The sequence below is a fragment of the Patella vulgata genome, chromosome 4 (assembly GCF_932274485.2).
Source record: "Patella vulgata chromosome 4, xgPatVulg1.2, whole genome shotgun sequence".
Lineage (NCBI taxonomy): Eukaryota > Metazoa > Mollusca > Gastropoda > Patellidae > Patella > Patella vulgata.
The window spans coordinates 27,323,345-27,395,433 of NC_065882.2; the positions used below are offsets into that span (position 1 = coordinate 27,323,345).

The 72,089-nt window shown below is 35.7% G+C and overlaps 1 protein-coding gene across 1 annotated transcript; it reads right to left on the minus strand.

The window, feature by feature from the left end:
• Nucleotides 1-5,235: 5,235 nt before the first annotated feature.
• LOC126819650 (membrane progestin receptor beta) lies at nucleotides 5,236-26,003 on the minus strand. The gene is made up of 3 exons (XM_050547808.1): nucleotides 25,925-26,003; nucleotides 19,116-19,215; nucleotides 5,236-15,015 (listed from the first exon to the last, which is right to left on the minus strand). The coding sequence occupies exon 3, from the start codon at nucleotides 14,992-14,994 to the stop codon at nucleotides 13,984-13,986; it is 1,011 nt and encodes a 336-aa protein (XP_050403765.1). The 5' UTR covers nucleotides 14,995-15,015; nucleotides 19,116-19,215; nucleotides 25,925-26,003; the 3' UTR covers nucleotides 5,236-13,983.
• Nucleotides 26,004-72,089: the final 46,086 nt, after the last annotated feature.

The window sequence follows — 72,089 nt, forward strand, 5'->3', positions numbered from 1 at the left end:
GGCCAAGAACAATAGACCCAAGCTAAAGGATAAACCTTATTAAGCAGATAATTTTGGGAGCATTTATTTTTTTTTTAAATTAATACTACATAACATAACACAATTTTAAATTTTTGCATGCAGTCCAACATAGTACAAAAATTCTAATAAATTCAGTCTTCCTTGTTCATATCTATAACATGTTTATGCACTCTAAGGAGTGCGGTTTCAGTGCTATGCCCCTCTCGATAAGCAGACTGGAATTTACCGAGCAGTGAGTTTCGAGTGAGATAATCTATTATTTGAGATAAAATGATCTTTTTAAGCAATTTTGCTAAAAATGAAATATTTGACACTCGTCTATAAATTTTGAGTGCATTATGGTCAAGACTTGTTTTTTTAATCAGAGGTCTTACAATGGCCTCCTTACAATCATCCGGAAAAATACCAGAGGAGAGCACATCATTTATAATAATCGTCAAAGCTGGTGCTATTTCATCCAGACACTCTTTTAGTAGTTTTGAAGGAATTGGGTCCAGAGCACATGACTTACACTTCATTCGACACACCACTGATATTACATCATCAACATTCAATGGCTCAAAAGCAGAGAAATTACACTGGGGTGGGACATTAATGTCAGTGTAAGGGGGGGGGGGAGTCAACAAACTTTTCACGAATTTTAATAATTGTTTCGGCAAAAAAGTCAATAAAAGTCTGTGGTAAAAATCAATTTCAGTGAACTATATTAATAAAGACTGGTCCCTGCCTCATTAACGCTTTTAATCCGTTTTAATCCAATCAAAGGGTGCCGCGGTCGACTTTCCAAAACTCGGTGAGTCGGCGATATGGGAAGACCCCGGTTCATGAGAGGACAGACCCTGTCGATATTCAGCACCCCTACCCCACGCCTAAAAGCTTGTAACTGCGATAGATGCTTCCGATTTTAGAGGATTTCTTTTTTAAAAAATAAGCATTGGGGTCACGAGAGCGAGAGCCTTATCAATATTCAGCGTTCCGCAACGTTCCGCAACGTTCCGTCCAAAATTTTCCGAAATCCTTCCTAACACGATAGAGACTACAGTTTTAACGGATTTGTTTCAAATTTAGTTTGAATCATTTGGGTTGTGAGGGGACAAACCCGATCGATATTCAGAGTTCTGCAATCCTCCCTTGCATTCTCAGGCTATACCCTGTCTGTAAGCTACAGTTTATACCTGATATTTTTCAAATTTTGTGTGAAGCATTGATGGAAGGACCTTCTATTCCGTTCCGGAGCTATCCGCCTTTTCCGAAAACCTTGTGAACGCTAAAGCCTAATTAGGAGTTTCTACCCCCTAATTAGGACACGGGAGTTATTATCTCCTAATTAGGACGTTAAATCCCATTTCATTTCATTTATCACGCCCCATCACCAATTTACATGAAGGTAATGCCACGCCAAACCACGCCCCACCTCAACCCCCAATTAGAAACATGACTTGCAACAACATTCCAATTTATATTATGTGAGATAGCACATTTTAATAAACCCAGAAATTTTTAAAAAAGAATAAAACCAGCGGTTGCCAGGCAAGATACGCCCACATTTTGCAAGAGATGGATAGAGAACAAGCTAAAAACAAAAGCGATTTTTCGTACAATCAGGGGCCATAACCCAGAAAGTTATGGTCTGAAGTGCGCAAATATGGAAAGGAACTGAGATCTTTGAATTATAACATACATTTCAAGTTTCAGCAAAATCGGATGGAAATTATGACTTCTAGAGTGTCCACAACCTTTATATTACATACTTTTACACTATTTGCGTACAAGGAAAGCCATTTTGTCTGACCGTTTCGGTCAGATTTTTAAAATTGAATACAAATACAGCGCAAGATAAGTTGCCAGGCAACGAAACATACGCCCATGGCAGCTAAATCGTTCGGGCAGTCAACAAGAGTTGTCGCATATTTTTACTTTTGTTAGTAATGAAACATTTATAATACACTTATAAGTAATTAAGTAATTATCAGAAAAACATTAGAATTTATTTGGCCCAGACTAACGTTTAGTATACAAAACATTTAATATCATGGATTCAGCTGTTCAAGTTACCAAAAATCATTGAAAATCAATGTACTTGTTCGTCTCAAGACCTTAAACTCTGTGTGTCAGTCGAAACGATTATATCTATGCATAAACACGGTGTATAAATATAAAATCAAACAGATGATAACTATGGTCTCTAAAACATCCACAAGATTTTTCAAAGTGATCAAGGGCCATAACTCTGGCAGTAATTATCGGAAACCAGTGAAAATCAATAAGCTTCTTTGTCTGATGACCTTAAACACTGTGTATCGGATGTTAACTTTAGTCTCTAGAGCGTCCACAAAAAATGGTGGACGCCGAACCGACGGGGGCGACGACAATATACTACCACATTTCAGTGTGGGCGTATAAAAAGCATATTTCATAATACATCAAGTTTCAAAGAGCTTCAGTGAATTTGTTTGGCTTGAAACGCTCGATAGCAGAGTTTCGTTTGATTAGACCTAATCCCACTCAACAACAGTGTTTCGTTTGATTAGAGCTCAACCCGCTTAACACTGGTGTAATGAAAGCAAATTTCTGTTCCAAATTATGACTGGATTAAAATTGTGACCTCTAGAAAGTCCATAACCTTTGAATTGCACACTTATATACAATTTGCATACAAAGAGCGGCCATTTTGTCGGACAGTTTCATTTCAATTTATCGAAATTCCAATCCAACCTTCATTATGGTGGAATGGTGATCTAAACGGTTTTTAAAATCGAAAAAAAAATGTGACCTTTAAAGAATCCACAAGCTAAAAATGCGATTTTTCGACCAACCAGGGGACATAATCCAGGAAGTTACGACCCGATATGCGCGAATATCGAAAGGAACCAAGATCATTGGGTTATAAACATGCATTTCAAGTTTCATCAAAATCGGATCAAAGTTGTGACCTCTAGAGTGTCCACAAGCTAAAAACGCGATTTTTCGTACAATCAGGGACCATAACCCATGAAGTTACGGTCCGATACATGCAAACATCGAAAGGAACTGAGATCGTAGGGAGTTAAACCTATATTTCAAGTTTCGTTGAAATCGGATAAAAATTGTGACCTGTAGAGTGTCCACAAACAAATTGTGGACGGGCGTCCGGAAGGACGGACAAACATGGGCCACGGCATAATACGTTCACATGAAAATGTGGGCGTATAAAAAATTACTTTGATCCATTTAGTAAGTCGTTTTCTAGAATGATTCGATTAAAGTGCCTCTCTGATTTTGAAATCGTACTGACGGTTTTTTTGCTGTTTAGTATATACGTGAGCAGCTTGATTGTAGAAGGGAAAAGATGTAGCAATTTCTATCAGCAGACTCACCCCGGATGGGGTTTGAGAGAATGACTTTACTGTAATTTACTACGCTTGTATCTACGTATCCAGCTATGATATATAAAATGTAAAAACGAACTGTTGCATTGTTATTCCTGGTAAGACAAACGTCTGAACTACTGAGATAGACAAGAAGAATAGAATACACAACGTAAAGTGGAAGCAAAGACGACAGGTGAAAATACTAGACGATCTCAAGATATGTAGTAAGAAAAGATGCATGGGTCATACGTAGGATGTGGCGACCGCTTTTGAACGATGGCCGCTCTCCACGTCTGACAGACGACCCATGGTGCTACGTACACTTGTTCCTTGTTTTACATTAATCAGTCGGAGCAGAACAGTATAGGACGTTAAACCCCATTTCATTTCATCTCTTGTTTGGACTAAGACTAATAATTATTTCCCCTTATTTCATGATGGACGAATGTAGTGCGAGTTATAAATAGACGAATGTAGTGCGAGTTATTAATAGACGAATGTAGTGCGAGTTATAAATAGACAATTTTCCCCATAATTTTTTTCTCCCCTCTTCCTGCATTTTTGGGTTGACTTTTTGGTCTAGAATTGGAGAAAAGGGATCAAATTTGCAATTTCATAGCAGTTTTGGGTAATACTGATGATATTACAGCGAAGGGATAGGGGTAGCGACTAGAACGTAACTAAAAACGCTGAGATATACTGATGTGCTTGTTTTTAGCTATGATTGGATGCCTTTAGTTCCAAGTGGCAAACTCAATTTCTTTATTAATGTATGTACCATCTTAAAAATAAGTGAATTTTATACTATTAGTACTTATTACACATACGCAGTCCAATCTACTGAAACAACATTCGTTTATCAGCAAATATTGACTTGTAAATCAAGCGTTGTTTTTATCACAATTGATTCGGACGTTCATAATTACGCCGTATTACTTCTACGCAACTCTGATCAGATGGGAACTTTGACTGGCTATTGCACACGAGGCCCCGCCTTTATGTGTTACAGAAGTAAATTTAAAATGTCGGAAAAAACAATCTACTGTCGCTTTGATTTAAAAATAGGGGATTTGTACCCGTTTCAGGTAGGATTATATGCTTAATTGTAGTTGGGTGTGGCAGGAATATTATAAATAACAATAACCAATCGTTGTTTTGATTAAAAATATTGTCAATTTTCTTTACAAATCCGGGTGCGAATCGCTCCCACATGTGTTACATTGAAGGCAATGGCATCATCTCTTATCTCGAAACACGGAGGGTTGAGAGATTAAGGTTTGTTATCTAGGATAGGGGGTGTAAAGTGTCTTTCTGCAGAGCAATCGTTGTGTCGGAAGTGCGATTTTCACCCCAGTCAACTTCAAATCCCCGTAGCAAAAAATCTAAATGGTCAACCCCCTACAAATTTATGATGAGGATATTGCCAAATGTGGTCCCCATTGTGCCTATAAAGATTGGAACCAACGGAATGTTGAGCAAAAAGCTACAGCCTGTGATGTTACAGCCATTTAACATTGAAGTCAATGGGCAAATAAGTGCTAGTCTGAGACCGTTTGATATTAAAATTAAATAGGGTTACCTCCCTTAGGCTAATGATAATCAAAATTTCGAAAAAAATTAAGAATGGAGAGAGGGGTTTAACGTCCATTCGACACAAATTAGGTCATTTCGGGGCTAACACATGGTTCAAATTCATTTCAATAAATCGCTTGCGCCTAGGGATCTTTAGCTGTGGGAGGAAACCGGAGGACCCGGAGAAAACCATGAGGTTGGACAGGCGAACCTAATTGTCACCTTAAGAATGAAAAGAGTGGGAGAATAAAGTTTTTTTTTTAATCTTTCGATATAAACAAAATCATTAATGCACATTTTTATTCATACGTTACAAATACAGATTAAACCAAATAATAATTTTCAAGATCTTAAAAAACATTTCAAGCAGGTATAAACAAAGACTAGGCCTAGTGACAATCCTAAAAAATAGACATTGAACACGAATAGAATTCATATAAAAATGATTATTTATTAACATCAATTTTGCTTGTTGTCTTTCTGTATTGGGAATAGGACAAAATAATTATTAATACAATAATTTTAGAAAATGGCTAATAAATTTTTGATTAAGAAAGTAGTCTTAAATTTGTACAGCTTGTAGCTTTATGTAAGTATAATTCTATATAAATAGTAAGTGCTGGAGGACCGCACCGCACACAAACAGAACCCACAATAGTACACACTTTTTAGAATAGTGCTGGATATTATTAATATTATAGTGATGTTTATTTATTGTAACTATAAATAAATTTAAAATATTTTCTGCATGGACTGTGCATTTAAACTGGTGTTTATTTTTAGGACTATATTTTGTGCTGAAATTATATTACTATGTAATATTATGCCAGTGCTTGAATTTTGGGTAATCAATTAAATTTTTGTTGAATATGATACTATTCAAAATTAATTACCCTCTCAAATGACTTAAATGTCAAAAAGAAAAATGTTTAAAAAATTGAATATTTAGGAACCATCCTTTAAAAATGACAATGGCAAAAATAAGTGTTGTACATTTGTAAAATCTACATTTTTCTATTGCCCTGAAATAAATTACAAAAATTAAGAAAACTAATAGGCTGTATCTAACCTGTTCTAAAGGCTATTTAGTATTTTTGTAAATTATTTTGTAGATGTCACCTCATAATAACATTGATTATTGTGATCTCTTTAAACTTCAACTAAGCATAAAGACTACATATATAAATAGAGTTATGAATATAACAATTTACCCCCCTATATGTTTCTATTAATAGTTGTTCTTTTCTATTTCTTACATAATTGCAGCACTGTAAGTTGATTAATCTCTGTATTAACTGAAGATCAACCTGTGTTTATGGAATGTTAACAATATATTAAAGCCTATTTATTTCTTTTGTTTTATGTTCAGATCTTTGTAAATAATACAAACTTTTATCTTTTCATAATAAACATATAATAACAACATTCAATAACATTAAACAAAACTTAACTAAATTATCTAAAATGTCACCACCTCACCCAATACATGTAATTACAGGGTTCAGTTTGAAATGTATGCAGTTATCAGGTTTACTTTAATAATACAAATTAGCATTGAGCAAAAATGTAAAATACTTAAAATGTTAAAGGAGTAATCCCAGATATATTTTAGTGAATAAAACTGGTTAATTCTGTGTTAAAGATTCAAGTGTTTATTCGGAATATTTGTCAGTTTTACTTCAATTGGCAACAAGTTTCCCAACTAACAATGGCAGTAGTGTCTAGATAATCGAATCTATAAACTTGTCATGTTTTGTGGGCTTCATTACAACAGCCATTACTTGTAAACAACTGACCAAAATTAATCATTTTAGCAATCACACTTCCAAATGGCTCAATATTTTGAGATGAAATTTTCAGACAAGGTCAATAAGCTATGATTTATTTACATTCTGGTGGGTGATGTGCATACATATAGACCTAGTGATATAGAAATAAATAATTTAACAAAATGACTAGTAGTGCTAGTGACTATTACTTTTATAATTATTATTGCCACCAATTCTTATTCAGTATTCTTTTACCGGAATCATGTTTTTGTGTGCACAAATACCAAGACCTGTAAATATATGCATTCTTGTCAGCAATAGACATGACTGCCACAAGCTGCAGTTACAGAGAGTAGTCCTACAACAAAAATAGCAACATATCATATTTACCCTACTCTTACACACTCAGACATTATTTATAATATTATAACACTGATATTGACTATAATAAAGTCCTTTACTCATTCACTCAAGACTCGAGAGTCAAGATATCATTATTTATATTATAACACTGATATTGGTTATATAGTAAGGTCCTTTACTCATCCACTCAGACATCATAATTCATAACACTGATAAAGTCCTTTACTCATACACAGAGACACTATTTAAAACATTATAACACTGATATTGGCTATTGTAAGGTCCTTTCATATTGAGACATCATTATTTATAATGTTATAACACTAATATAGACTATAGTAAGTACCTAGTTTTGTATATTTGGTGCTTTAAAATGTATATATTTCCCTGATATAACCTCATAACATAAATAAATCTCATTGTTAAAGGTAAAAATATTCTAATGTATGAAGAATGATGTTGTTATGTAATTAAGAACATCCAAGTATTAAAAAAACTTATAGAAAAAAAAGTTGGTTTCCACAAAAAAGATAGTCAAATTTTGTCAATTTTGATTATCTTTGTTTGCTTAATACAAAAACCAATGTAAACTTTAAGTAGCCATAATTTATGTTAAAAGTGTTTGATTTGAATAATGTTGATTATGTATGGTCTTAATTTAACCTTATTCTAGCATGTTATGGCTTATAATTTAATAAGATGTTTAAAAAAAAAATTATACAAGTATAATATTATGACTATTCAAAAGACCAAAATAAGAAAATTGACTCCATATTACAACCAGAGGTTGCGAGACAAGATACGCCCACATTTTGCAAGAGATGGTTACTGAACAAGCCAAAAGGTCCACAACCTTTGTATTACATACTTTTACACAAGGAGTGGCAATTTTGTTGGGCAGTTTCATTTCGATATCTAACTCAACATTCATTATGTTGGAACAGTTTTTAAAATGGGATTAATATTGTAACCTCTAGAGGATCCACAAGCTAAAAACTTTATTTTTCGTACAATCAGGAGTCATAATCCAGGAAGTTACAATCCGATATGCACGATTATCGAAAGGAACCAAGATCTTTGGGTTATAAACATGCATTTCAAGTTTCATCAAAATCGGATGAATATTGTGACCTCTAGATTCCAAATGCTTTTTAAAATTGGAGAACAATTGTGACCTCTAGAGTGTCAACAAAAAAAAAAAAAAATTGTGGATGGATGGATGGATAGGTGGATGTCTGGACGGACAGGGGCAAAGAAAATGTGGGCGTATAAAAATTACAAAGAATTTACCAGTATATGAAATTATATAAATCAGTATCTCTGAAGAAAATGGACAGCTAAATAACATAACAATGTATGTACATCAGCACATATACGTAACTTAACATTTAGACAATTTATTCAATACAAAAGGCACAAAGTAATACAGCATGGAAGATATTTTGGTTATTTGCAGAAGATGAATGGGAAATTTCTCTTTCATTGTGGGTATATATATAAGTAACAGTATGGCAACATTCTGAAACATGTACTTAAACATACATTATGCAAGAGCTAAATCTGCCAATTGCAGGTCTTTCTTTAGGCCCGAAATGTTATCTAAATTATTAATTAGACATTAACTTATCCAGACCATAACCAACGCTCGATGGCATTGCTAGCCTGCGATATATAAGCTGGATTAGAACACGGACTGCTGCTTCCGATTAAATCAAAAGATAGGTTGCCAGGCAACGAAACATACGCCCACAGCAACTAAATCGTCCGGGCAGTCAACAAGGGTTGCCGCATATTTTTACTTTTTTCGGTAATGAAACATTTATAATACACTAAAATCTGATTAAGAGCAACAACTCATGAAGTAATTATCAGAAAACTATTAGAATTTGTTTGGTTTTTATAAAGTTCTGCCCCATGCTAACGTTTTGTATGCAAAGCTTTTAATATCATGGATTTAACTGTTTAAGTCATAAAAATTCATTGAAAATCAATATACTTGTTCTTCTCAAGATCTTAAACTCTGTGTATCAATCTGAAGTCAATCGAATTATAACTTTAGCCTTTAGAGCATCACAAGATTTTGCAAAGTGATCAAGGGCCATAACTTTGGCAGTAATTATCGGAAATCGTTGAAAATCAATAGGAATCTTCGTCTCATGACCTCAAACACTGTGTATAAATTTAAACTCAATCGGATATTAACTTTAGCCTCTAGAGCATCCACAAGATTCTTTGAAGTGATTAAGGGCCATAACTCTGGCAGTAATTATCGGAAATCGCTGAAAATCAATAGGCTTCTTCGTCTCATGACCTTAAACACTGTGTATAAATTGAAAGTCAATCGGATATTAACTTTGGCCTCTAGAGCAACCACAAGATTTTTCAAAGTGATCAAGATCAAGGGCCATAACTCTGGCAGCAAATATTGGAAATCGCTGACAATCAACAGGCTTCTTCGTCTCATGACCTTAAACACTGTGTATAAATTTAAAGTCAATCGAATATTAACTTTCGCTTCTAGAGCATCCACAAGATTTTTTGAAGTGAGCAAGGGCCATAACTCTGGCAGTAATTATCAGAAATCTCTGAAACCCAATAGGCTTCATCATCTTATGACCTTAAACACTGTGTATAAATTTAATGTCAATCGGATGTTAACTTTAGCCTCTAGAGCATCCACAAGATTTTTTGAAGTGATCAAGGGCCATAACTCTGGCAGTAATTATCGGAAATCGTTGAAAATCAATAGGTTTCTTCGTCTCATGACCTTAAACATTGTGTATAAATTTAAAGTCAATCGGATATTAACTTTGGCCTTTAGAGCATCCACAAGATTTTTTGAAGTGATCAAGGGCCATAACTCTGGCAGTAATTATCGGAAATCGCTGAAAATCAATAGGCTTCTTCGTCTCATGACCTCAAACACTGTGTATAAATTTAAAGTCAATCGGATATTAACTTTGGCCTCTAGAGCGTCCACAAGATTTTTCAAAGTGATCAAGAGCCATAACTCTGGCAGTAATTATCGCAAATCGCTGAAAACTCTGGCAGTAATTATCGCAAATCGCTGAAAATCAATAGGCTTCTTCGTCTCAAGACCTTAAACACTGTGTATAAATTTAAAGTCAATTAGATATTAACTTTAGCCTCTAGAGTGTCCACGACAATATACGACCACATTTCAATGTGGGCGTATAAAAATGGATAATCGAGACTATATTTTTTTAAGGTATTTTTATCGTAATGATGATCGAGGCTAGGCCCAAAATTCAATCGGTTCAGGGTGGATCAATTTGACTAAAATTTTCAGCAAATTTCCATTACATTATCTAGTTTTTAACTATTATAGTGAGAAGTGAACTACCAGCTATTTATCTAATCTCCCGTAATGTATCTTTAATTATTTGTTAAGCACTTTCGAGATCTTCAGCTCTTGGTAAAAATACATTTACATTTTGAATATTCCAATCAGGTTTATTTAAAATTTGACTCAAATCTGGTGAGTCATTACGGTTGTATGAAGATGTTAACTGTTAATTTACCAGAGCTAAATTTTATTACTGGTTTTTGAGGCATTGAAAGATCAATGGTGCAAAAAAACGCCTTACACAAAGTAGGTCAGTGCTTGGAATTCTGATAATTAGGATAGTCTAAGGTTATGACATTTATTAATGTATAATGTATATTTTTATGGTAAAATTCAAAGATAAAACTGCCCTAAAATCTAATGTAATATGGAAACAAAAAATATTTTTAAAAAATGAGATTTTGTAATTAGAAAACTGTGTTAAATTGATAATAAGTGATTATGGAAGAAAGCTTAAACATGTGACACACTGAGATTCTTATAATAGAAATATTCAATCCTCACAAAGTTGAAATATAAATATATCTTTACAACATTTATAAATAATTAAATAAGATAATTATATAATATATGCAACTTATTTAATAGAATAAGTGGCATGGTTTGCCTGTACAGGAAAATCATTTAAAGCACATAGTTTCTTACAAAATGGAGCCATGATAAACTAGTTTACAACTGATAGTGTTGAGTAAAATGGACAAATAAGGTGAGTTAACAGTTAAATGTTTTAAATGGTGATTTTTAAAGTGATAAAACAATGGCATGTGTCCTCTTTCGAGTCTGTATTAATTCTGTCAAATACAGTAAACACGGTTCATATAGTTATAACATCAAGTACAATAAAATTGGAAATAGTAAATAATACAAAGCCCGGATTCCCACTGGCATCAATTGAATGAAAATATCAGCAGAGTAAGTAAACAAAATTTTGATATCGCAAAATTGAGGATTATTATATCAAACGAAATTTTCTTTCAATCCAGTGATATAATTCACGTTGGTATAATATACGGTGACGCAATGGAAAAGCATCACTGATCTGACTGGAATTACTGGTGAGATGTAATGCAGCCAAAATGCCCCCATCACTACTTATTTGCCCCCTTCTGGAACCAAAAGGTGGCTTTACTACTGGTTTGATTGAAACAGAATACCAAGCAACTGATGCCAGTGGCAATATAGTGTCTTAAATATAATTAATACAGCGAATTAAGAAAGTTACTGAATATACTATATACTACAGTATAGCAATGATATTTTCTATAAAACTAAAGTTGATATGATCATTAAAGCAATGAAAAAATTGTGCCCCATTGCTTAGAAAAAATTTCACTGCAAAACTGACATCTTATTGATGACTACACTGAATGTTTTTTCTCAGTTTTTACATGCAATATGAATATATAGTCTTGTAGTTTCATCGTGTATTATAACTACCTTTATACCAAGACATATCCAGAATAAAACTAATAATAGTGAATTCTTTCATGCATATTCATATTGACATACTGGAAAATACTTAGTTTCGTCTTCTGTAAAATGTCTTAAATTTACACCAACTTAATATTTACAATGATATTATTATAATTATACATCTACTTTATACAATTATCTTAAGTGATGGTCCGATAATCGGTTCCAACATCGGTAATTGGCCGATAAGTGGCCTATCGGAAGAAATCGGTATCGGACGATACTCAGCCATTTTGCAAATACTGGAGTTGCCGATATCTGTTTAAAAGGACTCGGTAAATAACTCTAAAATATCATTCGAGTTGTGAACAATTAAAGCATTAATTTGCTTGACATTCAGTATGATTATTTTAGTTGCTGTGCACGTGGCTAATTAGACACAATACAAGACTCTCATAGAGGCCGTAAAAGGAAATAATAAACAGTGCAAATCCTTACCAGTCTAGGTTATTTTTTTAATCCTTATTCACACATTGTTTGAGAGTTCGGATCTCTCAAAGCGTCTTTTTTTTTTTTTTTTTTTTTTTTATAAATACCATTTCTGCGCAAGTGCAAACAAACATAAACGTACAACAGTCCACCTGATAAAACATGTGACTGGAATATGGAATAAACCCATTACATGATTATCAAAAAGATAGAATTACAGAACGTAGGCCTCTCTTCGATACCATTTCAATGCGTGCCGATATTGTACGTCATCATGCAGTGGGCTTATATACCAGAAATAAGAGATCACAAACTCAAACAATAATACCTATTTAGGCTTTTGAATAAAATTTATAAACTATGAAATAAACAATGGACCTCCTTTGATCACTGTTGCTGATGTCAAATAGTTTCAAATCTTACTACTTCGCTGCATTTTCTTCCTTCGTTTTATCAAACTCACCATGGTACTGGTATACGCGTGATTAGAATAGCGGGAGAATATTGCGCGATTGCCACTGTTGACAAATGGGAAGCTATCGCTTTGACGTCATATCATTACTGCATGAACCATTCTGACATAGATATAATACAGGTGCTGAACAAGTTTGGGAATTATAGTCAATATTTAATAAATGATAATCTCGACTAAATATAAATGATTTTAATTCACAATAGATGGAGTGTATTTTTGTCTACGGAGGAATTGTGAACCAATTATTTTTTCCTTAAAATAACAGTGTGTTCCCGTTTGATTCCTGAGGTAAAATAGTACCAGCTGTTTCCTGACTAACAATGACATGTAACTACATCGATTATGATGACATTCGAGACATTTCAATGTGTAATAGTTTTATATCCACTATTATTGGTAATTGTACCTGTATCGGCCAATATATTTCGCTGTCAATATCTGATATCGGTAAAACCGACAGTAGCTATATCGGACCATCACTAATTATCCCTAATGAATATCCAGTAAAATATAGCAGCAGGACTCTCAGTCAACAGGTTTCAATGTTTTACACAGGATATTTATTTTGTGCACTAACAATTTGATTTTATTATTTAATGTCTAACCTTCATCTAGTGATATATTATAAAATATCCTGACATACAAACTGACTGTCAGATTTTTCAGTTACATGAAATTTCATCTGATCAGCCAGAATGTCAGTTGGTCATTGACTAGCAAATATGGACGAAATGAGAGCCCTGCCTGACCCATACAAATATATATATAAATAACACATACCGCCATATATAATACACATAACTTAAACATACATTACTCAATACCAAGCTGGGGTATGAGAAGGAAATCAATAAATATAGTGCATACTTTGAATTGTCTTTTCGGAAATTATTAAAACGGGGAACTGTTGAATAAATTCCAAAGTTTTTTTCTGTTAAATATCACGGACAGGAAATGTGTATGTTGTACATGGGTTTTTAAGACATCAGATACTACATATGGATGTAAAAATTATACATAGTACTATACATTCAAATAAATATTTCAATACTGCTAATTACTTTTTTTCCCCAATTTTAAATATTTGTTGATAGGAATCAAATTTGCCAAAACAGACCAAGTAATTGTATAAGAAAAGTGGGATTAACCTAGAAAATATAAAGATTAGTGTTTCTTGGCAATTTCTTTGACTTTCTTATCAACAAGACCAAGTATACTGAAAGTGGTTATGATTTGTGAGAGAATTAAAACACTAAATCCTATAAGTACATCATTGATATTCATACGAGTATGATTGGCCAGACCTCGCTTAATATTCAGATCAACACTTCTCATCTGATAAATTATAGAATAAATACACAACAAATGAAATATCTGATGACCATGGCCAACATAATCAAACATTTTCGGCCTATACCTCTCTGGAATATGGGCAGCGAAGGCCACAGCCTCCACAAGACAGAGAAAGAAGGACATTGTCATATGGTTGAGATCCATAAAGCTACATTTCTCATCCATAAAACAATGAAAATAATTTGATAGTATAGGTATAAGAATCCACGCACCCTGAATAGTGAATGAAAATATCTGTAGTAGTTTTCTTTCCAACTGATGAGGACCAACAAATTTGAGTTTGGCAATGACGCAAGTGGCATAAACAAGCCAACCAACAAAAACATTGCCAATTATGTAATAAGGTGCCATGATTTGGTAAACTTCAGGTCGGGCGCTAGAATAAAATGTAGCTATACCCGCTCCAGATCCGTACAGACTTATCCCAGCATAATCAGCTAAACTTAAAATATAATGAACTTTAATAGATTTTAAATGTAGCAAATGCGACATGGAACTTATCAAAAACATGACAATGGAACTTAGACCAAATGCTAATAAGGCTCCACCATCTTTGTTACCAAACAGGTCATATTGAAGACCAAACATGGCTAACTCTGCTAAGACAAAGATACATGCTATAAGATGTGTCCACACGTTGATGGTTTCATTATGCCATTGAAATAAACTGATGATATAATATGACCAGGTTTTATTAGGTAAACGGTAACCAGTGAGTATGTATGGTTCACGGAATTGTACTGGTAAAGACTTTGCTGAAACTGTCTTCTGAATACACAGATAATGTCTGATTAGACCAATAGTGGAACCAATAAAAGACATTCTGATGCTTTAATTAACAATCTGAAAAAAAAAAGAAAAAAGAATGAAATTGAGTAATGTAATTGAGTTGGTACTTTTTAACCTGAAGCATTCTCTAAATCAACATGATTACCGGAATATAAAGGCAACGAAACATATGCCCGCAGCAGCTAAGTCGTCTGAGCAGTCCACAAAGGCTGTTAGATATTTATACTTTTGTAGGTAATGGGAGCACTTACAAGACACTAAGTAATTGTCAGAAATAATTAACATTTAACTGGTCTCTAGTTCTTACTAGTCTAACATCAGTAATACAAGACAAATATGGTACCGGTAATCAGATGATCTTTAGCTATTTGACTTATCAAAAGTTGTAATCAGGCTTCTTCATCTCTTAAAGGAGAGGGGGGTGGGGTGGGATGTGTGAAAATATTAGAGTCCATTTCATTCGGCATCAAACAAGCTAATGAAGACCGGTACACGACATTCAATGAGGTACATGTAGGAGGGAAATTTTGCCACAACAGATGATGCTATGACCTACACTTATTTCTATTTCCGACTGTTGGGGTAGCTTGTGTCCAGAAAAATACAAAAGCAGTTGCCATGCAAGATACGCCCATGATTTGCAAGAGATGCACAGAGAACAAGTTAAAAACAAAATGATTTTTCGTACATTCAGGGGCCATAATCCAGGAAGTTACTGTTCGATACACACAAGTATTGAAAGGAACCCAGAAATTTGGGATATAAAAATATATTTTTTGTACAATCGAATCGGGGGCATAACCCAGGAAGTTACGGCCCGATATGCATGAATTCGACAGGAACAGTTCTTTGGGATATAAACATATATTTTAAGTTTCATCAAATATTCCAAATCAGTTAAAAATTGTGACCTCTAATAGGGTCCACAACCTTGGTATTACTTACTTTTACACTATTTGCGTACGTGGAGTGACCATTATGTCAGGCAGTTTCGGTCTGATTTTCAAGAAATTCAACCTCTACCATCATTATGGTGTAATGGTTATATATTTAAACATTCTTTTTTAAATCTGATTAAAATTGTGACCTGTAAAACAGGGTCCACAAAATTAAAATGCGATTTTTCATATGATCAGGGATCATAATTACTAAGTTGCTCATTACAAATAGTAAGATAACAACACCAATGTTGATTTAAATTGACCAATAAGTCGTGTTTACAATGTCGAAGACTGGATGATACTGAGTTTAAGACTTGGCTACTTTAATTTAAGTTTCGTCAAAATCAGATAAAAATTGTGAACTCTAAGAGTGTCTACAACCTTGGTATTACATACTTTCACACTATTTTTGAATTGTTAGATACCCTCTCACCGTCCCATATAATAACTTTTCAAATTCAACGGAATTATCAGTGAAATGAAATTCGATCGTTTGTCTCTTACCGCTCGTTACTTCAGTCTGTTATATAGAAGGACAACTCGTGGTTGTCATGTTTGGCGTCACTTTCCGTTTCTTCACGTACTTGTAACATGTCTCCCGTTTCAATGATCTCTGTGTTAAAATTATATTTGGAATGTATTTAACCAGTTCTATCACATATGTAATATTGACTGACACCAATATTGTCCTTTAAGTGGGATTAGCTCTAATCAAACGAAACACTGCAAGGAGTATGTGGTATAACATACTTTTACAATATTTGCGTACCGGGAACGGCCATTTTGTCAGCCAGTTTCAGTCCGATTTTCACGAAATTCGAACTTGATCATCATTTTGGTGCAACAGTGATATAGTTGGACAGTTTTTAAAAGTTGGAAAAAAATTGTGACCTCTAGCACAAGCTAAAAATGCGTTTTTGCATACAATCAGGGGCCATAATCCCGGAATTTAAAGTCTGATACATGCAAATATCGAAAGGAACCAAAATCTTTGGGATATAACCCTATCTTTCAAGTTTCCTCAAAATCGGATAAAAAATGTGACCTGTAGAGTATCCACAAACAGATTGTCGACGGACTGACAGGGGCGACGGCAATATACGTCCACATGAAAATCCCAAAAATAAATATATGATATGACACATATTAATTAATCACACATTTATTTTTTTTGCAAAAGTATCAAGCTGATTATCAACTATACACTAAGTTTCATCAATCTCTATCAGATAGATCAGATAGAATCAAAGTTATCTTGTCCCAAAGCATCGACCAATGAAATTGCTTAGCTCTGCTTAGCTTTAGCTTGAAATGTTAATCATTAACTCAGTCAAGACATTCACTTAAAATACAGATATGACGTCATCCTTTGATGTTGGAGTACCATTATTTCAGATAATCGTACGGGCAATGTGCCAAGTGTAACTTGGTAAAATATTGAACTCGAGTGATGTATTTCATTGCAAAGCACGTGCAAGTGTCTGTATTTTAAGTTGTTTAATGTTCTCGAGCTTAAGACATTGCGTAATATATTGTAAAAACATTAATGTCTTGCTCTCGACCATTAAACAATACCTAATGAACATCTATATCAAGTTTAAACATTCTACCTCAATTAAAAGAGAGAGAGAGAAATGGGGTTTAACGTCCACTCGACACAAACTAGGTCATTTCGGGACTAACATATGGTTTAATTTTATTTCAATAATTCGCTTGCGCGTAGGGGTCTTTAGCAGTGGGAGGAAACCGGAGGACCCGGAGAAAACCCACGAGGTTGGACAGGCGACCCTACTCCTTGTCACGTACAACCGGGACCTCAATTAAAAGCAGAGTTGTTATGTTCCAAAGTCTTGACCAATCAAATTGCTTATCGCTCTGCTTACCCTGAGCAGAAAATGCTCATTATTGAACTCAGTCAAGGTATTGATGTAATGAAACTATGCACTAAGTTTCATCACTCTCACTAATAGAGGGGGGTTGGATGGCTGAATGGTTAGCGTGCGCGCTCTGTATCATACAGTATGTCATTGAGTCGACTGGCGTGGTTTCGAATCCCCTATTGTACGTGGCAAGGAGTAGGGTCGCCTGTTCAACCTCGTGGGTTTTCTCCAAGTCCTCCGGTTTCCTCCCACTGCTAAAGACCCCTACGCGCAAGCGAATCATGTAAATAAAATTAAACCATATGTTAGTCCCGAAATGACCTAGTTTGTGTCGAGTGGATGTTAAACTACATTTCTCTCTCTCTCTCATTTCATCTTAATCTGATTTGTTGAACTGATTGTCTTTTTGTCTGTATGCAAATTAGTTTGTTTAAAAGACCCCTTCACAGGCAGAAGACAATGAAAAATATACAGGGACATCAGATGAGATAGGCTTAAGACATTTAGTAACCCTTTGATATGATCTTGTAAATAATGTATTTTTAAACTGTATATAAAGTAATATTGAAATGGATTTGGAATTGGACTTAAAATGCAGTGACCACTTTCACTATTTATACTTCTCCACAAATGAGCTATACACCCCAAAACCTAGCTCATCTACAAATATTCCATATGTATGAAATATTACATTATCACCAGGGTGTATATTCCAACGCAGAATAGTCCCGAAACTGGCCGAAACTGTTGGTGATATAATACTGTATTACCCTGTGGCTAGGGTAAACTTAATGGAATTTAAAGTTTTTCTATGATGTATTTTCGCAGAGGAAGCTTGAACATCAATAAATGAAGCGAAGAAAAGTTATCGAGAATCGAAGGGCTGTGGTGATAAGACAGGGTAGGCCTATGCTGTTTTTAGTGCCTATTTGTCACTAGAAATGGTCGAATTTTGCAAACAATCATCGTCACCGTTGTTTCTGGCATTTCTAATTGGCTCGTACTGATAGGGAAGAACATAAGGGCGAAATCAATGTCTGACAAGCTGTCACTTTCTGTCGATGCCATATTGAAATATACATCGACTGTTACACGAGTGTTGTCTCTTACGTAATGTCATGTGATTTAGCTTCAGCTCATTAATTGTTATGTGTTTAATTAATTGCGGAAATCCGAAAGTGTTTAATGACGCCGATGGTATTTTTTACTAAAACTTTTTTTTAAAAATAAATAATTCTGAAATGCGTTACACAACGAACTTTGAAAATGATAAAATTAAACTTTTACTATATAGCATTCTCCTTTAATAATATGTTACAATATGTAAGCTTACCTTTACATGCACTGATCTCTGTGTATTCAAACTAAGACAATCTTAACAACTTTCACGGCTTTACCATTTACCACATAGATGGTAACAACCAATCTTTATTCTACAATATAATACAAAACTCTAGTTATTTCAAATAAGTGTTAAATTACTGATTAGAAAATCGAGATTTAGATGGTTGTTGATGAACAATTCAGGAAATAATACTGTCAAGATAATGAGAAGTACAAACAAATGTCACAAAAAATATTGGCAGAATAAGAATAATTTTTTTTTTATTATTGTCATTACTATACTTATACGAGCATGACGTTTTAAAGATGCATTATCTAAGAGCTAAATCTGCCTATTGCAGGTCTATAATTTGGCTTCAAATTTAGGGGATCACGTGGCTAAGTGGGTAAGATGCTAGCTCGCTAGCCTGGAGGTCGGGTGTTCGATCCCTGCATTGGCCGAGAAAGTTCATCCAGATTTTCCGGCGTGGTTCTCCCTTGTCAGTGATGCAGGACGGAGGGGCTGACAAGGAAAGCTGTCTAGTCGTTCGGATGGGACGAAAAACCGAGGTCCCGTGTACACATTGGCGTGCACGTAAAAGATCCCTTGGCAGTTGGAATTCGATATAAGAGTAGGCCGTAGTGCCACTGTCCGGGCAAAATTTCCCTCATAGCACACTGTATGGCGTATGCCCGTCTTCATTAGCCCAGGTTAGGAGCAGAACAGTAGGACGTTAAACCCCATTTCATTTCATTTCGCTTCAAATTTATAAAAAAGCCAACAGTGAGGGTGATGTTCCCCCTCACAATCCCCCTCCCCTCCAAAAAATAAATGACACATAATTAAAGATACATTATGGGAGATTCGATAACAAGTTGTCAGTTCTCACTATAATAGTCAAAAACTAGATAATGTAAAGGCAATCTGCTGAAAATTTCATTCAAATTGATCCACTATGAACCGAGAACAAGCGATTGAATTTCCGCCTAGCCGTGATCATTATTACTAAAGTCAGTACGATAAACAGCATAGGCATAGTCTCGATTATCTATTTAATCGTTAAATCGACGTGAAGGAAAGTTATGCAGTAAATCTACTCACAATCCACTAAAGATCTGAGGTTAGCGTACCATCTAGAGTTGATTATGGTCTGGATAGGTTAATTAATGTCTAATTAATAATTTAGATAACATTTCAGGCCTAAAGAAAGACCTGCAATAGACAGATTTAGCTCTTGCATAATGTAAGTTTAACTAATTGTAGTGCTAGGTATTGTGAATGCAGTCACAATACTATATGTATTGCAATTTGGGTGCTACAATACAATTTGTATTATGATTCACAACTGGTCAATATTTAACAAGAAAAGAATGTCAGGATAAATGAATAATTGATATTTTATTGGAGTCACAAATTGCAATTACTGTCCAGGGCCTGAAATGTTTGTTTGCCTACTTGTGTCCAACAAATCAAAATGTGACGTTGATAATATGAGTGACAAGTTATTTACTGAAGTGACAAATAAACGTAACAAGCGGATGCCATGCAAGAAATGGACAGAGAACGAGTTAAAAAAATAATGTGATTTTTTTGTACAATCAGGGGCCATTATTCAGGAAATTACTGTCCGATATGCGCGAATATCGAAAGGAACCGAGATCTTTGGCATATAAACATACATTTTAAGTTTCATTAAAATCTGATAAAAATTGTGACTTTACGAGGGCCCACAAACTTGGTATTACATACTTTTACACTATTTGCGTACAAGGAAAAGCCATTTTACCAGGCAGTTTCAGTACGATTTTCAGGAAATTCAAACTAAATCATCATTATGGTGTAACGGTGATATATTTGAACATTTTTTTAAAGCATATAAAAATTGTGACTACAAATGGGACCACAAGCTAAAAACGTTACTTTTCCGTTTCGTACAATCAGGGACCAAAGTCCAGAAAGTTGCGGTCCGATATGCGCAGATATCGAAAGGAACCAAGATCTCTGGGTTATAAACATACATTTCAAGTTTCATCTAAATCGGATAAAAAATTGTGGCCTGTAGAGTGTCCACAAACAAATTGTGGACAGACGAACAATTTAGGTCCACATAAAAATGTGGGCGTATAAAAATGGAGAAGCGAGGCAGAGTTTCAATTAACAAGTAATGTTGCTACGATAATAAACAATCTGAGCTACAAATATTACAACACCAATAACTTCGCTCAGAAAAGTAATTTGAATGAAATTTTCAGTATAATATTTAGTTTTCATTATCTATTATTGAACTAATGTTATAGCAAGAATCAGATCTTTATCTAAATCTTGCATAACACATCTTTAATCATAGACAGACTATGTCTATGTCAATTGACATACACAGACTATCTATGTCAATGTCACTTGACATAAACAAACAAATACTGTAAGTACAACCTTAATATTTGATGAGTTAAACAGAAAACAGTCACAGAAAACTTTTTGCTACTTGTGAAGGGCATCTATACTGTTTAAAGGACAATATTGGTGCCAGTCATTATCACATATGTGATAGAGCTGGTTAAACACATTCCAAATATATTTTTAACACAGAGATCATTGCTACGATAGCTGAGTAATACAGTTTTCCAGAATCGGAAGTGACGAACGCCAAAGGAAAACACGAGTCATCTCTCTATATAACTGACTGATGTGACGAGTGATAACGGATATACGGGCGAATTTCTGCTCACTAATAATTCCTTCGAAGACCAAAAGTTGTTGTATGAGATTGTGAGAGGATATCTGAAAATTCATAAAAAGAATTGATTGCCACTAGATAAGTGAAGACGAAAGAAAAACAGAAAAACGTGCATTACCATGTTTTTTTAAGATATAAAATGAATATAAACAAGGAAATGTACGGACTATTTCTTTTTTCTCGTGTTCTCTTATCTAATGACATTCAATTACTTTATTGAATTGTCAGGTATCCTCTTACGGTCCCATATATCAACTTTTGGTCTTCAAAGGAATTATTAGTGAGCAGAAATTCGGCTGTATATCCGTTATCACTCGTCACATCAGTCAGTTATATAGAGAGATGACTCGTGTTTTCCTTTGGCGTTCGTCACTTCCGACTCAGGAAACCTGTATTACTCAGCTATCGTAGCAATGATCTCTGTGTTAAAATTATATTTGAAAAATGTTTAACCAGCTCTATCACATATGTGATAATGACTGGCACCAATATTGTCCTTTAAATTAATAATTTGATCATTTATGATTTTTTTTTTTCATAGACTGGACTGGACCAAGCAAGCAGAAATCAGATCTTTGGTGTAATTTATCAAAGTCTGATTCAAGAGCAGCTCAGGCTTGCCTTTATCAGGAATAAACAAGTGGCATGCAAGATACACCCACATTTTGCAAAAAAAGCAATTTTTTGTGTAACAGTGATCTATTTAAAAGTTTTTTTTAAAATCAAATAAAAATATGCGTAAAAATAGAATGGATCCGAGATCTTTAGAATAAATTTTAAGTATCTTCAAAATCAAATAAAAATTGTGACCTCTAGAGGGAGTCAAGAACCTTGATATTTCATACTTTACACTATTAGTATTAAACATGCATTATGCAAGAGCAAAATCTGCTTATTACAAGTCTTTCTTTAGGCCTGAAATGTTATCTAAATTATCAATAAACTCTCGATGTCAAGGCTAGCCTTCGATGTTGGCTGGATTAGATTCCTATATGCCGCTAACTGCCACTGATAATCAAATCAAAAAAAGTGGATAATCGAGACTATGCTGTTTATATTAATGATTTTAGTAATGATGACCGAGACTGTGCAAAAATTTCACCCGCTTGTTTCTAGGCTCATAGTAGATCAATTTGACTGAAATTTTCAGCAAACTACCTTTACACTATCTAGTTTTTAACTATTATAGCGAGAACTGCCATCTCTTTATCTTATTTCCCATGATGTATCTTTAATTAGGGTACAGGGAGCGGCCATTTTTGGTTCAATTTTCACAAAATTAGAACTCAACTGTTATTATGGTGTTACAGTGATATAGTTCAACAGTTTTTAAAATCAAATACAAATTTTGGCCTCTAGAGAGTCCACAAGTAAAAACACGATTTTTTGTACAAATGTGAGCTTATAAAATTAATTTTTAAAATGTAGACCTTCTTTTATGTCATGTACCGTAGTCAACTAATATACATGTACGGTAATACCTTGCCGGCACAAACTGATCAACTTGTAGAAATCAATAGTTTGCACATCAGATGATGTAGTATTGAGTTCTGGTGCAGTTGGCATAGAGACAATTGGACTAATATTGATTATTTGATAAAGAAAAACCTGAAGAAAATATATGTACTTCAAAACCCAACAAACTCAAGTCTCAACCAATGTTCTATGAATTATGAGTAACATATTTGATTACCCTTCTCGGATTTCAAATTTTAAGAAAACATGGACTACGGCTGACAATTTAATTGCCTCAACAAATAATTCAGTAAGCCGTTTCAAATAATTATTGAAAATGTCACTATAATTCATTTTCGGACCCATCACAGTTTCCTTGATTATATAATCAGTAAAATAATAAATAATAAAAATATGATAGTTTTTGTTCAATTAATGCTGGATGGATTCAATGTTGTCTAATGCAAAAATGAGACAGAAATACAAGCTACACATGTAATAGCAGCACCAAAACCTTACACGAGACAGGAGGAAAGGGTACAGAATCCAGAGTAGAGAATGTAATGCGACTGAAATTTTTTTTTTAACTGTTATAGGAGTACTGTCAGTTCTTTACAGAAATCTTACATAATGCATCTTTGAGAGAACTCAAGTTAAAATATCAACAGTAGATAATCTCTTGACTTCATTCAATCCAATTGAATAGAGGCTCATCAAAACATTTCAGAGAAAGTTAATTCTCATTGCTACCGAACATTACAATAATAAAGTCTCGACTATCGATTTTTTAATTAAAAATTGCGATTGCATTTAAATCTGTTGAACATCAAAACCATCCGACTTCTAGAGAGTTGATTATGATAAATGTCGAATTAATGGTATTTGCAGTAAAATGAAAGATCTGCAATGGGAATAAATGTCTAATTAATTATATTTGAGGTCAAACGATTGATCTGAAATAATTAGGCAGATTTAGCGCATAATGCATCCTTAATCAAATAATAAATAATCAATTTGAGTGCATTTTAGAGTGGCTTATTTTCCAAAAAATGCAAAAGATGCGCAGGGACTTCAAGACAGCACTGATGTACGGTATTTAGCAAGTATTCATGTGAATGGGTATCTGAAGCATATCCAAAGGATATATGCAAGCTGTTGATCAGCCATCAAGAAGATATTTATCCCGCTCATATTATGAACTTGATTTTAAATCCTTTGATGAAGAACATAAGAATAAACTAATATCTAAACACATCTCTTGTTTACTGTGTTTTTTAATTCACATTTCCAGATCTCTTAAAAAGTAAGTACCATTATAATTTAATATTTTGAATGACAAAATTGGTACTGAGCGAAAAAGCTAACCAGAAAACACTTTTTAGGTCATTTTTGAATCCCAAAATTATATCTTGCCCACCCCATACAATGGGAATCTTATACACATATTTAGAAATGTGCAGCGGAATTAAAAAGTAATGTTTTTACCAAGCTCTAAGAAAATCATCATTTAAATCAATGTGATCTCATTTCACGCCAATTTTACGCCCCCCCCCCTTCACAAGCACACCTGCTCTACCCAAATCCCACCTCGCCACAAATCAAAACAGTTGTCCAGGGGCATCATATACACTTCTTAAGTTCTTTAGAGATGGACAGTCCTAGAAATTTATGTTTTATTAATATGATCATCATTTATGTCAACATGATATTTCCCCCCAATTGTTGACATTCGCCCCCCCCCTCCCCACACCAGTGACCGCCATAGACATTCGCCAATGGCGACAATTATAAATCACTAATATTTTGGACCTAGAAATTGACACAAATGGGTCGTAATGCATATTATAATGTAATAGGAATATATATAAACTGATTTACATTCAATCGTTTCCATTTTTACTCTAATTTCAAATCAGTTACGTTCGGCGAAATATGTCTGAAGTCTCAATCGAATGAAAATTTCTAGCGTCTGGTTATTCTATTCTACATAGTATTTATTGCGCATACTCTTCTGATATGAATATGCCGTCACCGTTTGACATGACTTGTTAAATGTCTAGCCTTGTTCTTCGAGACCCTTGTTAGAATGAGCCTGAAACGCATTATGGTAAACGATTCGTGTACCAATGGTAAAATGTTTATTTTGTCTTAAATATTGGATATCAGAAGCCCATCTTTTCCCGGTAAGATCAAAACATCAATGTTGATTTAAATTGACAAATTGATGATATTGTTGAGTTATGTTATAGACTTAGCTACTTTACACAGGTACATACATTTATGTCATGATTCATGAATTGATCAGAACAGCATTTAAATAGCAAATTGTGTAATTTGTTCATAACATAAATACAATGCTAAATAATTTAAATGTCTAGCATTGAAGGATAATTAAAAGGTCTAGCATTGAAATTGAAGGGTAATTTAAATTGGGTCATTGTGACCTCTATTTCCGACACAGAGTAGCTGAGGATACATAACGATAATTAGATTTATTAGTAGTTGTCCGAAAATTATCTACAAATTCTTTACAATGTTGACATTAATGAAGCTATGTTTCTAGTTACCATTTAGCAGTTAATTCCATAATGGTGTTCACAACTATATATTTATTCAAATATTTTACCTGTCACGTTTGCTACATTTAATTTAAAGGTGAAATCAAACAAACTGCTACAACATCTTGCCTCGTGGACTAGATTGCTGTTGAGAACTAACAGGGGCGTAACTCTAACGCCTTTCTAGTCTCTGTTTTCAAGCCATAATTTTCATTTAAAAACACAGTACAAGGGAGGCTACTCCACTCAAGAAGAACGGGACCAGACCCCCTTTCTTTTACCAATGGCAATCTGTTTCACAGAGGTATTACAAAAGTTCTGTATAAGATGACTGACCTTTGTAAGTATGAGTGATGTCACTGGCTTGATGGCGCGTGTATTGTTTACATAAGACAGTAAACTGGTCCGGGCAGGATGGTGCCCTTTACTCATTTTATATACCCATTTACACTTAATAGGAAATATTTTTATCTAGATATACTTCAAACACTTTTATTTATTTTTCTAATACTTCAAAAAAGTAGAATTTAATTTGCAGAAAGAAAAAGGTTAATATTGCGAGCTCATTAACCCCCTATTGAGATACAAATCTTAACTCCCCAAATGTATATATATTGCTCTATAAATGGAAAGTCGGCTTTTCCGCGCGTGATCTTTTTGTATTTCCATATGTACTGAACATCACTTAAATGTTTCGGTAATCCCACGTAAATACATTATCGCACCCCAATGAACAATTGCAATAAGTTTTAACAAATTTCTCTCTGAATTCGGGTGATACTGCGTTGAAAAGATTTTGGGATTATATAAATAGTTAACGGGAGAACTTAAAACATGTTGTTGTTTTGTTTTTTGTAACGCTCCAAACAACAATGATAGTCGACCAAGTTTTAAAGCATTCCGTCGATAATTCTGTCCTGTGTCGCGTTCATGGGCCTTAAAATATTGATATGAAGACACTTCTGCAAAATGATCTATTTCAATATGTGCCATATATACAAGAACATATAATCTTGACTGTTGAGCTAATCACTATACCTATATAAATGGACACAAATGGGTCGCAAAGCATATAATAATGTAAATATGAATGTATATAAACTGATTTAGCTTCAATCGTTTCTGTTTTTACTGTAACTTCTAATCAGTTATGTTCGGCGAAATACGCGAATAGTGTAATATGATAGCATATTTGGTGTCTGGTTATTCCAGTCTACACCGTTAGTATTCTCCTACATGGGATATGTTTAGCCTCGTCCATACAACTGGCACTCAAAAACATTCTGGCACACGATTCGTGTGCCAATATTAAAATTTCCATTTGGTCTTAAATATTGGATATCAAAAGCCAAACTTTTCACGGTAAGATGACAACATCAATTTTGATTTAAATTGATCAATAAGTCGAAGACTGTGGGTGATATTGAGTTAAAGACTTAGCCCCTTCACCCAGTGACTTCACCTGTATGACAGAACTGTCTTTTTTGTTTGTTCCGGATGTGCGCTCTTCGTTTCTGTTTTTTGTCTGTGTAAGTTGAGTCCTGGGCCCGTATTCAAAGGTGTTCTTAAAGTTAAGTGAAAACATTTGACTTTTCCACTTAACCAAGTGCCCTACCTTAAATCGGTATCCAATGGCTGTATTTTACATATCAGTTCAGTATGAAAATGTGTTATAAAAGTCTGATGAACTTATCTACGACAGATATCCAGAGGATATTGTAATATGTAAATATTGTTTCAATGAACTATCAGTGAAGGGTATCGTGCATTTGGCGGTATATGCTCAGGGGCGGATTTGATACCACTTTTAAATTATTTTGAAACATCATACTGCTTTATTTTATTTTAGAAGGTAGTGTTTTCTGAACCGTTTAAACCTCCAAATGAAACCAAAATTTTTAATATTCTTCACCTCAGAATATCGTGCATTCAACCGACGACGCTGAACGCTTGAATAGAAGTGTCTGTTATTTCTGAGAGTACAAATATTATTTAAATTTTAGTTAAGACCATTTCATGATAGAATGGGTGATGTAACATGAAGATTTCTCTCACATTGTGAAGTGTACCTTTTAAATGCCAACAACAAAGCTAAAGTAATTTAGCCAATCAAATTCGAAGAAATTTCATATTTGTGCTACAAATTGATATAAATAAAATCAAATTTGTTCTCGTTTGTTTTTATTTATGATGGTTCAAACTTACATGGTTCAAACTTCATGACTGGTTCCATTTGTCAGGTCCTGGTGCATCTTCGGTAATGGAAAGAATCGTTTGCACATTGGTAGCCGGAAAATTTAACATCCTGTCACCTGGCTGAAATATACTACAATTGTGTCCTGGCACAAGCAAATAGGTGTAAAATGGACGGTCTCACTTTTCCTGATTTCAACAGGCCCGGATTTAGTTTCAGAAACCAGACCTACCAGGAAGTTAAGAGCCAGCAGTATCACCAGCTCATTGCTTGAAATACAACACAAGTGTGTTACATATGTAAAATGAGAAGTGATATCGGATGTTCTGATTATATCTTGCAGTGTGGCCGTATATTGCGATCACCCTGTCCGTCCACACTTCTTGTCAGCATAATAGAGGCTACGGTGTTTATAAGACTTTTGTAAGACCCCCATGAAACTTGCATTATGACGAGACGAGGATCCCTATTTCTTTTAGGCAAAATGGGATTAATATTTGTCAAAGATATGTCTACACTATAACTGTAACATTAGTAATATCTCAGTGTATCCAAAATTTCGACCATATTAACGTTATCATATTCCGTAAGTTTCATGGATATCGGTTGATAATTGCGGTCTGTAGTCGTGCCACATGAAATGTGAGGTAATCTGATATCATTGGAACCGCTTACCGGAAGTTGCCGAAATCTGGGCTACTCTGAGATATTATTAATGTTATCACCCAGACAGCCACTCAGCTTTGGCCCATAATATATGGCAACATCTGGCTGGATGTCGCCCATATCTATAGCCAGATATTGCCACATGTAGGCCATAGACTGGGTAACGCTTGGCAACTACTGGCTCACTACTGACGAATAAAACTTATTTTTGTAACTGGTATCTAAGAATATCTTGTCAATTTGTTAAAAGGTTTTAAATTTGTTGTTTTATACTCACAACTTTTGAAAAAGAAATATTATGCGAGAAGTTTGCCATGTTTGGACCAGAGATGGCCCATATCCAACTGGCCAAATGCCCCAAAATATCAACCTAATAAATTTCGGCTCAGAATATGACTCCTAGTTTCCAGCGGAATTTTCCTGTGTGCTGTGGCCCTGGTGTTCTATATTAGTTTTATTACGAATAAAAAAGTCTTAAAATAACATATTTTTAATGTACTGTATATATACTAAACAGACCCCCCCACCCCCTAAAAACGTCAGGAGAAGCATTTTATTTAAATCATTCTGGAAAACGACTTACTAAATGGATCAAAGCAATTTTTTGTGATCAGTATGTTGACAGATTAGTGATTAAGTAATCACAATTCCAAGACATTACGAGACGGTTTAGAGTCTGTACACAGTCTATACTGGTGTGACCACTGCGAGTGTCAATAACAGCAGCGCAGCGTCTGTACATGGAGTGGACCAGACGATTGATGAACGCCATTGGCACCTGAAATCACACTCTCAGAAAAGCCTGGCGCAATCCATCGGCTGTGTTTGGTCTCGGTACGACGTTATAAAGTCTCCTCTGAATTTCATCCCAAAGATGTTCAATCGGGTTTAAGTCCGGACTAAGAACTTGGCCAGTGAATAACGTTGACACCGTTCTGCTGTAGCAAGTCCCGAGTAACTCTGGCGGTGTGGGCACCGGTGTTGTCATGCTGGAAAACGTTGCTTCGATGACGTGCGAAATGTGGTATGACGTGGGGTCTGAGAGCTTGGTCGATATAGCGCACTGCTGTGATGCCGCCTGGACCAAGAATTTGGAACACCACAGGACCCACTCCCTGGTTCAGGCCGATTCCACCCCAAACCATTATGCTTGATGGACCTCCGCATGAGTCTCGTTCCATGACACATTGGTCAGAATAACGCTGGCCACATCGACGCCATATTCTGGTCCTGCCATCTGCAGTTGATACGCAATACCGACTCTCATTTGTGAACAGAACAGTTCTCCATTGCCTGTGTCGCCAGTTCTGGTGTTGTTGAGCAAACTGTAGACGTTCACGTCGATGGCGAGGGGTGAGGATCGGTCCACGGTAAGGTCTACGGCAATGGATGTTCTCTCTGGTGAGACGTCGGCGCACTGTATCAGTACTGATGGGTCTTCCGTGTGTTCCCACTGTCTGGCGTACTGTCTCAGGTGCTTGTGTGAAGGGATTATGCACGTGTTGTCGCACAACATGGCGGTCTTGTCGCCTTGTGGTAACCCTTGGTCTACCAGTTCGGGGCGATCATCCGTGGTATTGGTGGTCCGAAAGCGTGGAAGTGATTGGCAACGGCATGGGCATTGTGGCCAGCGTCGATTCTTCCAAACGCCTGGTTCCTCTGAGCTGTCGTGAGTCGTGACATGCTGCTGACGTTGTAGTGGGAATGGTGAATGATTCAGCCAGGTATGGGGGTGCAGTTTATAGGGCTGGTCCCGGTGAACTGCACGTGCGGCATGAGTTACATGAAAATCATGGAGAACACATTACCATCTCAGAAGTCAGGTTGCGTTTTTGAGAACTTTTCCTGGGTTCAGTTGGCGATGTGGTCACAAATATACAATAAAAACATTTGGCAAGTTTTATGCAATGCGTCTATTAAGAGTAACATACCAACCTGACGTTTCTTTTGTCTTTTGCTGCTTAGTATAATATGAATGGAAACACCTCACCCCACCCAGTAAATGTAAATCTTTAAAGCAAATATAATAAATTATTCTTAAAATAATTCAATGAAATAAAGACAAAGTTTATTTGAACACAGTCCGAGTTTTAGGTATCATGCTACAAAGTAATTAGATTTTAAATCACTATAGCAGATTCTGTACTCAAATTATACAATTTGTTGAAGCCAGCAGGTCAACCGTGCATACCTTTCAACAAAGCATAATAAACAGCCAATTTACTATCTTGAAATTTGTTTGGTCATTGGCTGAATTTTAAATTCTAAAATTCAGTGTAAAACAACTTAATAGAAGTTAGTACTGTGCATTATTTTCACAGAACTTAGTTAAAGACAAAGAGATAAGTATATTTTATTACATTCTCTAGAATAATATTAAATTAGGTAAGATTTATGTGATTTTATTATTTAGATAATTCATTTAATTATTCTTCTGCCTTGGCATCATCAACAGAATTTAAATTAATCAACAGAGAGAAAAAATAATCTTATCAAATTAGAAGAAATCGTGGGTCAACTATATTTTTTCCAAAAATAAGAATTATCTGACTTAACGCTTTGACACTTACATTGACAGACCCATAGACCATGCTTGATATAAAGAAAAGTAAAAATGTGTTGTTTTTTTTATGTACAATTTTTGCATTTATTGCAGGTGTGATCAAACTCCACCATAAGGATGCGGTGAAAAATAATTTAAAAAATATTGTAAAAAGCTGGTTGGGGATATGTGGGAAGAAAAAAAACGAGGGGAAAAGGGGAGGAGACAGCTGCAGGAGAGGGGGAGGATGATATTGACATAGATGAATAAATATTATAATTGAAGATTTTGCTTTTGCTGTTAATGTATGTTGTTTGTGCTGCATGCAAGATACCCTTAATTTCTACCATCTGGATAGCTGCAATTTTTAGCCGTGATAATTCCTATCTACAGCTGCAATCGATACACTATTCGAGGCTTTGAGAAAGTAAAATTAGGTTCAATTGCAAAATTTTTAACACATATCTTCACAGTTTGCATGGAAATAAGTAATTATGTTACAAATAGTGAAGAGTGGAACACTGAAATCATAATCTTATCGTACCGAACAGTTTTTCGAGTGATTCTGGTTCGGCAGCCATTTTAAACTGAACAGAAATTTCGCATAGCAGTTGGGTTTAATCAAATCATATAATTATACGGTAAGGTTTCATCTTTATTTCAATGGGAATTGGTTTCTTTGTTAAGCTACGTACAGTACAGTAATGTTTGGGGTCAGTGTTATTGGAATCGAAGGGAGTTATAGGCCAGTAACTTTTTTTAGTCAATTGACTACAAAACTTGCCCAAAGGAAGGCCTTAGGACGACATCAGTAATGGAACCATTTCAACCATCTGGAGTACCAAATGGAACTTGGAAGAAAGTCTTGGCTGTTTCTGCTAGAGAGACTTTAAGAAGCGGAGATAAATGGGTTTTAACATCCATTTGACACAAACTAGGTCATTTCGGGATTAACATGGTTCAACCCTATTTCAATAATTTGCTTGTGTGTAGGGATCTTTAGCAGTGGAAGGAAAGGAAACAGAGAAAATCGAAGAGGTTGGACAGGCGACCCTACTCCTTGTCACACAACTGGGCATTTGAAACCACGTCACTTGACTCAATGACAGTCCTTTTAAACCACCAGACCATCCAACTTCCCTCTTTAAGAAGGGATAGGACAGGGAATAACCGCGTGGGTTCAGGTTGCCACCTTTGGCCCACATCTGACATAGCATGATTTTCATGTGTGGGACATATTTGGGCCAGGGATGGGTCTGTTGTGCCATCTTTATATGTGGCATGCCATATCTTTGCCAGCTGTTAGCCAGATCTGGCCCATACAAGGCGGGCGTGTGCATTAGCTAATGTGGGTCATATCTGGCTCTGACTGGGCCACATCCGGCCCAGATATGCCAGATTTGGCCCAGTTGTGGTATACCATATCCGGCCCAATCATTTTGCCAGATGTTGCCAGATATGGGCCATGTCTGTGCCAAATAATAATATGGTGTGTTGTCTGGGCATTTTCTTTAAGTTTCATGGATATCGGTTGATAATTTTGGTCTGCAGTCATGCCACATGAAATGTGTTGTAACCTGACATCTCGGAAACTGCTTACCGGAAGTGGCCGAAACTTTGCCAACTCTGGGATATCCTTAATGTAATTATAATCTGCAAGTTTCATTCAAATCGGTTGGTAATTGCGATCTACAGTCGTGCCACATGAAATGTGTGGTACCCGATATCTCGGAAACTGCTTACTGAAAGTGGTCGATATTTTGGCTACTCTGTGATATTATTAATGTTCTAATATGATGTAAGTATCATGGATATCGGTTGATAATTGCTGTCTGCAGTCGTGCCACATGAAATGTGTGGTAATCCGATGTCTCGGAAACTGCTTACTGGAAGTTGTCGAAATTTTGGCTACTCTGAGATATTAATGTTATATTCCGTAAGTTTCATGGATATCGTTTAATAATTGCGGTCTGCAGTCGTGCCACATAAAATGTTTAGTAACCTGATATCTCGGAGATATCTGATATCAATAGGAACTGTACACTAAAATCTAACTTGCATATGTATCCACATATGGTTCCGAGGAACTAATTACAAACTGGATATAAGTACGAAAGAATAAAATTAACAATCATCAGACAAATGAAACACATTCCGCCAGTATGCTTGTTAATCATACGTGTTTATTAGTTATGTCCATTATATGTTTCCATAATAATGTTGAACTGTAACCTGGCCTTCACCTTTTGTTCTGCCTCGTTTTGGTTTGTACCCTCTGGATGCCCGCCATGTTCTTTAAATAAACAACTACAATTTGACCTACAGTCAGCGGAAACAACCAACAGTTTTGATCTTTTAGAGGCATTTAGTAACTGGATAGAGCAATAAACTATAACACATACTTATGGAAGAACAATTACTGATTTATTTGGGCGACGTTTCGAAGAGTATTCTTGAAAACGTTGAGAGAATACTCTTCGAAACGTCGCCCAAATAAATCAGTAATTGTTCTTCCATAAGTATGTGTTATAGTTTATTAACCAACAGTTTCAGAGTCATCTCAGTTACACGTAAGACTTGTAATTTTCCAAATCAGACACGCCAAAAGCGAGCGTGGTAGACTCAACTTTAAAACCATAAGAAGCACGGTCATTTTGTTACTTATCAAATATGACGAACAACAGGGCACCGAAACAATGGTCCCTTACAGAGCATGAGTCATTGACGTCATACGAAGCATGACAGTCTAATATACTATACATTTTGACTCTCGATCAAAATTTTACTAGTTTCCTTGCCACCGACGCCACCTGGTTAAAGAAATCCTCTGTCAACCCTAATCGGGGATTTGTTAACGATGATGAGACCGTTCCCGCTGCCAACCGTCGAACAAAAAAGTCAAATGCTCGACCTTATGCTCGGACAAATTGCAAATTATGCTCCAGTAATTTCGAGAAACACCATAGTTCGATCCTCAACCTCTGTTTCGAGTATATGGCATGCCTTGAGATTACACTATGGCTTTCAAACAACTGGAGGACACTATCTAGAGTTTGCCGACATCAAGCTTAAACCAGAAGAGCGCCCTGAAACTCTCTTTCAGAGGCTTATGTCTTTTATAGAAGACAATCTTGTCAAGCTAAATGGAGGTCTGACCCACCATACCGAACAAATCAGGTCGGACGAAGAAGTATCTCCTACATTAGGGCCTCCCTAAACTTGTCCGCCAAAGGTACGGTACTGAGCTTCGTCATCGCACACTGGCTTCAATCAAACCAGAAATCTCCCAAGCCTCACCTTCTCTCATGGACGAACTTTCCTCAACAGACGAAATGAGAATAATGCGTTCTTCTTCCAACCACAACCCCGGAAACTTTAAACCTACACCCAGTCGTCGTTCCAATACTAGACAGAAGGGTTTTCACCAAATATGCCCCATTTGCCGACAAGCAGGCCGATCCGATTATCGACATTATCTAAGCAAGTGCGAATACTTACCTGACGCAGATCGCCAATTTTTGTCAAAAGCCAGAATTGTCCTAGGCATCGAAGACGACGATGACTTAGAAACTGTAGAAGAAACCCCACAATAATTAGACCTTAAAGCCCGTCAAGTCTCAAGGCGAGTTACTCCTCGTCAGTCACCTTATTTTTCTACATTTTATCAGCACCACACCCTACGCCTCACACTTGATACCGGTGCCGAAACAAACATGATACGTGCATCGGTGGTGTCTTCTATCAATGCCAAAGTGTCTCCTAGCACACAGAATGCTCTTCAAGCTGATGGTCTCACCCCTCTAACAGTTGTTGGCGAAACTCACCTATCATTATCCAGAGATGGTATAACCCTTCAGCTAGACGCCCTAGTGGTCGAAGAGTTGGATGTTGATGTCCTTGCTGGAACCCCTTTTATGACTCTTAATGATGTATCTGTACGTCCTTCCAAGAATCAAATCACCATCGGTCCCTCACATAACATCACTTATGGCATTGGTCAATTAACACCAAGCTCCACTGCTCACGTGGGCCTCCTTCGTGCCCCAAACACTACTACGACTATCTGGCCTGGTGAGCACATAGAAGTTTCAATTCCTACCGAAATAAAGTCAACCCACGTTGCAGTTGAGCCACGCCCTGATGTACTATCAATAGACCCCACCTTAATGTGGCCTATTACAGCAATCCTGGAACCCGTCGACAACAAGATCCGTCTCATCAATCCTTATGACCAACCAATCACTTTGAAACGCCATCAACACTTTGGTCACGTTACACCTACCATTAGCTCTCCCCCATCACCACCTCTACCCACAACCACCCCTCAGGCCATCACAAAATCAACGACCCCTTATTCTGCATCGATTATGGTTGATCCAGACAACATCCTAAATACTCACCTCACACACGACTTTAACCAAACCCACAGCCTGTTTGATCACGTGTTTGATCCTACCATTTCTCACTACAATGGTCATTTCGGAAAACTCGAAGCAACTGTAAATATGGGCCCGGTACTCCCCCCTCAAAGGAAAGGTAGAATGCCCCAATATGCTCTTAAAAAGATGTCTGAACTTCAAGCAAAGTTTGATGAACTAGAGGCCCTTGAACTTGGAGTCGTTGTTGAGTATCTCAACCCATCATTTTTGATCAAGAAACCCGACGGTGATTTCCGACTAGTAACCGCCTTCGGCGAAGTCGGACAGTACAGCAAACCGCAACCCTCCCTGATGCTGGATGTCGAAAGTACCCTACATACCATTGCCTAGTGGAACTACATCATTAAAACAGACCTTCCCAAGGCGTTATATCAGATTCCCTTATCGCATTCCTCGCTAACGTATTGTGGTGTGGCCACCCCTTTCAAGGGTGTACGAGTTTATTGCCGTTCTGCCATGGGCATGCCTGGATCAGAAACTGCCTTGGAAGAACTAATGTCCCGTGTGTTGGGTGACCTCCTAGCAGAAGGTGTTGTAGCCAAATTGGCCGACGACCTGTACTGTGGTGGTTCAACCCCAACTGAACTAATTGCTGCATGCAAGCGGTTATTGCAGCTCTTAGACAAAGGTAACCTGAAACTTTCACCTAAGAAGACAGTTATTTGCCCCCAGTCTACAACCATACTAGGATGGATTTGGTCTAATGGAACCATCCGTGCAACTCCCCACAAAATTTCTACCCTCAGCACATGTTAACTTCCCTTCAACGTAAAGGCTATGCGCTCATTCATTGGTGCGTACAAGATTCTTGCCAGGGTTATCAAGGATTGTGCCAGCTACCTTACGCCACTGCAGGACTACATCGCTGGTAAAGATTCAAAAGACAAAATAGCTTGGAATGACGACTTGCCAGCTGCTTTTAGAACAGCCCTACAAGGCCTTCACACCAGTAAACACATCACCCTTCCACGTTATGATGACAAGCTGTGGATTATCACTGACGGCTCAGCAAAGTTATCTGGCCTCGGAGCTACCCTGTATGTCTCCCGGAACGGCTCCTTACTCCTGCCAAGTTGAAACATCATCAAACCACCTGGATACCTTGTGAAATCGAGGCTTTGTCCATTTCTGCTTCAATTAAACACTACGCCCCTTATATTCTCCAGTCCAAACACCGCATATCCGTTCTGACTGACAGTAAACCATGTGTCCAAGCTTATGCCAAGCTTTGTAGAGGAGAATTTTCAGCCAGCTCCAGAGTAACCACTTTCTTATCGATCGTAAGCCGCTACCAGATTACCGTCAATCATCTTGCAGGGTCAGTAAACATGCCTTCAGACTTTTCCAGTCGTAATGCCCCAAATTGTGTCCATCCTAAATGTCAACTGTGTAACTTTCTACAGTCATGTGAAACCAGCGTAGTTTGTTCGATATCAGCAGATGACGTCTTACATGGATCTACCAGAATGCCCTATACTACCCCATCAACCTGGTTACAATTCCAACAGGAATGTCCTGATCTACGACGAGTCCATGCCCACCTCACCCAGGGAACCCGCCTATCCAAGAAGTTAACTAACATCCCCGACGTCAAAAGATACCTACGTGTGGCAACAATTAGCTCATCTGGTCTTCTAATAGTTAAACATCAAGACCCCCTATCACCCATCCGGAACTGTACTATAATCCCTCGACCAGTCCTCCATGGTTTCCTAGTATCTCTCCACATTAGATTTAACCACCCATCGAAGCATCAGCTGAAACTGCTATTTAATCGCCACTTTTATGCTTTAGCTCTCGACAGAGCCATTAACGAAACAGTCGATGGATGTTACCAGTGTGTGTCCATAACGAAAATCCCTAAAACACGCAAAGAGTAGTCTACCTCAGATACCCCTCCTCAACGGCTCGGAATAACATTTGCAGCAGAGGTAATGAAACAACTTATCCTCGTCTTACGCGAATCAGTATCCTCATTCACTACCACTTGTGAAGTACCTGATGAACGCAAGAGCACTCTATGTACAGCCCTTCTCCAGTTATGTCTCCCCATGGTTCCCCTTAATGCCCTTGTTACCATCCGGGTTGATCCCGCTCCTGCCTTCACTGGACTTCAGAATGATGAAACCCTCCAACAGCACAACATATCCCTCGACATCGGCCGACCCACGAATGTTAACAAAAACCCCGTGGATGAACGCGCCATTCTGGAACTCATTGAAGAACTTCTCCGACTGAAACCGGATGGGGGTGTTATTACTCATCTTGAACTTACAGTCGCAACTGCCCATCTTAACACTAAGATTCGCTCAAGAGGATTATCATCTCGAGAAATGTGGACCCAACGTGATCAGTATACCAATCTTCAAATTGAGACGTCAGACGACAAATTAATATCTGACCAGTTTGAGAAGCGGATTACCAATCATCCGTACAGTGAAAGATCTAAGAATCCGGGTAGGCCTCATCCGCCTGCTTGCCCTGTTGAAGCGGGTGACCTCGTCTACTTAACCTGTGATGGCAACAAGTACAACGCACGTGATCGTTACTTTGTACTCTCCTTTGATGGTCAATGGTGTACTCTTAGAAAGTTCGCCGGATCCCAGTTCCGTTCCAAGGAATACCAAGTAAAGGTTACAGAATGTTACAAGGTCCCTCCATCATCCCCTCCCCCCTGTTCCAGTCTTCTAGACACAGACAGCGATACCGACGATTCCTTGACTGCTACGCCTATGCAGTCACCTACTGGTAGACCACCTCTAGTCCAGGCTCCTGTGGATACACAACAGCCTAAACCCCTAATGTTCAACCTTTCTTTGCCTGCACCACCTCCGTTGGAAATACCCCCGGAATTGATTCTCCCAGACCCTTCAACCCATCCTGATACGCCTGGTTCCAGTCCTCCCTCGCACATGCCTGGCCCTGTCAACAATCAAGATGTACCCAAGAATCAGAATGGTGCAAACAGACGTCCAGTGAGAACTCGCCATCCACCAACTTATCTGAGAGAATATGAAACTACTACGAAATGCTGATGTAATCATCATTTATTATACATGAACAGTTACAGTTTTATAAACTTTTATTTTCCACAAAAGAAAAAGTGGTCGCGCCAGTATGCTTGTTAATCATACGTGTTTATTAGTTATGTCCATTATATGTTTCCATAATAATGTTGAACTGTAACCTGGCCTTCACCTTTTGTTCTGCCTCGTTTTGGTTTGTGCCCTCTGGATGCCCGCAATGTTCTTTAAATAAACAACTACAATTTGACCTGCACAATTGAGTCGTCTGATTATTTCTGATCTTACTGACGTTCTGAAAACGTAAACACTGATAAAGCTCAATGACGCTTGAAGGGAGACAACTTGTTCAACTAATGACTCATAAATATTCAGCGGTGATTTTAGGTTTTATAACATAGGCCTACATCTACATATTCATAACTAACGTGCTTATTAGACTATCAAAATCAACAAGAATACATAGTTTATAAACTAACACTAATACTACAAAGTTTATTCCCGATATAAGGAAGGTAGAGTTGTATGAATTTGGAGTGACTCTCAAACAGTGAATAATACCTCGTTAGCTCACTCACTTCCGTAACAAATAAGAGACACAGATAATCTATACTATTATCTATTGAACATTAATCTGTGGTCACATTTTTGAAGATTCTGATCACTAGGCTCTACCTCTTGCAATGCTCTTTACATTCGAATGCACGAAAGGAAACCATATAGACAAACTACAATACGACCTTAAGAACACTGTCTCCCGTTCGCGTCCTCAACCCACTGTATCGATGTAAACAATAATATTTTTAATCAAGTCCACAAGTTTATTGATATGTCAAACAGATTTGAATCTTGCTTATTAGTAGTTTAATTTTCAATATTAATTTTAAAATAACGTAACGATGTAACCTATTGTACATTTCCATCCAACTCATTATATATGTATTTACATGTATTTATGTACTATGTGCTTGTCATTTTAACTGTGTATATAGGGGGGCCAACATCCATTTTGTTCCTTTCTTTTAATATTATAGACTAAGCCTGTTCCCCAATCCCATTCAGACATCCTGAAAAAAAAAACATAGTCATCAAGTGAAAATGGATGGGTGACTTAGCAGAAAAGATGGCACAAGACACAGCGTAAAAAATTAGTGACACATCATTAAAGGGACAATCCTGCAACTGAGGACAATAACAACTAGAACTGAACTATTAAATATATTAAACTAATCAAATATTCACACACTAACCAAGATATGAGGTTTTCGTCAACTATACGGTACAGTAGAATCTAATGTTCGCAGTTTACATTCTCTTGGCCTCACACCTAAATCATATGGAAGCCTCCTGACATCAGCTCGTATGAAGAAGATCGATCAGTCATTCGGTTGATGTTCGATGAAGAATTTAAATTATTTCACAAAGAACTGGAAACCAAGGAACAAATCGACAACCCATCTTATCTAAACAATCGGTCTTCTGGTTCGTATAATAATAGAAGATTGAATTTCAGTTAAAGCACTTTTGACCCATGATTCATCTCCGGGACTAGTTACTTTAGAAACGAAAATATGAGAGCCCTACATGCTCTCTTCCGTTACTGGGGAGCTCTAATGACAACTAGTATGAAAATAAGGCTTTTCCCCATCTCGGTTCTAGGGCTATTTTAGAATCCTTACCGTGTATTTTGCACCGTACATTCTTCTTTGACCACCAAAAGGAATCATTTCCTGCCACAACCGACACAAATTTATAATAATCCAACACTATTTTCATGTAGAATTGTACGCTAGAAAAACATAAACAAAATTCATTTAAATCCGGCGGCCATAGTAAACTGACGCCTGCGCAGACCGGTTCATAGCTGCGCTCAGCCAATATTCCAAATTTAGGAATGGAATTTTTACCGTAAACGATAATTGGTGATTTACATGTACATCAATTAACGGACTAAACTTGCTAACTGATACCACTTTGTTATTCAACATACATGAACAATAATTACATAAAATCTATAAAATTGAACAACAACAAATAAAAATGTACCTCAACCATTCAACACACATGAAGAATTATTACATAAAATCTACCAAACAGAAAAACACATTTTATCAAATGATATCAAGTAAAATAAAAATGTTTATTTTATGATCAGTAGTGGAATATCGCGTTTTATCAGTGAAATAAAAGTGTTATTCCACTGGCTAAAGTAGTCCATGTTGTTTTTACCTAAAATGATTGTAAAATCATAAAATAAATAGAACATTTGTCGTTTTGTCGTGAATAACATATTTTATTTCATCTCTAAGCAAAAAAACGTTAAATAGAACATTTGTCGTTTTGTCGTGAATAACATATTTTATTTCATCTCTAAGCAAGAAAACGTTATATTTTTTTTCTTGGTTCTCGATGAAATAAAATATGTTATTCACTCTAAAACGATAAATATACTCTATATCTCAAATATTCAATAAATAAATAAAATGATGTAAACAAAAAATACTAAAATTTTAAAAATAATACAAATAAATAAGAGAGGAATATAAAAGTATTGGAAATAGTTGTTTTTTTTTATTAAAATAACAAAGACAAGTGTACATGTATACTAATACATCTATACATTTAATTAGAAAACTTAAGTCGACTTATATCAACAATAATCAAATAATAATTATAATAAGTACATATTAATAAAAATGAAAAGTTTGCAATCATTAGTAATCATTAAAAAAATGTTTACGGCAGCAAGAAAAACCTTGGTCAAACATTTGAATAACAAAACTTTAGTGGTATCAGTTTGCAAGTTTAGTCCGCTAATTGATGTACATGTACATCACGAATATTCGTTTACGGTAAAAATTCCATTCCTAAATTTGGAATATTGGCTGAGCGCAGCTATGAACCGGTCTGCGCAGGCGTCAGTTTACTATGACCGCCGGATTTAAATGAATTTTGTTTATGTTTTTCTCGCGCACAATTCTACATGAAAATAGTGTTGGATTATTATAAATTTGTGTCGGTTGTGGCAGGAAATGATTCCTTATGATGATCAAGGAAGAATCACGGTGCAAAATACACGGTAAGGATTCTAAAATAGCCTTAGAACCGAGATGGGGAAAAGCCTTATTTTCATACTAGTTGTCATTAGAGCTCCCCAGTAACGGAAGAGAGCATGTAGGGCTCTCATATTTTCGTTACTAAAGTAACTACTCCAGGACCTACTTGCACCTTCTGTAGATACGAGCACACCTCGGCCAGCTGTAAGACAATAGAAGTCAGAAGCCGGAAGAGAAATTCTACAGAAAATCAGATGTTTTTATGACTCAGCAGATAGTCATTGCATGTCTTTATTAGCCAGTTAGTGCAGAAAAGTAGGACGTTAAACCTCATTTCATTTCAAATAACACACTATTTATGGATAACAATTACTGTGGTTTATTTCACTGCGACGTTTCAACAAGATTTCACAAGTCGTTATCAAGCATATAACACAAATAAATAAAATGAAAACAAAATAGCTATATATATATACACGAGCAGTGCGAACCCTCCAATGGGATGCAAAATCAGCAAGCATGAGCAACTGTCCCAAGCCGTTAAATAAACAATGTACATATATGGTTATAAACTGTAATTGGTATAGATAAGTGCAGGAATGAAGCCAAAGGATCAAACAATTATTAGCAGGTATAATGAGTCACGAGCAACTGGTCCTGACTGTAAAAACATATTAAATAAATCTATAGATATATATATATATATATATATATATACATATATACAGTAATTAGTTATAGATGAAAGTAATAATAAAAGATGAAAGGAGACAAGTATTATGGGGGGTGAAACTGAAGCCATAAGCAGTTAATCCTAACAGTGAAGGCAATATGCAGTAAAGCAAATTGTAATTGATTTGAGGAGATGTACAAAGTTAAAGGCAATACAAAAATTAAAATTAAAGGATAGTTCAGAGACGACGTAAACTACATTTTAATGATGCGATCATACGCTCTTGGAATGTAAATTCCTGGGTCCCTGTTTAGTTTTGGTTCATGCCTGCGTATATTAATAGCTTCATGGGTTCTTCGGTTTCGTTTGTTGTGGCAATTAACAGCTAACTTTTTGACGTTAGTCCAGTTCACTCGGTGGCGCGGGTTTTCAAATAGGTGTTCGGCAATGGCAGATTGGTTGGTGGGTGTTTTCGACATGTGTTCTTTAATTCTGATGTCTAAGGGCCTCTTCGATTCTCCAATGTATGATTCCCCACAGCTGCAGATGACTTGGTAAACACACCCTTTCATTTCATTTCTACGGTTGATCCGGAAATGACGCAAATAAAAGAAATACATCATGAATTGTTACCGTTTGATTTGAGAGTGGTGAGATGAAAACAGACGATTTTCAGCTCACTGATAATTCCTGTGAAGATGAAAAGTTGTTAAATTAGGCCTATATGAGACTGTGAAACTAACTATTCAAAATAATAATTGGCTGTCACGCGCTCACCCCACCTAGTCCGATCAGTGCCTAATTTTGAATTATTCCCTTCTTGCATTTTAAACGACAGGTAACAAAAACTAAATTCATACTATTATTATTTTTTAAAAAAGTTACTACTGTCTCCGCTACTGGGAATATAATCAGAAATTGACTATGTTCTAAAGCCGCAAGTATTCATATTCATATTCATTTCTCAGCCGACATATTAAATGTTCTTGCACGGTATTGGTCAGGTCGCTTGTATTCGAAAACTGCACACCGGACAATCAGCATTTATCAGAGATTGTGTTTATATAAAAAAAAATAAAACAAAGACTAGTTAGATATGTAAAATCAAGATATGGTAAGTGGTATGAGGTGTTTTAGAAAGAGTAAGCTTACTGTACATTCTACAAGGCACTATGATGACTACTTAGAGCCAGAATTGGATTTCAGAAGCCGGAGCTGACTAGTCGTCCTGTGTATACACAAATCGCAGTTAAATACCACCCACCACTAAAACAATTACGTATTTGATAAAGGAGCTACAAAATAGGGAAATCAGGCCTGCAGACATATACTCTGTGTAGCCTACAAAATTTACAATTAGAATTTGGTAGATGGAAAATAAATACAATTGCAATAATTAATCAATAAAGGTTGTGTTCATATAGTTTTAGAGTTGAAACATAATTGTTATTTGTAATTTATGTGGTGTTGTCTGTAAAATTGTAATTTAATATTCTGATTTGATTATGCATTTACTTGTCTCGGGTTTTAAAAAAATCAATTATTTATGTGTATCTATAGTAGCACAAACTAAGTAAGTAAGCCTAAACATTATTGAACTATTAGTCAGTGTTTTTCTGTCCGGTTGCTTTCGCTCTATTGTAATTTGTTATTCACGTGACGGCAGTGTAAAGTTAAATCGGGCTTCGTTATTGGTTATATGCGAATAACGAAAAAGAATGTGTTCGTTATTCGGGATTCAAATTTTCAATAGCGAATAACGAGACAGAACGTGTTTCGTTATTCGCGATTGAAACAAAATTATTGAAACAAAATTTCATATCAGCGTTGTCCATTTGTCAAGTAAACTCTTTTCTTTATTTAATGCAAGGACCTCCTGGTTAGAGAGCCAACGTCTCACACACTGAGCCACCGTGGCTCCTAATTGACTTTTCACGTCTATGCCATAAAACAATCCATTTTGCTGTTCGAGCTTGAATAACGAATAACGAGACAGAACGTGTTTCTATATTCGGGATTAAAATTTTTAAAAAATCCTATAAATTTCATATCATTATTGTCCATTTGTCAAGTGAGCGGGTTTTTCATTAAATTGACTTAAAAGGATTATTTATTCGTGATACAAGCTCGAAAAGCGAAATGGACTGTTTTATGGTATGAGAAGATGATTGTTGACTGCCGAAGCATCCCTCGTGTAAGTCAATTAGGAGCCACGTTGACTCAGTGTGTGAGACGTTGACTTGCTAACCAGGAGGTCCCGGGTTCGAACATGGTGTAGGCTGAGAAAGTTAATTGGGATTTTTTCTGCGTGCCCCTCCCCCCACCTTGACATTGGTGCAGGACGGTGGACCTGGAAAGGGACAACGTAACGTAGTTCGGATGGGACATGTACGTAAAAGAACCCGTTACAGTTGGAATCAGAAATAAGAGTAGGCCGTAGTGCCGCTGTACGGGCCTAATTTCCTGTATAGCACATTGCATAGTATATGCCCTTCTTCATTAGCCAAATCGGTTAAAAACAGTAAGACGTTAAACCCAATTTACTTCTGAGGCATTCTTCTTATTAGTCAATTAAATGTTAACTTGATAAATGGACAATAATGATATGAGATTTCTAAGAACTGTTGACGCTACCTTCTTATAAGTCAATTAAATAATTTAAAAAAAAATGTATACTTGACAAATGAACAATAATGATATGGAATTTCTAAGAAAAATTATTAATTTTATTTGAATCCGTTTATTCGTTATTCAAAATTTAAATCTCGAATAACGAGACAGTTAACATGCTCGGTCTCGTTATTTCTTATTCAAGCTAGAAAAACAAAATGGATTGTTTTATAACATAGAAGTGAAAAGAGGGTTTTTTTTCTTAGAAGTCAATTAAATAATGATAAAAAAACAGTTTTCTTGACAAATGGACAATAATGATATGAAACTTTTAAGAAAAATAATAATTTTAGTTGAATCCCGAATATTGAAATACGTTCTGTCTCGTTATTCGTTATTCAAATTTAAAACCCGAATAACGAAACACGACCCGTCTCGTTATTTTTTTATTTGTTATTCAAGCTTGTTATTATGGCATATAGAAAAGATGGTTGTTTACTGTCGAGATTCGAGATATCCTTCTAATAAGTCAGCTAGGAGCCACGGTGGCCCAGTGAGTAAGACTAGGAAATCCCTTGTTGACCAAGAAAATTCTAGCTTTTCCGACGTGCTTCCCCCTTGACAGTGGTGCAGGACGCGGGAGTGGGGGTGGTGGCAAGGAACAGCGTATAGTCCCTCGGATGGGACGAAACACTGAGGTCCCGTGTACGTACAAGAAACTGTGACAGAGGGAATTCAAAATAAGAGTAGGCCGAAGCGTCACTGTCTGGGCAAAAGTTACCCGTATAACAAAACACATTACACAGCATATGCCCGTCTTCATTAGCCTAGTCGGTTCAGTACAGTAGGACGTTAAACCCCATTTCATTTCATATACTGGCGAGGCATCCTTATAAGTCAAGTTTTCTTGGACAAACGGACAACGATGATATGAAATTTTTAAGAAAAAATAACAATTCTGTTTCAATTCCAAATTACGAAACCTGTTCTGTCTCGTTATTCGTTATTCAAAATTTGAATCCCAAACAACTACACCTATCGTTTAAAATGCATTTTAAAATAATCTAGTGACAGTCCATTATTTATATATATAAATATTTTGCAATCTGGTTAAAACACAGATCCTATTTCGTTTCGTTTTTATAGTTCAAAATTTCGTTTTACTTGTCTTTACTACTCTTGGATCTGGAAGACTTGTTATTTAACTCGTGTTCTGCTTGAAATAAGGGGTCAGCCAATCAAATGGTCTGCCGAATCGAGTGTGTGACCTTTTTTGCCCGGAACTGTGGGTAATCCACTAGTAACATCGATGCTGATTGGTTAATGAAATGTCTGACGTCATAGGTCAAAAGTCGGTCTTTTGACCCCTGACGTGACCTATCGCTATAACTTGTCAGATCTTCATGTAGTGTAGGCCATCGAAAGTATAAAAAAACGAAACGAGATATAGATCTGTATTTTGATCAGATTGAATATTTTGGAAAGCCACAATAACTCCGTGTTCGATCCCGGTGCTGGCCAAGAGCAATTTACCTTGCCATCGGTGCAGGAAAGAGTAGGATGAAAAAACGAGATCAGTGAGTTGACAATTGCCTGTGTAGGCCAGCCTTTTATCACGTTCTACTCCAGTTGGTAACAATAACTGCTTTCGTTTATTTGCGTCACTTCCAGATCAACCGTATATATCCGTATGTTAAAATTATATTTGGAATGTGTTTAACAATTTCTATCACATACGTAAAGTTGGTGGTCACCAACATTTTCCTTTTAACACTGGACTTGAATTGGCTCCTGGTTAAGCGGAAGTCGGCTTGTTTAGTAATTATTTTCATTGTTGGCTTACACAGGAACACACAATGAATTATATTATCGTAATTATCTTTAAAAAAATATAAACGAATACAGATTGTTATGCCACTAGATAAAAAGATATATATATATATATATATATAAGATACAAAGTTATAATGTTGTATGGTAACGGTATGAAATGATATATTTGTTGTATGATAACATTATGAAATGATATAGTTGTTGTATATATGGTAACGATATGGAATAATATAGTTGTCTACCAAAACAGTTGTTGTACAATAAGTATATTGTGGAATACAGTTAATGTATGGTAACAGTTGCTGTATATGATAACAGTCCGGAATGATGCTATGGCGTCACCGGTTATTTGGCACCGGTGTATAATCTTGTTATTATACCGATTATTCCACAAGTGCCAAATAATTGCATCCACCTTTAATCTTTCTTTATCGGCTAAGGCCCCATATTACCTAGAAAATTAAGAAGACAAAACATCAAATAATTCAGACTAACATCAGAAATATAACATAATTAATGTACGAATTGTTTTGATGATTTAATAGTTTGGACCTGGTTTAAAGATCCCCCCCCCCCCCATGTACAAACTGGGTGATTTGATGATATATTTGGACAAAAAACATATTCAAACCCCTCTCAAAATATTGTATTAGCGAGGAAATAACCAAACCGATTAAAACGCAGATCCTATTTCGTTTCGTTTTTTATAGTTCAAAATTTCGTTTTACCTGTCTTTACTACACTAGGATCTGGAAGAGTTGTTATCATTGACGTGTTCTGGCTGGTGTGAGGGTTTAGCCAATGAAAAGGTTTGTTACAGCGAGCTTTAGGCGTGTTTTGCACGGAACTGTGGTTAATCCACTAGAAACATCAATGCTGATTAGGTAATCAAATTTCTGACGTCATAGGGTCAAAAGTTGCTCGTATGACCTCTGACGCGACCTATCGCTACAACTTGTCAGATATTCATGTAGTGTAGGCCATCGAAAGTATAAAAAAACGAAACGAAATATAAAACTGTATTTTAATCAGATTGGGAAATAACTCAAGCTATAAAAAGTCTATTTAAAGAAGCCATGTTTGTCACGTAACATGGCGGTTGCGGAAACTAGCTAAACCGAGGGAGAATGCATTGCATATACATTGTAAAGGCAGTGTTGTCTTTAATCGCTGACCATTTGCCATAAATATCGAAGCCGAAGTAAATTCTGGGATTATCCTCTGTCCACTTCTTTTCCCGCAGTGTATTCTCATAATTTGTTGTGCGTTTAAGATTCTCACTTTTTCCGCTCGGTATCACGTTTATCAACATAACATTAAGAGCCGTCTAATGCAAAGCGGCCAGACAATCTGAGCGTGCAACCTTTGACGTCACTCGGGCAGACAGCCCTATTAGCCTGGCTGACAATCAGTGACAGCCTCCCATTTTTGTCCTTATGCGCTTCATGGGTGCTTTCCCGGGAGTCCAGTATAATTCTAGTAAGATTGGGTGTCTCTACCAAAATTACCATACGTCGGTTTTTCGTCCCAGCCGAACGACTGGACAGCTGTCCTTGTCAGGCCCTCCGTCCTGTACCACTGACAAGGGGAAACCACGCCACAAAATCCCTATGAACTTCCTCGGCAAACGCCGGTATCGAACCCGCGACCTCCAGGCTAGCGAGCCAGTGTCTTACTCACTTAGCCAAAGGGCCAACACCTCGCAGTGAATGTCTACCCAGAGTTCCTCGTGCTAGATGACAATAACTTAACTCAACACACCATTTGATTATCTAATCCCTAAAATCAACCAGAACACGGGTTATTTAACAACTCTTTCCGATTCTAGTGTAGTAAAGACAAGTAAAACGAAATATTTTAACTATAAAAAACGAAACGAAATGTGATAGTACAAGATGACAAGAACCAGACTCAACACATCATTTGATTGACTTATCCCCCAGATCACGCAGAACACGGGTTATTTAACAACTCTTTCAGATGCTAGTGCTGTGAAGACAAGTAAAACGAAAAGTATAAAAACGTAACGAAATGGGATCTGTATGTTAATCAAATTGACTTGTTAGTTGGATAAATTAATATCGAATGACAAAGTGCGATGTCGCCGACATTCCCGACAACATAGTTTAGAAACCTCTGTGATTTAGGTCAAAATAAAATATTCAATTGGGTTGTTCTGGTGTGTTAGTTCGATTAGTTCTATACGATTAAACTTTTGTTTCGAAAGATTAAACGAAAGTCGGCTTAATTACTAATTTTAGTTTTAAGTTTTTGCTTAATGTATCAACAATTGAAAACAAAAATCAATTTTTTTTCATCTCAAAACTCATGAAAGATTTTCTATACCGCAAAACAAATCAAAACATAAAATCTATTGAACTCATTGAAGTCAACAACATGTTTGAATGAATTTATTTTTAAAGGGTTCAATCACCGGCCGAGTCAGATACATTATGGGCCATGATACCAATAGCTAGGTAGGTTTAAAATACCGAAAGGTGGTCAGTAAATTATAGTTCATAAATTGATACTTCACTGATAACAGAAATAACAGAAATCTTTATATTTGGATGGATCTCTTTAAGCATGGATGAAGAAAGAGACTGTCATAAAACAAAGGGATTTTCTGGTGATCAATAGATAATCAATATGTACATACATAGTTTAAATATTTGATTACATCGAAAAGGTTGACATTAGCTAGCAACCACGGAAACAACCTGTTTTTACCTCTCTAGTTTATTTTTTTGTCTGGGTATTATCAACCATTCGACATGTAAAAGTTCCAGATAGACAAGAAGAATACGTACATTGTCATTCTGTTTGTATTGAAACATTGATTAAAGATAAAGATAAATATTACTGAACACAAAATTTATGGAATGCGAAACAAGATATTATCTATGTTCCTTTTATCATGACTATAAGCCACTACTGGAAATATGACGAATTGGGTTAAATGCGACCTAGTTATGATAAATTTGATATATACACCCGTCGTTAAGTAATATCAGCCTATTATAATATAGGCATAGGTAGTGTCAGCTTATTATATTACAGACAGAGGTAATGTCAACTTATTATAATGTAGACATCATAGGTAATGTCAACCTATTATGATATAGGCAGGGGTAATGTCAACTTATTATAATGTAGACACCATAGGTAATGTCAACCTATTATGATATAGGCAGAGGTGATGTCAACCTATTGTAATATAGACACCAGTCGATTGGTAATGTCAACCTATTATAAATAATGCTAATATATCATCAGTGTGACTGAACATCGACTGGCGATGTAGCTAATCATAATGAGTGATTGCAACATATGTATGACCCAACTAAGAAGCATAATATTAAATTGTAATATGCATTATTGGTGTCAGAAACCTAGCGACACGAATCTTTTGTAAAACCCACATGCTGTGATGTTACAGTTTTAGACCTCGGTTAAGATACTTGAAGGGAAAAAGATAACGAAACCATCTATGAATATTAAGACTAAAGAAAGATTATGCCAGTCTATATAATCATTGTGAGCTATAGTATCATAAATAAATCCTACAGGTGCTCTCTCGTCAACATTTCTATATACCCAGAAATAAATCACCACATTTTTATTAGGCGACATTTAAGTGGTTCATTTGGTATATATGCTTCAAAATCATTTTGAAAAAAAAAATTGTAACCAAAATGCCAAATTGTTTGACAAAACCATGTAATGTGTATTTAAGACTACGTTGAGTAATAAGACCGTCTAATGATGTTAGACGGTAACCCAATAAACATGAAGAAATATAAAGCAGAATAGAATTGGACAAAAAAAAACCACCCCAACGTTATATCGACAATCAATTCTACTTATTTCTAAATAATCCAAGCATGAAGACATACCGCCGAGAACACATAACACACGATTCAATATGGCGGATATCGATGATTATTGGCGAACACACTCATCTTTCTTTCTTTGACATACACTCTAATGAAAATAAACATTAAACATTAATGTCAAGTACTTTTATAAATGACTATTTCTTCTATTATTTTTCAACTTTAATGAACTTTTAAGAAAGGAAGCTTTTATTCAAAGTAGTATCAAATATACTGCCTTCATTATTTATTTACTGTTTCGTTTCGTTTGACTTCGTCTTGCGTATTTCAAAACAGAAATAAAAATTTTCCATAGGGAGTCTAGATCGGAACGTACACTCCAGACACTGAAAGTAGGTGAGTTGACTGTTTATCTACAATACCTCGAAGGATTCAATTAACCTGCGGGCTATAGGCATAAAGTATCGGACACTGTGATGCACGATTTCCAAGTATCAGTTGGCATCAAATGTCAACCCAAATATCAATTATCATTTATTAATACATGTAATGTCTATTGTGTCTTAACGAATGTATATAAAAGATTATTGTTTCTACATATTCAACCATCTGTAACTTTCAACAAAGCATTGAAAATGATTTAATTCTTGACATGTCGTCTTCCGTACCACTTGACTAACCAAACACAATTGTAAGTTTGAAAGATAAAGCTAATGTACTAATGTTATATGGAGAAACAGTATAACCAAAAATTGAATAAACTAAAAAATAAAGCATACTCTCACCTTCGTTACCTGCGCCCTGTTAAATATTTTTTTTTATGCAAAGAATTTGTAATAAATTAATTTTCTATTTTATAGAAATCTAAAATTTCGTTATCAACATAATGATGCATGTTTCTGTGTGGTTTTTTTTTCGTTAGGTGACGAAGGTTAGAGTATGCTTTATTTTCTGGTTTATACATTTTTTGGTTACACTGTTCCTCCATAATCTATGACATTATTACATAGTTTATGTAAAATATTGGCTACATTAAAGATGATGGACATGGTTGTGGGAAAACGCGATTTGGGGTTCCGATGCACAAAGCATATACACAAGGCACGTCATCAAACATCTTACTGTGCAACTAACTATATTGAACTTTGCGTGTAGGCTACCTAAACTTTACGGACCCTTCGTGAAACGGGGCCTTATTTGGGATGCACATCTTCACCAATTTACCCTAGTTTAGAGAACGCTCAATTCACCTAAAAAAAAATCATTTAAATAATCCAAAAGTGTCTTGATTTTCGACATTGTGAGCCGCAGTGACATGCAAAAACATGGTATAATGGTGTATTTTATTTTCTTATAATAGCCGCCAATTTATTATTGACTGTCCATTTTTATGACGAACAATAGTTTTCTCTTAAAATTAATTATGTATAGTTAATAAATTATTAATTTTGTTCTAATGTGGAAATTATTCTTTTATTCGTCGAACCTTCTGTCAATTTTTACATGTATATGATTAGGTATGGAAAGTGTGGTAAAGATGTTTGTTTTAAAACGATGGTAGTCCGAAGTGTCTGCGCCTTCCCTGAATATCTAAATGGCTTTTGTCGTGGGTTTTGTCTATTATTTTTGAAAACATTTGACGGTTCGGAGAGTTTGGGAATTTTTGAGACTTTTGAGTGATACTGTCCCCGAGTGCATTCGCAAGAGGAATCACTACCTATTTACCATTCTCAATACGCATCCGTACCATTCTATGACCTATCTATCCACAATATAATATCTGCTGGCAGGAGCTGATAAAGGAATTTCATATCTCTATATTGAAGTGTTGTTGTAACAATTCGCGAGCGAGAAGCCCACGACGCCCCCACCCCCACCATGAGAAAGTAATAAACGTAGCCTTCAGAAATCACAAAATTTGAAGCCATGTACAATTTCTTGCTCTGAATTTCTGTTCATTTTTAAAGTTTTTTGTAAATTCATGATTGAAACATTACATTTACAGAAAATAAATTATTTTTTACAGATGATTTTGTTTATATTTAACCAAAATAATTATGTTACAGAACAGATAATCTTCTGGCAGCAGATTTACCAGATTGTTTTCCTATAATTTTACAGCAACGTACTATTGTGACTTGTCGCATATCGGTGAGAAATCTAGATACATGGTATGTGCACATACCATGTATCTAGAGTTCTCACCGATATGCGATATCGATATGTGGTTTTGTCACAATTTCCAACCTGTAAGTCGTATAGAGCGATCTCTGATACATCTCTGGAAAGTTAAATGTTTAAGCCAGTGGTTCTCAACCTTTTTTTGCCAACGGCACACCTGGGAACACATGAAAAAATAGTGGCACATATAGCGGTTAAATATATATGAAAAATATTTGAATTTTGCAAAATAAAAATATGGCAAGTCATAGACGGAATACAATCGTAGACACAGACCAGTCATATAGAATGACTCAAACTAAATAAAGAAAAGCACAGCTATGAACTTACTTTATTGCAGTGTTTCGAATTTCATCAGACAAATAGCTGGCTTCTTTAGTGATAAATTCACTGGTTTAAGCTTTCGCTCGTTAGGAAACTAACAAAATATGGCCTTATTGTTCTGACTTTCTCCATAAATAGACTATGGAAGCGAATATTTAATTTCTTCTTGAAGTTTTGACTAACTACACAAACAAGTATGCCACAAAAGTAAGCTATTTATTTTCTACTTCAATCTTCTCTTTTTAAAAAAATAATTTACCCCAATATCACGCATGTAAGAGTTGCTGTCATTGCCATAACAATATTAACTAGAGTTATGTGAACATGGTGATAACATCGTAAGTAAATATGATAACGTTTTCAAGATATTTATCAATAGAAGACCTACACTTGTCACAAGTGGAGAGAATGAATTTGACAAATTTTACAGATCTTAAATTAAGTAAACATCTATGCGATTGGATATTGGATGTTATGTTTGCTACCATTTTAAAGCTAAGAGATTCCGGAAGTAAGTCAATGGTGAAAAAAAAAAACATCTTTGAGGCTTTTGTTATTGTGCGTTATGATTCTGTGATGCCGGCAATAACACGCTTTGCAAACTAGCCTGAAGTATTCTAAAATTCAATTTAATTAAATTTGGGTTGTAGTTTCGTTTCGATATTTCTTCTGAACAATACAACATCAGAAACAAAACGAAACGAAATTGACAACTAATTTTAATCAGACTTGAAATTCAGTTGGTCAAAAAGTCTGTCAAATATCGGAATGATATGCAATTATTTCATTATACACCACCAAAATGCACGGATGATATCTATTAATATTAGGATATTTAACAATCTAATTAAAACACAGATCCTATTTCGTTTCGTTTTTTGTAGTACGAAATTTCGTTTTACTGTCCAATTTGGGACAAATTTATTTAATTGAAGATACATTATGGCAGATTAGTTAAAGAGCTGGTAGTTCTCACTATAATGGTTAAAAACTAGATAATGTAAAGGGAATTTGCTGAAAATTTCAGTCAAATTGATCAGCTCTGAACCGAGATTTTAGCGATTGAATTTTTGGCCTAGCCTCGATCATCATTACAAAGTCGGTAGGATAAAAAAACATAGTCTCGATTATCCATTTCATGATTTAATTATGAATGGATGTCGAACAGCAAATCGGAACCTAATCCAATAAACATCGCATAACATTTCAGGTCTAAAGAAAGACCTGCATTAGGCAGATTTAACTCTTGCATAATGTATGTTTAATAAGGCCCAATTAAGCCAACCAACATAGCTTTTTCAACAGACTTTAGTAAATCAAATGAGTTATCTTTCCTTGTTTTAATGTAGGTCTAATACGAAGTACTTAGAGTTGAAGCTTTAAGGGATGCTCATTTCACTTTTTATTGACAGACGTTTTATCGACAAATGTTGGCTGATTGTGATCGTCTGCTTCCTGCCATGAAAAGAACAGAGGGTCATATACATAGTCTTATTGAAACTCCAAGCCAATTGTCACGCAACATCTAATTAAATCAGTGGGTTTCATATAAATAGTGAATGAGACAGTAACAAGTCGATGTTATTGGGGGTATACAGGCATCCATATCGTTCTAATAATCACACGACCTAATACAACTGATAACATCGTTGAGATTTACACACTAATAAACTTGTATATCAAAGGTCACCGCGCATGATATATGCACGATGGTCTATAAATATTTAACACAAACACAATGTAGGGGGTGGGGTGGCTTAGTGGTCTAGAGTGTCGCGCTTCCAGCCCTAGCTGGTCGGTCACCTCTGGCTTCCGGTCGTGGTTTCGATCCCTGATGTGACCGTTTGTGGCTCGAAAATCGGGGCGCCTTCTCAACCTGGTGGATTTACTCCAGGTACTACGGCTTCCTCCCACATGGAAGACCCCTGTGCGTGCGCGAAGCATAATAAAATAAGACAAAAGGGACGGTATTATATCATGTCACGATTGAAGCCATGTAATAGATTAGGTTCTCATTATAAAAATTGGCCCACACACTATTAAATATCAATTTGCAACGATAAAACAATCACAGGTTTAAATATCAGGGAAATGAAAACTAGCATCAACAAACTTATATAGACACAATTTGCAAAAATAGAATTTTGTAAACAATATCAACTTCATTAAGATTTGAAAATATACAGGGTGGTTAAAAACCCAAAGGGATTTTGAAAAGGGTAAATTTAGTTTGTCTTTGGCACAATAGTAGACTGATATAACAGATTCATACAGAGCCAATGTGTTCACGAAAGAATAGTCGTAATAAATAAAACAGCTGTTATAAAAATTACAGGTGCTTTATTTATAAGATTTGTACATGTTGAAAGATAAACATTTGTACAGCGAAATGATAAATTTTTGATGACAACGGCTTGGGGAAAGAATTTTTTTTATTAAATTTGCTACGCTATACACGACAAATTATCTACAAAAAAAAAAGTTTTTAAAACAACGCCAGTTTAGCGTCCACTCAGCACAAACTCGGTCATTTCGGGACAAACATATGGTATATCTTCATTGCTGGGGGGGGGGGGGCAGAGGAATTTCACAAGGATAGACTGGTGGTCCTGATCCTTGTCGTGGGACTGAACCCCTCATCAAACTACAGTATTGTAAGATATATTTCTTTTCGTCGTTAGTTTGAGCAGTGGTGTTACATGATTGCAGCCTAATTCAGATCAATCACATATCATTTAAACCTGATATTCAACAAAACTTGGCAACCAAAATATTAAATAAAAAAAAGGCAGATAATCTCGTTGCTCTGTTGTTTGTGTAAAATTACAATTATTATAAACAATTAATTCCTACATAATTCAAGAAAGAAACTTACAAATGCCGCTCACATTCCCATCGCTTCTCTATATAAACCGCCAGCACGCACGAAAAGAAAGTCAACTTGAACTTTATTTCACAATCATTTTGAAACGTTTATAAGCAAAAAAGTCGTTCACATCGTTTTAGAGCCATACGGTGAACGAGCACGCATTGTTCCTTTTTTGCATAATTGGCCGAAAACGCCGAGCAAATGGCTGGCATATCAATATAGAGTTATTTATTAGAAACGAGTCGTTCTAGGTTAAATGTCTATTGTAATCGTTCATAGACAAGTGTATTAGATTGAATTTTATAAGAACACCTGTGTGAATATTAATATCTAGAATTATTCCCGTTGTTCCATAAGCTTCATAGAAAATTGGAAACATTACCTTTCGCCAACACTCGGGATTCATTTTGATATCGTTATCAGTAGTTACATCCAAACAGTAAAATAAAGTTCCTGTCTTAGTTTAAAGTCAGTATTTTAAACATTACCCTAAAGACTTCTGTGTGACACTGCGGGATTCCGAAAAGTGTTCTGAGGTTCAGTGTCCACTGCTCACCCAATGACAATAACATTTCAATAGCATTACTTAAATACATGTACAATTTCATCCTTATTAGCATATTTAATTATTTGTGATCCCTATTCATTTTAATAATGTAACGAATTGATGGTCATTTTGCAAGCAGTAATGTATAAATGTATGAATAATTAGTCATGTGTGAAAAAGTAAATAATAAAACTACTCATATAGAAAGCTACCAGCTGTAAGACCTGTATCTGGTTAAAGGTTCTATGAACAGATACAGTGATATTTCAGCTAACACATGAAGCGATGAATTAACATCATAATAGATTATAATAGACTAGAATTACAATGAACTCATACCTACATATATTATATTATTACGTTTATGTTAATATGCATATGGATTACATAGCCTAAACTTGGTATGGACAAATTTTTAACCAAAACGAATTTTACGGAATTGGAATATTTCTATGATAATATCGTATTAATGGAATCATATAGGTAGGCTAAATATACACAACAAATAAAGGTAGTCATTCGGAAAGATCATCGTCAAAAATTTAGAAACAAAAAACTCTATCAACAATTAGTTTAGATACTTCAATGTTCAAATAGTGAACAATATGTCTTTTAAAATATTTAACTGGTTATGGGCATTGCTCGAAACGTTGTATTTAGTTGAACTATTAGATTCGTTTATCAAGCACATTTATGTATTGTTCATTATCTTTATGTCGAGATGCCCTTTTAGCGATTATATTGATGATATATATATTTTATATATTATTATGATACTTTTCATACACATGTTCTATGTTTACTCAGCAATAAAATAGTCCCATATTTTTAGTATTCCCGGGAGAAAACGGCCATTTCATGGTACACTATAATGAATGTCAGACGTGGATTATTTTAGTTCCGATAGAATATCTACACATCTAAATCTATTGTTCTATTTTATGTACAGATAATCAGAAATCATAATGAATAACAGACAACATATGATATTTATTTTTGCCCATTTTGTCAATAAAGCATTAGATTTTTATCAATAAAAAATTAAAAAATACATGATGAGACCGAGAGATACAGATTATCTGTGTATTCAAAATATCTCAATGTTTTTAGGTATGATAAAATATGCTATTTCCACGTGGTTGATTATTTCATATAGTCTACATTTGTATATATTGATTATATAGAAGCTTTCATATAAAACAGATAAACATGTATGAATATAAGGTATTTTAATATTGCAATCTGCAATAAAATTGGAACAAGTATGTTGGAACAGATTAAGTGTATTAGGGAGGTTGACTTCAATTGTTAATACACGAATTTCTATGTTAAATTTTCCTGGTGGCCTCAGTTTTACTTACAAAAAGATTACAGCCCCCCACCCATGCGCACATTGGGATTTTATCTTGGCCTGGTGGGGCAGAGAGATCTTCTGAGCCTAATACATCTACGACTGCACGGTTGGGTGAAAAAAATCCCGTATGACAAATAATACGTAATCAGAAAGCGTATGCTCAGTATCGATACACTTCCAGTCTCCCCCCCCCCCACGCCCTCCATCACACACACACACACACACACACACCCGCGCACACCTCGGCTGAATGATAAGGAGGGGGAAGTCGTCGGCGCTGTCCTACCTCCAGAAAATAACGAAGTAATTACTAAAAATTAATCAATGAGTATTTCCGGTATGTTTGAGTTTTTGTCGGACTGGGCCTCCTGGATCCGTTCTTGGTGTTAGATTCATATTCTATTTACATTTTGAACAGTTCTTTGTCACTTGCCTTTGTAAGGCAATCAAGTATTGCTATCCAAAAATAGATGTGGTTAAAAACCATTACCCCACCTTTCTTAGAATATAGCTAGTTATAGTTAATTGCATGTATGTAGCACCAAGGTTCACCTATAGAATATAATATAATATCTTCTTTTTTTTAAAAAGAAAGCTTAACTAAACGAATTTGATTTTTCTATAATACAACAATTTAAACCCATTCATAAAAGTTAATTGCATATATGTAGCATTAAGGTTCATCTATAATATGATATAATATTTTTTGAAAAGAAATCTTAGCTAAACGAATTTGGTCTTTCTATAATACAACAATTTAAATCCATTCATAAAAGAATTTACCTGTACTTTTCAACTGTCGATCATCGTGTCAATAAAAAGTCGATTAACTGATGTAGGTAAATCGGCCGTGAAACTCTTCCGCATATACTGGAAGAAATAAGTTCTCTTGAATGAACTATACCATGTAACTGAATTGAAAGTCTCCTTGCATTACATTACAGCTTAAGAACTCTGTCGTCTGCTCCAAGTTTAAATTGAAAGAAAGAGACGTGTTTCCGCTTTGAAAGACATGTCGCTCTGTATATCACAAGGTAACTGGCTTCTGTCTTTATTCCATTCTTTCATATAACAATCTCTTGCAATAATCATGTCTACCGCATACACTCAATTCCCAGCTCCACTGGCATGCATTATTGAACGACTTCTGGCACAAGTTGAAACGTGTAGATGACGCGCGCTACAACCGCGGTAACGTTTTGCATCATCATCCATTGGAACTTGTAAACTGACGACCACCGCATTGTAAAACAAATTTCCCGCATACAATAAAATACGCATTTTTCTGAGGTTAAAAATTACGAATGCCTTCTTCCTATAGTAAACTACTCATGCAGTTTAACGTTTTATAAAAGCTTTTCATGTAGTAAAAAGTGAAGATGCCTTCAATCGATACAGTATGTAATTTATGTACTGAATCTGTTGTTGGCTTGTAATAGTCCTATGAAGGAATATTGTAGATAAACTTATTGCAAACATTGACAAATTATAGTCTACATTGGAAGAACGGTGGGAAAGTTCAGAAAAAAGGGTAATCATAATAATACCAAGTGCGTGTTCGGATGCGTTTTTGACGTGAGGAACCTCATAAGTCTACTTATCGAAAATAAATTGTATTTGGGATTCATGTTCTGTGTTCATTCAATCTGTCGATGTCATTGGCTAGCTTTTATCGTGTATAGTTTATCCACAATTTCAATTTGAAAAAAAACTTCTATGATCACTAAAGTATGAAATTATTTACATTATTTCGTGTTAATTTTTTTTTTAAATATCTTATATCTTACAATTAACACATCAAAACTACATATGAGCAAATTTACCCGTAAAATATAATCCCGGCTAAGAATTCAATTTACCAAAATGTTTTATTGTGATTTTCTCAAAATCATGAAAAATAACTTGCGAGGTTTGTCCATGTCACCGACATAGTATATTAAAATTTATTGAAAAAGTTAAACATACTTTCCCGCGTACAAACTGTGTGATTTGAGGATATATTTGGACTAAAAACATATCCAAATTAATTAATCTATCAAAAATTTGCTTCAAATCCCTCTCAAACCTTTGTATAAGCGGGAAGATCCCTCAAGCTATAAATAAACTGATGTTAGAGGCTATGTCTGTGACCTCGCTTCCTTGAGGGAGGGTCCATTTTTCAGAATGTATTTTTCATTACTTACTGTCCATTTAACATACATATTGAGGCTTAAGTAAATTCTTAATTATTTTGTCAACTTCTTTTTCCGCCGTTATTGCAGATTTTTTTTTTGTATGTTGACACCCCTCAATTTTCACAAAACCTCATAGCTGACAGACAATAGTCGGGTTGCCAGTTAATGATACCCTGACATTTTTGCCCAGAGCTTGCTCCATGGGTGTTTTTCGGGTAATCCAGTGTTTTCTTGTAAGATTGGGCGTCTATATTTTCCATATACATATACCAAATTTGCGGCACTTTTATTGGAAATAACCACCCGATAAATACTGTCTGGACAATGTATCTTTAGAACTACTGAATTAATAATTCAACAACTTTTGAAACGATCTGAACGTACATGAGGTTTACAGTAAAACGCACACAGGACACTATAACCCATGAATACAATTACTTTTTATTACTTGCTAAAGACTTAAGTATCCTAGTTGAAACGTAGCTTTGGGCCCGAGTTCACAAAGCTTTCTTTACTCAGAATTGTTGGCCTTATTTTAACTAAAATATAGCCCCTTATAAAACTTTTGTTGTTTTAATGTAGCAAATACATCGATAAGAACTTATCTGCAAAGTTTTCTGTTTCTGGATAAAAGATATTTCTCATTAACAGTGATTGAAAGTTGAATAACTTCTTAACTTAAATAGCCAAGTCTCTAACTCAATAGTACTAACTCAATATCATCCAAAGTCTTCGACATTGAAAACACAAATTATTTGTCTATTTAAATCAGGATGGGCTTCTGATATCCAATATTTGTAATAAGGGACTCGAAGAACGGGGCCAGACATATTCCACAAGTCATGTCAAACGGTGACGACACATTCTTATGTTCGTTCGTTCTTGGTGTTTAACGTCTGCTTCCACATAAGTGATATCGCAGACAAGACATAGGAGAGCCGAAGCTGATTCCTGTTTTTTAGAATATGATTTTGCAATCTTTCCATTTGGCCTTAGGCCATGGATTTGGGTTAGTGGGAAGTTCTTCCCTTTATTTAATATAAAACATATCGTTTGGTAGATGATCTCGTCTGCTTCTGGATTGGTAGATGTCATCGTTTGGGGTTAGTGTTTAGGTGCCAGGTGTAATACTTTTAGTAGAATTTTTGCTAGAGAAATAACATATTCGCATAATATGTGATATGTACTTAAAATACTTAAATCAACTTAGTCTGTAATTGACAGTTGACACATAAAAAAGAGCTATTTATCGAAAACATATGTCACTCATTTACCACCAGAACTACACGTGAGTGGAATTATTCTAATTGCATCATTTGGTTTAAAGTAACCAATCATATCGTTAATTGCACAGGTTCAGGGCCATGAACAGGCTTTCTGTGCGTGATCTGCAGGAGTCTTATAAAATAAATCATAGTAAAGTTGTAAGTCAGACTTGCATTAGATTCCAGAGATCGAGGGTACATCTGAGTTCCTAGACAGCCGAGAGGCTGGATAGGGTGGAGAAGTGGTTTTAGCTATATAGTATTGTAATTTGTGCTATGCTTGTATACCTGTATTCAGTTATATGCTATATAAAATGTAGAAGCGAACTATGCATTATTATTCCTGATAAGACAAACGTCTTAAGAAACTGGAAGAAGTAAATACACAACGTGAAGCAGAAGTAAAGACAGCTAGAGACAAATTCTAGACGATCACAAGGCTACAGAAATATGTAGTAAGAATAGATGCATGGGTTGTATGTAGGATGTGGCGACCGGTTTTCTCGCCCGCTCTCCACGTCAGACAGAAAGACCCAAGGTGCTACACAGGCCCGTCTTATCGTGGCCTCCCCTTACTCCACTATCCCACTCTCTGGGTTTGGTATCAGTTTTATTTGCGGAATAGTGTTTATGTGGAGAGCATGCGCAATTATACTATCGGTGCAGACTCGAATAACCGGACGCTAGAGATTGCCATTCGATTGAGACTTCTGGCGTATTTCGCCGAACATAACTGATTAGAAATTACAGTAAAAACAGAAAGGATTGAATGTAAATCAGTTTCTCATCTCATATTTCATGGTCGGAGCAGAACAGTAGGACCGTAAACCCCATTTCATTTCATTTCATTTTCATATTCCATGGACAACATCCTCTTAAAAGCAGATAACGTGGAGCTTTTATTTGTCTCAATAAAAAAGTCAAACACAATTATCATGTAACAGTTGGTAAAACAATAATATATAGAACATTTTAAATACATTGTACATCGACGTAAGACGATATGCTATACTTACGAAAGCCCAGCTCATTCCAAATTCCAAATTCCAAATGCGAAATTCCAAATTCCAAATGCATGTCTAACCAATAAAATAGCAAATTGGCAGCCCCCACTCTCAATTAAATATAAATAGTTTCCCTAAATGTATAAATTACAAATTATTTAAAAGCGAATTGAAATTTGAACCATATTTACATAATTTACATGGCAAATCAAGAAATATCTTATGCAGATTTAGAACAGGTAACTTAAGACTACCTATAGAGACCGGTAGATGGCTTGGTATTCCAAGACAACAGAGAACCTGCAATATCTGCACACTTGAACTTATAGGTGACGAGTTTCATTATATATTCGAATGTCCAACCCTAAGTGAACACAGAACTAACTTAATTCCTAAAAATATAATAAAATTTAGAAATATTATTTCATTTTATAACCTATTTAATAATTATAAATATAGTACTTTAAATAGTTTATGTAAATTTATATTTATTATTCAACAGACATTAAACTCCATTTCAACTTAACACATTGTATATTATATTCATGTTATTATTATGTTGCTCCCCCATCAACTCAACGCAATTTATATATTTTATGTTATCATTATTATGTTATATTAATTAGATTACACTATTTCTTCTCTACACTGTTTATTGTAACGGTTATTTGAGAATAAAGTTATTATTATTATTATTATTAAACAAATTAGAATTTAAATAAATTGTAATTTTACACAACTAATTAGTGCTAGTTTACCTATCTGATGCCTGGGCCGGATAAACACTCGTTCCAAATTACTAGATTCGAAATTCGAAATTTCTAGATTCGAAATTCCAAATTCCAAATGCGAAATTCCAAATTCGACACAATCACGTGACATTACAATCATCATGGCTGATGCAGAGAAGATAAGTGTCGCCAATGCGGCTGATTTGACCTATACATTCAATATCCGTGGAACTTTTACACTGGAGGAACTGAGTAAGTTATCAAGTACTACTACTGATATGCAACCGATCACCAAACCTCGGATCAGATTTGGAATTTCGCATTTGGAATTTGGATCTCTATCAAAAACCCAATACACATATAAAGCCACTGCCTTGGACATTGAATTTTGATGGGTCAAATAGATAATTTACCGAGAAGGCTGGAACGGATTCATTATAATATGTGACGGATTCGCTATAATATGACACAATTGAGAGGGGACCAATTCTCATTTATTAGCATTTTAATCTAATCTCTAGAAATCGAAGCAGTAGTTATTAAAATAAATAAATAAAGTAATGATAATAACTTAAAGTTGTTTTAATATATATTTAGTTTACGACATATCCAATGTTCAAAAACGTTAAACAAAATATATGAAAATCAGACTTTTGTCATTATTTAGAGTTTTGTTTTTTTAATAACTTTATAGTGGGCAAGATGATGGCTTTCTTGGCTACACACAAAAGCAACGACAATAAACGCCGATGGCATATTGGTTAGTTAAGTTAAAGAATTATTTTACTTTCATAATATATTATATATACATTTACCTTGAAGCGATATACATTTGGTGAAAACTTCAAGTAGAAAAAAAGATATATGGTCCAATGTATATGCGATCTAATTTGTGTCATTGCTCCGTTCACGTCAAAAATAATGTGTGCGTCATTAGGGGTTTGATTTTTGTAAAACACTTAATTTTGTCTATTTGACTCTGCAGCTCTATGTAAGCAACATGTTTTATTTTATCATCAAATCTCGATTTTAATTAATTTTTTGCAAAGAACCATTGTCCTATATTCGCTATATAACAGTGTATAGCGTGCACAGGATATGGTGTAGTTACTTTATTAAGAACATAGAACAGTTTCTTGTGTACCTTTGTCTTTGGTGAGAAATCTCTCTCGTATCATAGATCACTTTCTAGTGTGCTTTTATCGTTCTGATCGTTGTGAGAAATCTCTCTAATATCATAGAACAGTTTCTGCTGTGCTGTTATCATAATATAATAAAATACCTCAAATATTTCGTATCCGCAATATAACAATACACTATAAAGAAACGTGTATTAGATATGCAGTTGTTTTGTTTCTTTGAAACTAACTAGCTTCAATTTTTTATGTTTCAGAGAAGTTGTCAGTTCTGCTGGGTGAACACGAACAATTAAAGCTGTAGAGATTCAATCGAATGTGAACTCGATGTACCTCACATAATGAGAGTGCTTAATTCACTTTTACATCATTATTACATGCTGTAACATGTTTAGTGCAAATTTATCCTGACAATAATTTTTCTTTGGTCATAATTGAATAATCGCCCCATTCTCCCAAGCAGAGTTGTCTTCCCTTGCTCGATAGCGAGAGAGAGAGTTTAACGTCCACTCGACACAAACTAGGTCATTTCGGGACTAACATATGGTTTAATTTTATTTCAATAATTCGCTTGCGCGTAGGGGTCTTTAGCAGTGGGAGGAAACCGGAGGACCCGGAGAAAACCCACAGGCGATCCTACTCCTTGTCACGTACAGCCGGTGATTCGAAACCACGCCAGTTGACTCAATGACAGGCTCTATAATACAGCCAGCACGCACGTGCTAACCATTCGGCCATCCAACCCCCCTTCTGTGGAAATGTGAAATGAAATGAAAAGAAATGGGGTTTAACGTCAGGCTGGTCGGCTCCGGCTGGGCTAATGAGGACAGATGTGGTGAATGTAATCGCTCATGACTTTTTCTTATTTTAAATGTAGCTTATTCCGAGGTTAATTTATACTAAGCTTTGGTTTCTGTTATTTAAGTCAATTTAAAGGAGCCGAATCGCTATTCTTTGGCACCTAGAAATGGACACAAATTGGTCGCAACGCATATAATAATCCTTCCCAAAACATTGTATTCGCGAGGAAATACCCCAAGCTATAACAAAAGAAGTCATGTTTGTGTCACATGATTTGGCTGTTGCGACACCTAGCAACGGGTGCGAAGCTAGAAGAAAATTCATTGCATATAGATGTCTTTAATCGCTGTCCATTTATCATAAATATCGAAGCCTAATTAAATTCTCGGATAATCCACTGCCCACGTCTTTTCCGTATCTCAGAAACTGTTGTACGTTTAAGTCTCTCACTTTTTCCTAGTCCGCTCACCATCAACTTTATCAACGTATACATCAAGGGCTCCCTAACGCAGAGAGATCAGACAATCTTCGTGTGCAACCTTTGATGTCACTCGAGCAAACAGCCTTTAATCGACAGACTGCAAATTAATGACACCCTCTTTTTTGCCCTGTGCGTGCTCTAAGGGAGTTTTTCAACTAATCCAGTATTTTTCTAGAAAGATTATGTGTCTTCACTTTCCATATATACCATTGCCATACTTTGGAAATAACCACCCGATAAATACTTTTGTGGGAAAGTTATAATGTATAATAATAACTATAAGTTATAATGTATGTCGTGAATGGACAGCGTTCTCAACTATTTTTCAGGAGTTCAGCTTTTGAATTATAAACTCTGTGGTGTGAAAAGGGGAGTCGGGTGTTAATATACTCGAACGACAACCAGTCGTGCTAGATATTGTGTCTTATCACTCAAAGAGAAAGCGTTAAAACAAAACAAATCTTGTAGTTACGCCCTTCCAACTTATTCAGTATAAAATAAACACAGGCCCATGGCCAATAACACAAAAACTAATAGGGTTGTTGCGACGCAAAGATAACCGTTACATGTCATCTCTAGTTGTTTTAGTGAATCCTCGAATTGCTTTAATTTTGATTGAAGAGGTTGTTATATCTATCAAGATATGTAACTTTTAAAAAAAAAAAATATAACATACTGATATTATAACGGATATATTATACAATACAAGCTAAACGATAAAAGGCATTGTAACTGATACAGCGTGTGTAAACTTATAGTATCGCCATGTAACAAGAACCAGGGCTTCTTATCATGCATATATATATGAGATATGTCGTGTGTCCTCATCTAATATTAATATAGATTAATTCGATATGGTAGATATATGTAGAAACATTGATAGTTGATATGACAGCGTTGGGTGTATTGTCGTAGGTGATGTATTATTTATATATTCTAGTCGATAATCAGCCAGGTAGAAGACCAATACTATGGAGAGATTAAATCCTCATCCAACATATTATATACAGGCTTTTCTCAGTAGGCCTATCAGCAGGGACGTACATAAAGATTTTGTTGGGGGGGAGGGGCGGTGTTTAGCAAAAATGCGACCGACTGATGCACATGTCCCTAATACGAGTGACGCAGTCAGGGGCCGAGCACCACAGATGATAGTTTTCTAGGGGCCAGTAGTAGATGATCTGGAAGCTGGGAATAATGGCTGGGGTGGGGCGGTTCCAAATCTAGGGTGCCATCCACAATCCCACCCCACACTGAATGTCAACAAAATGCTGTCTATAACACTGGGCGTCCCGGTAGAACATAGATCGTATTGCCTATAGTTAGTTGTTCGCCGATCGTTATCTCGTCGGAAAGCAGTTTTATTCAAGTTGACATAAAGTTCATGTCATATATGAAGATTGTTCCTATTGATTTTGTAATTAAATTTATGTGAACATTAGGGACAGTGGCTGGCTATAACACTGAGCAACCTGAGAAAATTTTTAAAAATTGAACCAATTTCCTGGCACTTGAGGTCATTGCTGGGAGCAAATTCTTGTGAACAAGAGAACCAGAAATAGGAGTCAATCGGATAGAATCTCGAAATCTGCCCGGTCAATTGCCAGAGTTGTCAGAACATTTGTACAGTCTGACGCCCCACGACCCGCGCACCGGCGGTACTACTAACTGGACAGTGCTGGGACAGTATAAGACCACAGAGGAATGGAAGAATGATGCCATGATGGAATCGTGTGGCGCAGGCGCGAAAAAATTTCAGATATGTAACTGACCTTTTAATTTTTGGGGACTGGGCCTGAAAAATTATAGTCAATGGCATGACAAATGGAATCAAATTCATTCTCCTTAACGAGAGGATAAGAAATGGGACAGAATCTTGAGGTCCGTACGTCAATTTCGCCTGTTTTGTGAGAGTAGAAATAACAATTCTACAGTCTGTCGCCCCACTCACTAGTGGTATTACTAACTGGGCGATTCAGGTTTTGCAGAATTCTGATGGTCAGAAAATACTAACAGCATGAGTAAAATACGTTTAAATTTCTACTGGGATTAAACATGCAACAAGTAAAAATTCTTAAGTTCAATAGATCGCCTTAACATTCAGTGCCGGAGTGGGCCCACCTGTCCACCTTTCCGTGACAGGTGGGCCTAAGCTCATTAAAAAAAAAGTGGGCCAAAGCCTATAAAGAAAAAAGAAAAAGACCTGAATTACTTTGGCTATCCTTGAAGCTAAAGAAATAATTTGTTACTTCTTTAGAGAACAATTAATTATGAGTTATCATGATATTCGTTTACTTCTGTGAGTTCGAAGATTCTCGCTATAGTCTGTGATGTGCGTCAACATAACTGTCAAATACGTGTACTGTATGTATATTATAATTTGCATTATTTTCATCACGGAGAATAAAAGGTTTTTTGTTTTTGACACTCAAGAGAATTCTCAAATTCATATAATGATAGTGCTCTTAGGTCATTCTGTTATCTTGTATCAGGAAATCAAAAATTTGCCTTCTTCTGCTTTGGTCTGAAATGCTTGGAAAATGGGTTTGCGGTTGTCAATTGTCAATTTTTCTCCCTGGGGGGTTTGTTTTTACTTAGACCAACTCACAACAGAATATGGGTAAAAACATTTTTTCAAACATGATAAGTTGACAAGGTTATTTTATACTACAGTTTTGTGTGAGTAGCGTGACGTATGCAATTTAGGTGCACGGATTCACGCAAATACATAAAATTTGGGATTTTTCCTTCTATTTTGGCATTGTTTGTATAAATTCAGTGAAAACTTATTTTGAGATCGACTGCACTTTTTTTGCGACCGATTGCATCTATTTTGCGACCGACTATTTTTCTCCTTGGGGGAATTTTTTTTTAACTTAGACCAACTCACAACAGAATAAGTGTAAAAACATTTTTTTCAAACATGATAAGTTGAAAAGGTTATTTTATACTAAAGTTTTGGGTGAGTAGCGTGACGTATGCAATTTAGGTGCACGGATTCTCGCAAATACATAAAATTTAGGATTTTTCCTTCTATTTTGGCATTGTTCATATTACTTCAGTGAGCATTTATTTTGAGATCGACTGCGCTTATTTTGCGACCGACTGCATTCATTTTGCGACCGACTATTTTTTTCGCTGGACCACTCCCTACCCCCGCTCCCACATTTACGCCCCTGCCTATCAGTGAAAATGGTCTTACGCAACAGTATGACGTACATTATACTTTAATTATAGGCTAGTAATATCCAACGACAAAACGCAAAGGCTCTCGCCAATGAGTAATTCTCCTCAAGAATCTCCAAGCAAAGAATGGGAGAATGCCAAATTATACTAAGTGTGTATTTGTTATCAAAAAATTGATATTAAAATAGATAAATCGCTAATATTTGGCACCTTGAAATTGACACAAATGGCCGCAACGCATATAATAATGTAATATAAACTGATTTAAATTCCATCGTTTCATTTTTACTCAAATTTCAAATCAGTTATGTTCGTCGAAATACGCCATATAAGTCTCAATCGAATGGCAATCTCCTGCGCCTGGTTATTCCGGTCTACACCGTTAGTATTAATTGCGCATGCTCTCCAGATAAGAATATGTCGTCACCGCTTGCCATGACTTGTCTAGTCCAGTTCTTCAAGTCCCTTGTTACAAATGGCGCTGAAACGCATTACGGTACACTATTGCGTGTCGCATGTGCAGCTCAGTGGTTCTGTTGGGGCGATAAGTTCTTCATCTTTGAACATACTCTCAAAGCATGTCAAGTGTCCATGACTATTTATCATATCACAACCTGCATAGGTATTTGCATCTGAATATCCCCTACTTTTTTTTTGAAGAGTATATATTAATCAAGATCAGGCAGGTAATTGTTGAGAAGGGTGCTAAAACTTGCTACCCCGTTATGTTGATTATACATGAATTAGAATTATATACATTATTTACATATCAACTATATGCATAAAATTGTTCAATAAATGGACATGAATAGGGTTATCTAGCCTTATAAAAACAAACGCAAAACGAATGTCGTTTCATCTGACATTAATAAACCTTTTTTTACAATGTACAAGGGCATGTACAGCCTCAGCTTTACTGAGAGAAGCCATAACCTCTACATTTCTTTTCCGTTTTTTATATAGAAATTTGCTTTAGGAGAGGTCTGTTTTACTGTAGGGCTTCTAACTCCACTGCAAAGCCGTTTTAAGGGACCAGCCTTTAAAATTGACGTTATTAGCATAATGGCTGTTTATGCTTCATGATTTCTCTTTCGTTTGAAATATTTAGATGGTCACGTGGCGGATGCCCACAAGTTGTATAGAGGCCCAAAGTGTGTGACATGTTCAACACTTCCCCTTGCCTTTTTGTGGATATTTTGCAAAAATTACAATAGCTATCAAAACTGCTATAGGGAAAGAGTCGAAACAGTTTGGGTTAGTCAAAGGGAGGGACATTTACTGGATTAGTACCCTACGTCGAAATAATGAATCGATTTTGATTAAGGTATTCGAAACACTTCTTGATGCGGTTAGTAAGAAAACAACCAACCTTCCCAAATTTGCAACAAAAGATTCTTTGTGTGGATCTAAGCTATTATGGAATATTAAAAGAAAAGCCGCCGCTTTGGCATAAGCTGGAATACACAATAAACTATATCGTAACTTATGAGCAGGTCCGGATATTGGCACTTGACCAATTTGCCCAAATTGGGCCCGCACTAGAAAGAGGCCCCACAACTCACCAACTTAAATTGTGAAGTAAAGCATAGTTGGCTTTAAATTTGAATGAATGTAGGCCTAGTTAAATTTATTCATATCCTGCAACGTATTCACAACCTGTAACTTCGGGCCTCCCAAATTGGGCTCCACATTTTTTACAACCGGCCCTGCTTATGATTCCAAGAAATTCTATGCAAGTGGTAAGGAAAATAATACCTTAAATACCTTTCGGCATATGTGTGCTATTATCGTAAAATTCCTTTCTGTTATTTCCATTGAAATATGTAAATTGTACAGTTATATACACATTCCTGGGCGCTTATGTAAAGTTATATACACGTATGTAAAGTTATACACACGCATGGACGGTTATAATAGAGACTAATGGCAAGTGGAATTTTCCCATCCGTATCGTCAATACAGTTTTAGAGTCTTTATCATGATTAAAATCACATCAAATATACACCTTCGTGTTCTAAGATACACATAGATTAATAAAAACGCTACGGCACAACATTTCAGCGTCTAAAAGTAGCAAAATACGGTAAAAAGGCGACGATGTTATACGAACCTTTTCCGTATGAAAGCTGTTCGATACCTGTTGCCGTGTCCGTATCAGATATGAGAAATACAGACGCATTGATGACGTCACACGCAAAATCGATACGGATACGCGATGCGGACGAGGAATTTACGATTGCCAAAAGTCTCTAATCTATTACACGCGTGTGTACAGTATGTGAAGTTATATACACGTATGTTCAGTGGGGTTATATAGTAAAGTATTCGACTTACGTAAGTCTTACATGTTCTTTGTGGAACGGGATACCGGGGCTAACTCGTATATTGTAATATATTGCCAATAATGCCGAATAAATGTTTTAAAGGACAACGAACCTTACATTCCTTAAACTTGTATTTACATAGAAATCATAATATCTGATATCATGTAAGCTGAGTCAAATAAATTTATTATTCATGATCATCATCCATTACATAAGTAATCAACTGAAGAGTTTTAAATTTTTTTAACACCCAATTTTATTGCCAATGGTGACGTGAAATCGAAATATCAACATTTCACTGTATGTTTGTTATAGTCCAAACGGAGATAATTTAGACTAGTGTGATTGAGACTAAGCTAAGTCGGAGAACAAACTAAGGAAATGAAGATATGCTGGTCCCGAAATGATCTTGTCCTGTATAGCAGGCTTTACATCACCATCTGCTTCTATAATAGACTGTCTTCAGTAACAACTCCTGATTTGTCTGGTCATTCGTATTAATAACATTTTTGTACTGATATTTTATCACTTAAAAAAAAAAAAAAATCATATAGCTGTGCATGACTTTTACACAAAATGAACCAGATTTATTCACTAAAATATACTGGGAGATAATACAACCGTACCCTAGTTTCGTTTCGTACTGTAGAACATGGCGATCTTTTAAGATTCATATCTATAATACCAGATGTCGTTAATTAATTTATAATTGTGTTAATTACACATATGGAAAGTGTTACAACTTATAAATTATATTGGTGTATAATTGTAATTGTATATAATTTATAATCTAACAAACGACACCATTTGTCTGACTAATAGTGCAGTACTAAACTGCAGTTCAACAAAAAACGGAGTAACACAGACAATTCAAAATGATAAACTCCTTTACAACAAAATAAATATTGTTATAATATTTCTAAATGGATGATACAAAATGTTTCCCTATAAGTTCATTGGATCTTCTGTTAAATATTTTCATAT

Excerpts from the sequence above, each read along its gene's own strand:
- LOC126819650 (XM_050547808.1), bottom strand. The coding sequence starts at position 14,994 with ATGTCTTTTATTGGTTCCACTATTGGTCTAATCAGACATTATCTGTGT.